The 60,948-nt window shown below is 41.9% G+C and overlaps 1 protein-coding gene across 2 annotated transcripts; it reads left to right on the forward strand.

The window, feature by feature from the left end:
- Window positions 1–28,187: 28,187 nt before the first annotated feature.
- top1.1.L (DNA topoisomerase I, gene 1 L homeolog) lies at window positions 28,188–59,303 on the forward strand. Of its 2 annotated transcripts, NM_001090562.1 has the most exon segments (22): window positions 28,317–28,459; window positions 29,103–29,127; window positions 41,672–41,759; window positions 42,507–42,831; window positions 43,270–43,322; window positions 43,406–43,495; window positions 44,195–44,267; window positions 44,352–44,446; window positions 44,521–44,636; window positions 44,837–44,958; window positions 45,064–45,186; window positions 45,270–45,457; window positions 45,579–45,723; window positions 45,838–45,981; window positions 46,432–46,617; window positions 46,755–46,823; window positions 49,936–50,050; window positions 50,152–50,279; window positions 55,832–55,926; window positions 56,290–56,439; window positions 57,743–57,794; window positions 57,796–59,302. In NM_001090562.1, coding segments are annotated over 22 exon segments (2,490 nt in total). In that variant the 5' UTR covers window positions 28,317–28,426; the 3' UTR covers window positions 57,871–59,302.
- Window positions 59,304–60,948: the final 1,645 nt, after the last annotated feature.

Consider the following 60,948-nt stretch of genomic DNA (forward strand, 5'->3'; position numbering starts at 1 on the left):
TGGCGAAGGGGCACGGCTGTTAGCAGAGTCTTTAGGCCGAAGGTCACGGTACAAAGGACAAGGCAAGCGGATGGTCAGACAGGCTGGGTCGAGGCAGGCGGATAACAGAATCGTCAGGGAGGCAAGGGTCAAAACCGGGTATCAATCAGACAGATGGGATCAGGCAAAAGAGTGGTCAAAGTTCAGGCTGGGTCAATATTCAGAGTTCAGAGTAGTCAGTATACAAGCAGGGTCAAACACGGATTATCAAACAAGATCTAGGTTCAGGAACAGAAAGCACAAGGCTAAGAAGCACCAGGATAACAATCCTATCACGGGCAATGACAAAACAGTAATATACCCCTTTAATACTTTTAAATTTTGCGCCTTTGCGCGCTGACGTCATCACGCCAGCACGCATGCGCCTACAAAACATGGAAGTGCGTGCTGCGCGCACACTAAGGGGAAGGCAGCGCAAGAGGAGCAGCGCGGCGGGCGTCCCCGCCGCACCACTGGACCACCAGGGTGAGTTACCTTCCTTACATTACCCCCCTCTCTAGGGGGGGCCACTGGACCCCCAGGCTTACCAGGAAATTTGGAGTGAAATTGCTTCCTGAGGCGGTCAGCCCTGATGTCCTCAACTGAGACCCAAGAGTTCTCTTCAGGACCAAAGCCCTTCCACCTAGTAAGGTATTGTAGCTTACCTCGCACAAGGCGGGAGTCAAGGAACTCCTGGATCTCATATTCAGGCTGACCTTCAACCAACTCTGGGGGAGGAACAGACAAATGACGGACACTAGATGCAGGTTTTAAAAGGGAAACATGAAAGGAGTTAGAAATTTTGAAATTAGAAGGTAATTTTAGACGAACAGAGGAAGGGTTGATTATGGCAATGATGGGAAATGGACCAATGAACCTGGGACCAAGTTTTGGAGAGGGAACCTTCAGTTTAATATTCTTTGTTGATAACCATACCAAATCCCCCACATTGTACTGAGGTGCCTCTCTACGGGATCTGTCAGCAGCTTTTTTCTGGGTCGAGGAAGCTGCAAACAGCGAGTTGTGGACCTGGGACCAAATCTTGGAAAATTGTTCTACAGAAATATTGGCAGAGGGTACAGGAGAGGCAGAGCCAGAAAAAGAAAAAGCTTTGGGATGTAATCCATTAACTACAAAAAAAGGAGATTCCCCAGAGGATGAATGGGAAGCATTATTATATGCAAATTCAGTCCAAGGCAACAGTTCAGACCAAGTAGACTGGTTATGGGACACATAACATTGAAGATATTGCTCAGGGGATTGGTTGACCCTTTCAGTTTGGCCATTTGTCTGGGGATGAAGAAAAGGACAACTCTGTACCAACTAAAGAACAAAAAGCACGCCAAAATTTAGAAACAAACTGAACCCCTCTGTCAGAAACAATATTTTCAGGAAACCCGTGTAACTTAAAAATATGAGTAATAAACAGGTCAGCCAGGGTTTTAGCAGAAGGAAGGTGAGGTAGAGGAATAAAATGAGCCATTTTACTGAACCTGTCTACCACCACCCAAATCACAGTTTTCCCTTGAGAAGAGGGCAAATCCACAATAAAATCCATGGAAATGTGGGACCATCGTTTTGCAGGGATGGGTAATGGATTTAGCAGACCCTGGGATAAACTATGAGAGGATTTGGATCTTTCACAAATTGGACATGAATTAACAAAAGCCTTAGTATCCAACTTAAAAGAAGGCCACCAAACATGACGGGAAAGTAGAGAAATTGTCTTTGCAATACCTGTATGACCTGCCACCTTAGAGTCATGAACCTCCCTCAACACTTCTTCTCTAAGCCCCTCAGGTACGAACCATCTACCAGATGGAGTCTCAGCAGGAGCAGAAGACTGTAAAGGGGACAATAAGGAAGAGAGGTCAGACTCTAAGGCTGCAACAATTATTTCTCTGGGAATGATGGGAGTACACTCACTAGGGTCAGATGAAACTGCTTCGAAACTCCTAGCAGACTCTATATACAAAAGGTTCTTATGGTCTGTATAGACCGTAACAGGATGTTTCGCACCTTCAAGAAGATGCCGCCATTCCTCAAAGGCCCACTTGACAGCCAACAATTCCCTGTTCCCAATATCATAATTCACCTCTGCCGGTGAAAATTTCTTAGAGAAGAAGGCACAGGGATGCATCTTGTTGGTTGTTGAGTGCCTTTGAGAAAGGACTGCCCCAGCTCCAACTTCAGAGGCATCTACCTCCACAATAAACGGAAGAGAAGAATCGGGATAACGGAGGATAGGGGCCAAACTGAACTCTCTTTTAAGAATTTCAAAGGCTTGTACAGCATCTGGGGGCCATAAGCTGGGATCAGCTCCCTTCTTGGTTAAACTGGTAATAGGGGCAACGAGAATGGAAAAAGTTTTAATGAATGGACGCTAGTAATTCGCAAAACCGAGAAACCTTTGAGTTGCACGTAACGAAAGGGGTTGGGTCCAGTCCAGGACTGCTCTCACCTTGCCTGGATCCATTTCTAGACCCTTGCTGGAAATTATAAACCCCAAAAACTGAACAGAAGCACCCTCAAAGGTACATTTCTCCAGTTTCGCATAGAGATTATTTTTTCTTAGCCTACGTAAGACCTCACAGACATGTTTACGATGTTCAGATGAATTGGAAGAAAAAATTTGAATATCGTCAAGGTAGACCACTACGAATATCCCCAACAGGTCCCGAAAAATGTCATTGATAAACTCCTGATACACAGCAGGAGCGTTACAAAGAACAGCATTACAAGATATTCTTAGTGGCCGTCCCTGGTGTTAAATGCAGTCTTCCACTCATGCCCCTCTCTGATTCGAATTAGATTATAAGCCCCCCTAAAATCAAGCTTGGTAAAAATCTTAGCAAATCTAATTTGGTCAAAGAGTTCAGATATTAAGGGAAGGGGATAGCAGTTTTTAATAGTGATCTTGTTAAGTCCCCTGTAATCAATACAGGGACGAAGACCACCATCCTTCTTCCCTACAAAAAAGAAGCTGCCCCCGCAGGGGAATTAGAAGGTCTAATGAAACCCCTCTCCAGGTTTTCACTAATATACTCCTTCATTGCCTGGGCTTCGGGCAATGAAAGAGGATAGGTTCTACCCCAGGAGGAGTTGACCCAGGAACCAGATCAATTGGGCAGTCATACTGCCGATGTGGGGGTAGAGTCTCGGCTGCCTTTTTTGAAACAAATCAGAGTAACCAGAGTAGACAGAAAGTAACCCTTCTAGTATGGTAGTGGCCACTACCGAAGGAATACAAACACCCCGACACTGAGACCCCCACTGAGTAACCTTCCCAGCCACCCAATCAAAGGGGGTTATGGACCTGAACCCAAGGTAACCCCAACATAAGGGGGGAAGAAGCACCTTCAAAAAGGAAAAAGGCTATTTCCTCACAGTGGAGATTATTTATAAACATTGATAAAAACATAGTCTTTCTAGAAATTTTACCTGAGGGTCTCTTGTCCACCGCTAAAATTTTCATGGGGACACTTAATGAGACGGAAGGAATATTATGTCTGGCTGCGAAAGCAGCATCCAAGAAATTACCCTCCGCCCCCGAGTCCACAAAGACGGACACCAAAACGGAGCCCGTAGGCCAGGTTAATTTTACCGGTAACAGAATCCTTGAGGCAGATTGGGGAGAGGAAACTCCTGTACCCAAATGGAGCTCCCCTTCTCCATTTAGGCTTGGGAGTTTCCCAGCCTCTTAGGACACAAGTTTAGAAAATGACCTTTCTCTCCACAATATAGGCAGAGACCCAAGGAGCGCCTGCGTGCCTTTTCCTCAGGGGTTAGATGAGAAGTGCCTATTTGCATAGGTTCCTCCTGAGGAGAGGGCGCAGAGGCCTTAGAAAACTTATCAGATGTAACGTAGGCAGATTTATCACTGGAAGCCCCAGGAAAATTTGAAGAACCCTTTTCACCCCTTCTCTCTCTCTGTCTCCTATCCACCTGGATAGCCAGGGACATGAGATTGTCCAGGTTAGACGACAGAGGATAATTAACCAGACTGTCTTTGACAAGATCTGACAGCCCTATATGGAACTGGCTACGTAGAGCCATATCGTTCCACCCGGTCTCTACTGCCCACCAGCGGAACTCAGTGCAGTACACCTCCGCATCCCGTTTCCCCTGACGTAACCTACGAATCACGGTATCGGCCGAAGAGGCACGATCCGGGTCATCGTAAAGTATGGCCATGGTCTCAAAGAAAGTATCTAAGGAGAAACTGGCTGGATCTGAGGCGGGCAGTCTAAGAGCCCAAATTTGGGGATCACCCTGTAATAGGGTCATGACAAACCTTACTTTCTCCTCACCTGTAGGAAATGAGTGAGGGAAGAAACCAAGGTATAATTTACATGCCTCTTTAAAGACAAAAAATGTTGTTCTATCCCCACTGAACTTATCAGGAAAAGCAATTTTGGGTTCCTGTGGTCTAGCAGAATTACCCCACATAGCAGAGGAACCCACAGGGGAAGAAACAACCGGACTGATTGACTGCTGTGAAGTTTCAAGCTTGCGGGTCAGACTGTGAAACCCCTGAAGCAAGTAGTTTTGTTTCCGCTCATGGTCCTCCATGTGCTGAAGCAGGGCAGTAAGGAGCACTTCGGTGGTAGTTGGAGGAGACGTAACGGAAGCAGCAGCAGAAGCACCGTCTACACTTTCGTCCTCCATGGCCCGTGATAATGTCACGGCCGGCACCCAATACCAGAACAAGTGCCAAGCACCCTGGTCTCGGCTCGGCTTCACCAGTAGTGTGACCACCGTTGGGCTTCGGGAGGAGCCCTCAGCTTACTTGGGTGCTCCCTGGATTTAACGAGGGGTGCAAGGCAAGATGTTCTGGCTGGTGAAGGGGCACGGCTGTTTAGCGGAGTCTTTAGGCCGAAGGTCACGGTACAAAGGACAAGGCAAGCGGATGGTCAGACAGACTGTGTCAATATTCAGAGTAGTCAGTATACAAGCAGGGTCAAACAGGGATTATCAAACAAGATCTAGGTTCAGGAACAGAAAGCACAAGGCTAAGAAGCACCAGGATAACAATCCTATCATGGGCAATGACAAAACAGAAAATACCCCTTTAATACTTTTAAATTTGGCGCCTTTGCGCGCTGGCATGCGCCTACAAAACACGGAAGTGCGCGCCGCGCGCACACTAAGGGGAAGGCAGCGCAAGAGAAGACAAGCGGTGCGGCGGGCGTCCCCGCCGCACCACAGGACCACCAGGGTGAGTTACCTTCCTTACAGATACTACGACTACGAATTTACTTCGATTCCAAGTAAAAATCGTTCGATTATTCGACCATTCGATAATTGAAGTACTGTCTCTTTAAAAAAACTTCGACTTCAATACTTCACCAACTTAAACCTGCCAAAGTACCAATGTTAACCAATGTTAACCTATGGGGACCTTCCAGAGCAATTTTCTAAGTTTTTTATATTCGAAGGAAAAACGTACGATCGTACGATACGGAATACGATTGTACGATGAATAAAATCCGCCGACTTTGAATTCGAATGTCGGAGGATTCGATTCGATGGTCGAATTTCGAAGTATTTTCCACTTCGAAATTTGACCCTTGATAAATCTGCCCCAAAGTGCCATGAATAGAAAAGAAATGGCAAGTTTATAGGCGAAAATACCAGCTTATCTATGTTTACTTAACTATCTTCCTATCCAATTAATAACATGTAGAGGCCTATTTACCATGCTATGAAATAATCAGTAAACAGCGTCCGATTACAATACATATCACCACCTGATGACAGGCACCTATGTGTAAAAATGGCAGCTGCTTAAAAATGTGATCATCCAATGAAAAACAATCACAGTTTTTCTACAGCATTTTTTGCTATTTATTTTACATGTTTTTTTCTGGCATAAATCATTATACATAGCATTATAAATTGGCCCATAAAAGTGTATATTGTAAGATGTACTTTCTGAGTTGACCAGTAGAGGGATCAGACAGGTTTAAAGGGACAGTTAACCTTTATATGCAGCCTACACATGAATAGAATCACTTTGATTCGTTAATGTGGCATTTGTGCACATGCCCTTTACTTTGGTGACACAGACACATCATACTAGAAAACGTTTGACGAGGGCACCAACATTTAAACAGCAAAAAAATCAATTTATATTTATATCAAGTGTTTATATTCATATACAGACTGCACAGAAATTGTTGTCTAACATTTGGACCACCCCCTTAGAATAATTTTCTTGAATAAAACAGCCCCAAAGAATGAGACAGTACGACAAAAATACATCGGATAATTTCTTTGTACCAAGTCCCCTCCGCCAGACGTGGCGTTTTTGCAGCGTATTTACATTGCGTTTTTAAAAAAGAATAGCCAGGCGTAAATACGCCACTGAAACCACATGCAACCGTCAACATGCGTTTTTCAGCACGTAGGATTCTTTTCCCAACATGCACTTCTCAATGTTCTCATTGAGAATTTGGACGCCATATTTAAAATACGCTGCGTATTTACGCAAAGTGTGGTTTCAAACGTGCAGATCCCATAGAGTCTATTGATTTGGTAGTTTCTTGACATATTGGCGTTTCTGCTAAGAATCGCCAATACTGGATTCCTGTGGCAGATTTCAGCTAGCAAACGCCCTCTGTGAATTGCCATAGTTTACGCCTGGCTGTTTGTTTGTTTTTTCAAAACGCAGCAAAAACGCCACGTCTGGCCTTGCCCTAAGTCAATGGAGCTGTCACGTGTGTTACATTAACAAATGTGGCCTCTCCTTTAAAATGTAGCAACTGTCAACATTACTGAATGCGCTAAAGCAGAGAAGGCCATGGGGAATAAGAGACTTTGCCGGCCTATTATTTATATCAAATAAATCTTTCTTTTTCTAACCATTTAGCTTTACAACTCCCAGCCCTCCGCGGAGAGTCTTTGTCTTACTGTGGGTGCTGGGAGTTGCACATCAATCCAGGTGCTTCATGGCTCCGCCTCCCCTGACCACACCCCATTCCACTCTGGCCCTGCCCCTATTACATCCAGGCCCCAGAATGCCCCCTGCTCCAATGCTTCTGGGGATTTTGGGTGACAATTCTATACTTTTCAATGGTGAGGTAATTATTTAGTTATAAATTTCCAACAGCAGGTGATAGGCCTCTTACTGTGAGTGACTCTATGAGAGTGCTTGAGGGCAGAGACACACGTGGAGATTCAGTTGCCTGGCAACAAATCGCCGGCGGGAAGGCAGTTCAAGGAGATTAGTCACCCGAAGAAAAGGCGATTTGTTGCTGGACGACAGGATCCCCCCCTGAATCTCCACGTGTGTCTCTGCCCTGAATCTGGGTTATGTCCCCACATGTCTGGGGCAAATTGCCATCTTACCCTACTATATAGGTATGGGACCTGTTATCCAGAATGCTCTGGGCCTGGGGCTTTCCGGATAACGGATCTTTTCGTAATTTGGATCTTCATACCTTAAGGGGCAGATTTATCAAGGGTTGAATAGTAAATTCAAAATTCACACATTCAAATTTTAATCCCCCTATGCGAATGTAAATTAGAATATGGAAACAGTCCTATTCGAAATATTCGACACCTAAAAGCTGCCGAGTTCATTTACAAGTGAATGACAGAGGTTGAGCTATTTGGAGATGTTAATAGCCTTCCTGACCTTCGAGTTTTTTTTTTCTGGAGAAAAACTTGATTCGTAGCAAAACGAATACAAATGAATATGATTCGATTTTTCGGGTCAGAACTGTTCGATCGAATTTTTTTTCAAATTATTTTTTAAATAACCTCCTAGTCCAATGTGAGTATATTCAAATAAAAAAAAAAATTCACATGAATTCAAAACTCGACCTTTGATAAATTGGCCTCTTTGTCTACTAGAAAATCATGTAAACATTAAATAAAGCCAACATGCTGGTTTTGCCTCCAATAAGGATTAAAGGGGTGGTTCGCCTTTGAGTTAACTTAGGGGGCACATTTACTAAGCTCGAGTGAATGAATAGAAGAAAAAATACTTTGAATTTCAAATGTTTTTTTGGCTACTTCGACCATCGAATTGGCTACTTTGACCTTCGACTACGACTTCGGATTGAACGATTCTAACTAACAAATCGTTCGACTATTCGACCATTCGATAGTTGAAGTACTGTCTCGTTAAAAAAACTTCGACCCCCTACTTCGCCACCTAAAACCTACCGAGCATCAATGTTAGCCCTATGGGGAAGGTCCACATAGGCTTTCTAGCCAATTTGGGATAGAAGGAAAATCGTTCGATCGATGGATTAAAATCCTTTGAATAGTTTGATTCGAAGGATTTAATTACCTCACCATTGAAAAGTATAGAATTGTCACCCAAAATCCCCAGAAGCATTGGAGCAGGGGGCATTCTGGGGCCTGGATGTATGATTTTTACTCCGATCGTTCGATCGCAGGAAATGCGGTAAATCCTTTTACTTCGATCTTCGAAGTCGAGGATTTTACTTCGAAGGTCGAATATCGAGGGTTAATTAACCCTCGATATTCGACCATTAGTAAATGTGCCTCTTAGTATGTTATAGAATGTCGAATTCTTAGCAATTTTGCATTTGGACTTCATTATATTTTTAGTTATTTGCCTTTTTCTTCTGATTCATTCAAGCTTTCAAATGGGGGTCACTGACCCCATCTAAAAACAAATGCTCTGTAAGGCTACAAATGTACTGTTACTGCTACTTTTTATTACTCACCTTTCTATTCAGGCCTCTCCTATTCATATTCCTGTCTCTTATTCAAATCAGTGAATGGTTGCTCTGGTAATTTGGACCCTAGCAACCATATTGCTGAAATATAAATAAAGAGCTGAATAACTCAAAAAACACAAATAATGAACAATGAAAACCAATTGCAAATTGTCTCAGAATATCACTCTCTACGTCATACTAAAAGCTAATTTAAAGGTGAATAACCCATTTAATTATAGTGTGTATCAAGTACAGCGTACTGTTTTATTTCTACACAGTAAAATCTGGATTGTTTGGATAAAATGGAGTCTATGGGAGACGGCATTTCAGTAATTCTGAGTTTTCTGGATAACGGGTTTCCATACCTCCAAACTGTCCAGTTTTTAAAGGGACAGTCCCTCCTTTGACAGCTCAACCCGCAATCCCTCATTTGTACTGGAAAGTCCAGTTTTTCTCTGCACTGAACATCCAGAAAATAGAAACAATGTTTCTAACATAATTGTCTTTTGGCAGAGAGCCCAGAACAGCCATCAGGTGCACTTGGAAACTTTTGTAACAATTTCAGATAAGCAAACAAGTAACTGTAACAATTTAAGATAACAGGTCTCTTGGGAGAAGTTAGACTCACAGCTTAAAGGGCAATTTACCTTCATTAGCAAAACTGTAAGAAAAAAAACACAGAAATGTGTTCAAACTTTCACAACCTGCCAAATTTTGTAAAATGAACATGGCAATACGCGCGGCAACTTTTTTGTCCCTCTTTTTATTTCCAAAATGTTGGGAGGTATGCAGATCCCATAACTTTACTAGCTATTGTCCCCTTTTCCTACCCACAACTGCTGCTGTATGCGCAGCCAGAGTGGTATATAATATTCTCATGTGCCCACAGCTTCATTTCTATAGCAAAGGTCCAAGCCATTCCCATGTGTTCTGTGCGCAGAAGGGAGAGGCCCAACAATCTTATCTATCAATGCACATTTGAAAAGAAAAAGGTGGGGGAAGAGCGAGGATTTCTATGCATTTAGCAGTTGAAAAAAACTCATTCTTTTAGTGAAATAAATAAATATTTGCAGAACAGAGACAGCCTAAGGTGGATGGAAGCACAAGAGTTAATGAAGGGAAGTTGACTTTAGTTGTTACAGACTTTCCAACTGTTAGCAGGTTTTTATGTGGTCTTTGTTTTTTAAAGGGGAACTCCACACAAACATAACTTTTTTTTGAAATGTAAACATAATTTCAAGCTACTTTGCCATATAAATCAATAAAAAAATATGCAGACTTTTCATCATTCTTAATGGTTTGGAACAGTTCCCTAAGCCTAGTCTCCTGCATACCTCCCAACATTTTGGAGACAGAAAGAGGGGCAAAAAGATTTGGCACCCGCAGTGTGGCGAAAGTTTTTTGACCATGCCCATTTTGTGGCCACAACCCCAATTACCATGTTCATTTTATAAAAATTTGGCAGGTAATAAAAAGTTTGGACACATTTCTGCGGTTATTATGTATTATTACAGTTTTGCTAATGAAAGTGAATTGCCTTTTAAGCTGCAACTCACAGTTTCCCCAAGAGACCTGTTTATGTTAAATTGTTACAACTACATAATTGCTTATCTGAAAATGTTACAAAAGTATCTAAAGGCACCTGATGGCTGTTCTGGGCTCTCTGCCAAAAGCCAATTAAGTTAGAAACGTTGTATCTTTTTTGGCTGTTCAGTGCAGGAGATCAAAGAGAAAGTTGGGACATTTCAGTTACAAGCCGAGACTGCGGGCTGAGCTGTCAAAAGCTGGACAGTTGGGAGGTATGCCCCTGCTAGGGTTGCCACCTGGCCGGTATTTTAGAAAAGGTGGCAACCCTGCTGATCTGTCTGACTACTTTACTGAGCTGGCTGACTACTGTTACTTTGTATCAACAGCCAGCTGTCCTCAGCCTGCATCCTCCAAACCCCACAATTCCCTGGACACGTGATTTCAATAAGGAGCAGAACATCACAGTGCAATGCATTGTGGGTTATGTAGTTCCTGCATGCTGTCTGTAAGCTGTGGAGAAGTTCTTATAAATTTTTAACGTCAGTGTTTAGTCCCTCCTTCCCTGCCAGGATTTCAAATGATGCAGAAAGAGAAGAACTTTTAACCAGCTGGATTTCAGCATAGAAAATTACATTTATTCATACTTTTTGAAGAAACAGGTAACGGTGATGGGTATATTAGGGTTTTCTGTGTTATGTGGGCCTCTTTATCAAATTTTGGTTTGGAAGCTGGAGTTCCCCTTTAAAGATGTTGACTGATTTGCCTTCCTCTTCTGTCTCATTCCAGCTTTCAAATGGGGGTCACTGACCCCAGAAGCCAAAAAACTATTGCTCTGTGAAGCTACAATTTTATTGCTATTTCTCCTATTAAAATTGTTCCTTCTTAGTACTTATCTTACTGTTCAAGCCTCTCCTATTCACACTCCTGGTTGCTAAGTGTCAGTTATACTTGCAAGCTTGCCATGAGTGGGTCATGACTGGGATTACTCTACGGGGTCTCCTGCAGTTATATTTGGGGACAGGCAGGGCAGCGTCTGGGCGCTTGTGGTGCTTATAAATGGTCTGATGCTTTGGGAATAAAGGGGCCGGACCATTTTGTTGTAAAAGGCCCCAAGATTGCAGATGGTGGATGATGTACACACAAACACAATAACAATATAATAAAGGTCACAGGGAAAAGCCACAAAGTATATGTATAATATAGTGTTAATTGCTAGCTATCAATCAGGCACAGGATTTTATCACCCCATCTGTACTTGAGAAGTAAAAGCAAACTGATATTTGGTTGTTAGGGGTAACTTGTTATGCATTACCCTCTGCGTACAGTTGGTGCAGCTACAGGACTTACACGGATCACTCCGGGGTCCCTATTTAAGCCTCCTCCTTAGGATTGCCTCCTGTCTGGTTTTTCTTCTGCATGGTTTTCCACATTCTAAAAAGTAAGCAGATGGACACCATGACCCCGGCCCAAAACAGCATCATGTCACTACCTGCGTGATGCCATCTGTGTTGTGTGTAATGACATTGGCGCTGCTCGCTGCCAACATCATTGTGCACACCCCCTTTACCCAGGTTTATAACCCGCCATTGGTGCCAACTGTACTCAAGGGAAATTATTTACTGATTTTTATTTGCAATTTACACTTTTGTTATATTTTATCTTATGCTTTGCTTGCCCTTTAAATTCATTCGTCTAATGATGCCTAAACAATGTGTAATATATTATAAAAAAAAACAGTGTATAAAATTATTCACCCCTGAATAAGTAATGGCTGCTTTAAAGGGGATGTTCACCTTTGAGTTAACTTTTAGTATGATGTAGAGAGTGATATTCTGAGACAATTGGCAACTGGTTTTCATTTTCTAATAATTGTGTTTTTTGAGTTATTTGGCTTTTATTTCTAGTCTGCAGTTTAAAGCATTTTGGTTGCTAGGGTTCAAATCTCCCTATCAACCATGCATTGATTTGAATAAGAGAATGGAATATGTATAGGAGAGACCTGAACAGAAAGATAAGTAACAAAAAGTAGCAATTATAATACATTTGTAGCCTTACGGAGCATTTGTTTTCAGATGGAGTCAGTGACCTCCACTTAAAAGCTGGAGTCAGAAGAAGGCAAATAATTCAAAAACTATATATAAAAGTTGCTTATAATTGACCATTCCATAACATACTAAAAGTTAACTTAAAGGTAATTCAACCCACTGTGAGTTCACCTAAAAAAAGGTGTCCGATGCCAATACTGGAAGAACCCCACTGGAAGAACCCTACTGGACCCCCTACAGTTCGCATACCGTCAAAATCGCTCAACAGACGATGCAATAGCCACCATCCTCCATCTGGCCCTCTCTCATCTGGACAAAAAAGACACCTACGTTCGAATGCTCTTCATAGACTTTAGTTCAGCATTCAACACTATCAATCCTCAGCATCTGATAGAAAAACTGAGCCTGCTTGGACTTAACACCTCCATCTGCAGTTGGGTTCTGGAGTTCCTAGCCGACAGACCTCAGGCAGTCAGGATTGGAAACATCATCTCCAGAACCACGACACTGAGCACCGGAACCCTTCAAGGCTGTGTGCTTAGTCCTCTACTGTTCACTCTGCTGACGCATGACTGTGCAGTCACGCACCGCACAAATCACATCATAAAGTTCGCTGATGACACGACCATGGTGGGTCTCATCAGCAATAATGACGAGTCACCATACAGAGAGGAGGTGCTGCGGTTAACAGACTGGTGCAGAGCCAACAACCTGTGTCTCAGTGTAGACAAATCAAAGGAGATGGTTGTTGACTTTAGGAAGACTAGGAGTGACCACCTGCCACTGTACATCGACGTGGAGATCGCCAAAAGCACCAAATTCCTTGGTGTCCACCTGGCGGACAACCTCACCTCGTCCCACAACACCAGCTACTTAGCCAAGAAAGCCCAACAGCGCCTCTACTTTCTGTGCAAGCTGAAGAAATCCCATCTCCCACCATCCATACTCAAAACCTTCTACAGAGGGACTATCGAGAGCATCCTGAGCCGCTGTATCACAGTCTGGGCTGGGAATTGCACTGTCATGGAGCGCAAGACCCTACAGAGGATAGTGAAGACAGCAGAGAAGATCATAGGTGTCTCTCTTCCTTCCATCACAGACATTTACACCACTCGCTGCATCCGTAAAGCCACCAGTATTGTGGCTGATCCAACACACCCCTTACACTCACTGTTCACACTCCTGCCATCTGGAAAAAGGTACAGAAGCATTAGGGCCCTCACTACCAGACTGTGTAACAGTTTCTTCCCCCAAGCCCAGGCCTGGACTGGGAGTCAAAACAGCCCCTCTGGCATTTGCCAGAACCCACAGATTGCCAGTCCGGGCCTGCCCAAGCCATAAGGCTCCTGAATACTCAGGGACCGGACAGATCTCTCTCACACACACACTCCATCTGACCTTACTGTATACCACAATGTTACACAGCCGCTGTACGCCATGGATGAATAGCCATTGGATACAGTTGTTCCCTATGAGCACATCTGCACTTTGTCATGTTCTTCATCATGTTCTTGCTACTATCATATCACAATACACCCATCATGTCTGACGTTTAGCATTATTTACTTAACATATTTCATCTGCTGAGTGTGCACTGTCTTGTCCTGTCCCTGCACTATGCTGTCCTGTCTTGCAGGAGTTGCATTTTTTTTGCACTTTTTGTCTGTTGTCTGGTACATCTATGTTGTGTGTAGCACCATGGTCCTAGAGGAACGTTGTTTCCTTTCACTGTGTACTGTACAAACGTATATGGATTAAATGACAACAAACTCACTCTTGACTTGACTTGTACAGGGGTTAGTATACACATGAAAAAGAATCCAATAGCACACTGATTGTCAATTAGTGAACAAAAGTAATTATTCCCAAATGCATACAGAGCCAGGCAAAGTTTCAGACCTCTCTGAGCTTGATAAAGGGCCTAGAAAGGTCCAAAATGTTACCTGGCTCTGTATGCATTTGGGCTGAATAATTACTTTTGTTCATTACTTGACAATTTATAAGTGTGCTACTGGATTCTTTTTAATGTAGCTGGAAAAAACTGCAGTTCTGTCTTACTTTATGGCAGGGAATCTAGATATACACGCAGGATCAAAGCACTTGTCTCAACAGACATTCAAACATGATCAGATATCCTTCATTTACAATTTGCCTTCTAAATTTACCCTCTCCTATCTGGAAAGGTATTTTTTAATCATGTAGTTAAGGAATCAGAAGATCTATTGAACTTATTAAAACCCATAACCAACACCTGAAATCTGAGCCTTTAATGTTATGGAAAATAACACAGCACTATTAGAATGTGTGTAAATACATTAAAGTTGATTAGTGACAAGTGGGTCATTATGTAGCAGCAATATTCCTTTAATTGCAGTAAATACATACAGCAGTAGAGTCGTACCGTAATCAGAATTCCCTGCGTCCGATTCCACATGTTAAGGACCTGGAGGCACCTGAGCATCGAAGTTCGCAAAGCCAGAGGTAACAAAGGAGGAGGGTAATAAGACAAAACATAATCCTAGGAACAAAAAAGGGACGAGTGCTGAACAAAAAGGTAATGTAAATTGAGATACATTAGATAACTATAGGAAAATCCAGGGATTAGTCCACATACCACCTTGGAGTCAGGAAGGTATTTTTCCCCCTTCCTACATATCACAGAGCAGTCAGTCAGGTTTTAGTTAGAAAAAAAGGCTGAACTTCACGGACATGACTTTTTTCAGCTTCTCTCTCATCTATACTTTTTTTTTTTTTTTAAAGGTTAATTTTTATTGAATTTTAACAACAGAAAATTAGAAGGAAGAAAAGCAAGTTAGAAAGGAAAGAAAAGAAGGGGAAAGTGGGGAGAAGGGGATACGGCTGAAAAAGTATCTATCAATAGTTGTTCGAGGTGGCTGGCGACTCGAGCCAAGGGTTCCAAATATTCTCAAACTTCTTTGGGCATCCACGTGCTAAGTACGTGAGCTTGTACAGTTCCAGTTGCGAATTAACCAGTCCAATCCATCTACTCAGAGATGGTGGCGATGGGCCCATCCAGTGCAGGGCAACAACCTTCTTTGCGTAAAAGAGGAGCAACCTCATCAGGCATCTAGTGTTTACTCTAGGTATCACGGAGTCAAGGAGACCCAGAAGACAAGTAGCAGGGTTAAGTATCTGGGGAAGTTCCAGTTCGGTAGCCATGAAGTTCAAAATTGCCTTCCAAAATCTGAATATCACTGGGCAATCCCACATTAAATGTATGAAAGTAGCAACAGGAGCACCACATCTCAGACAGCTGGGTGAGGCTACTTTTCCCATAGTAAATAGTTTCTGAGGGGTGAGGTACGTTTGATGTACTATCTTAAACTGTATGAGCTTGTCTCTTACACTTACTAATGGGATATATAGGTTATCTATAATTTCTTCCCAATCATCTGGGTCGACATGAACCCCACTACTCTCCCACTTATACTTCACCCTGGGTCGAGGATCATATCTATTGGAAATTAAGTGCCTATATGTATTGGATAGGAGCTTGATCTTGGCGGGTTGAGAAATCAAAGTTTCCATCCCTGTGTATTGCAGGTGCTGAGGAGGGGTTGGGAATTGCGCGGAGCAGAGGTGGCTAATCTGGTTATAACGGAATTCGGATAGATCAGGCAGAGAGAGGATCTGGCGAAAGTCAGGCAGCGTGCGAAGAGTTCCATCAGCGTATACTTGTGATAGCCGCTTTAGACCAAATTTAGTCCATGTTCCCACCTCTGAGAATGTGGCTAAGTGTGGATAATTACTATTACCCCATAAAGGTAAATCTGGAGAAAGACTGGTATCTGCTTTAGTGATTTGCACAATTGCATCCCAGGCTCTCTTAGTGGCATCCATTACAGGTAACAAAGGGCCAAGATCCCTTCGAGTTCTATATAAAGCATTGTGTAGGCTTTCCACAGAAGTAAGATAAAGTGCCTCTATTATGGATGCCGGGTTGTCAGCGTCAAACACTTTCCAACCGGCCGCATGTGAGGCCTGGGAGGCAAGATAATAGAGCTCATAATTGGGAAAGGTCAGTCCCAGCTGACCGTGAGGAGCATTGAGAGTGGCTCTGGACAGAGTGGGTGTTTTGTTCCCCCAAATAAATTCAGATTGTGTTCGGTCTAAACCCTGCAAGGTATGTGGCAGGGGGTATTACTCAGTACATAAAGAAATTTAGGAAGAAAAATCATTTTGCATATATTTATTCTGCCTATTAGCGTGAGAGGGAGTTTGGTCCAGTGTGCAAGTGTGTCTTTAAATTTACGGAGTAAGGAGTGTAAATTATGCTGCAAAAATAATGTTGGATCTTTGTGCACCGTTATCCCTAGATACTTAAAATTATTCGCCACCTTTAGGTTACAGTTTGTGGCCACCCCAGTTGGAAGCTGTCCATCAAGGGGAAATAGTATGGACTTGTCCCAATTAATTTGAAGGCCGGAGAATGTACCAAATTGTTTGACAATCCCAAGTACAGAGGCAAGTGATTCATGTGGGTCTGCTAAGTATAGGAGCGTATCATCTGCATACAATGAGACTTTCTCCTCAATTGTCTTGTAGATGAATCCCCGTACCCCCCGAGATTGCCGAATTGCTATGGCCATAGGTTCACTCATCTATACTTTAAGGAGATGAATAAGATTTCCAGTAGAATGTAGGAAACCCATAAACTGTTACTGTTACTATTAAATAACTGCACCAAGCAAACCATTTGGCCAATTTACCAACTGTTCTATGTACTTAAGTCACTGTGTCTGTTACTATGATGCCTATGGCATATGACTACATTTAACTGTAAATAAATACATTAAAGGGATTCTGTCAAGATTTTTATGATGTAGTTTTTATTTCTGAATCAGCAAGTGTATTTTCTTTTTTGTAATATTGGTGTGCAGTCAGCCATCTCAGGTCATTTTGCCTGATCATGTGCTTTCAGAAAGAGCCAGCACTTTACAATGGAACTGCTTTCTGGAAGGCTGTTGTTTCTCCTACTCAATGTATCTGAATGTGTCACAGTGGGACCTGGATTTTACTATGGAGTGTTGTTCTTAGATATACTAAGAAGCAGTTATCTTGTGTTAGGGAGCTGCTCTCTGGTTACCTTCCCATTGTTCTGCTGTTATGCTGCTGGGGGGGAAGGGTGATATCACTCCAACTTGCAGTACAACAGTAAAGAGTGGCTGAAGTTTATTAGAGCACAAGTCACATGACTGGGGGCAGCTAGGAAACTGACAATATGTCTAGCCCCGTGTCAGAATTCAAAATAAAATATAAAAAAAATCTGTTTGCTTTTTCGAGAAAATGATTTTATTGCAGAATTCTGCTGGAGCAGCAATATTAACTGATGCATTTAAAAAATAAAAAAAAACAACATTTTTTTTGCATGACAGTATGCCTTTAAGCCCTGCTGTCTAGTGAAGACCATTGATTTTAGAGGCCCAATTTAGAAGTGTCAAATCCTTACTGTCTTTCTGTCGCAGGAGCACAGTCCTTGGGATCATTACTCTCTATCCTTACAGGCTTTCAGAGAGAGAGAGCGAGAGAGAGAGAGAGAGAGAGAGAGGGTAGAATAAAATAAACATGGATTCCCCAACATTTACCTTTTGGGCTTTTGGGTAGGGGGCCTAGTTCCCTACTAAGTGTACAGTTTATTTTATGCCCTCTTTTTAATCTGTATACACAATGTGCTGGGGGCAAACTGGAAAATGAGGTTCAATGTTGATAAATGCAAGGTTATGCACTTTGGTAAAAATAATATAAATGCAAGTTATACACTAAATGGCAGTGTGTTGGGAGTTTCCTTAAATTGAGAAGGATCTAGGGGTTTAATTCTGGGCAGTGTCATTCTGTGGCTTCTAAAAAAAACGAGGTTCTGTCTTGCATAAAAAAGGGCATTAACTCAAGGGAAAACATTATTATGCCTCTTTATAGGTCCCTGGTAAGGCCTCATCTGGAGTATGCAGTGCAGTTTTGGACTCCAGTCCTTAAGAGGGATATAAATGAGCTGGAGAGAGTGCAGAGACTAAGTGCAACTAAACTGGTTAGAGGGATGGAAGACTTAAATTATGAGGGGAGACTGTCAAGGTTGGGGTTGTTTTCTCTGGAAAAAAGGTGCTGTGAGGGGACATGATTATACTTTACAAGTACATTAGAGGACATTATAGACAAATAGCAGGGGACCTTTTTACCCATAAAGTGGATCACCGTACCAGAGGCCACCCCTTTAGACTAGAAGAAAAGAACTTTCATTTGAAGCAACGTAGGGGGTTCTTCACAGTCAGGACAGTGAGGTTGTGGAATGCACTGCCGGGTGATGTTGTGATGGCTGATTCTGTTAATGCCTTTAAGAATGGCTTGGATGAATTCTTGGACAGATATAATATCAAAGGCTATTGTGATACTAAGCTCTATAGTTAGTATAGATACGGATATATATAATTTATGTGAAAGTATGGAGGGCTGTGTGTAGGGATGCTGGGTTTTCATTTGGAGGGGTTGAACTTGATGGACTTTGTCTTTTTTATGGAAGCCAAGCAAGCTCCAAAATTTGTTGGTGTAGTTGTATAATGAGTTGCATAAACACAGTATAAGGGGATATTGAGTGCGGGGAACATCAAACAAATCCTGAGGTCCCAGTGGAGGCGGGTAACTGCAGGGATCAAGTGCAAAAATGTGTTTGTCCCCTGGAATCCCCTATCCTGTGAAGAGTGAGGGACAAATGATCAGGGAGAGGTGCCCCCATCAATACTCCCCCACCCCACTGTTAATGGTGCAGGGTCCAAACAAATACATTTGGTTTATTTAGTACTTTGGTCACTTGGGGAAGCTCAGTGAGACCCCACCCTGTTTATGAAGAAGAGTTTTCTGTTTTATGAAGAAGAGATTAGTGCCCAGGACAAAGGACATAAGAGAGTGGAATGTGTCACTTTATTAGTATGTCCCTAGACAAATTAGTGTGGCACTTTTCTTTACTATATAAGAAAAAGGACTATAATGTATGTGGTGGGTGGTACTGGCATGTACGTTACTGGTTTCACAACGTCACAGAAAAACAATGAACAAACTGCATCAGTCCTTTATTTCTCCTGGGTTTCTTTTGATGTTTTCTCATCTACAAGAGAAGAAAGAAAGAATGGTCTGGAGGGGGCACTATTTACGCACAGCTGTTCTGACCAGGGCCGCCATTAGAAATCACGGGGGCCCGTACAACAAAACTTTCGGGGGCCTTGGGCCCCACCCGCAAGCTCCAACCCAGATCCCGCACACTCCACAGTTAAAAGACCACACAGACATCAGCACTGAAAAGGGTAACCCCTTCACACACAAGTTCTAAAAAGCTATTGATGGTCAGGGCCTCATTATAAATTTAAAAAAACTGTGGCACCACGGCCCCCCATTAAAAAAAATTGGTGGCCAGGGCCCAATACAAGTTTAAAAAAAAAAATTGGTGACCAGGGCCCCCCTATAAGTTATAAAAAAACATTGGCGCCAGGGCCCCCCATAAAAGTTTTTTTAAAAAAACATTTGTGCCAGGGCCCCCGTTACAAGTAAAAAAAAAAAATTGGGGCCCCAGAAAATATTTAAAAAAAAAAAAAAGTGGCAGGGGCCTATAGATTATTAAAATAATATATTGGTGGCCAGGGGGATTAAAAAAATAAAAAAAACACACATTAGTGTTCCGTAGAATTTTCGTGACTTTGAATCTTATCGCCGCTTCAGGACTTTAATTTTGGCTGTTTTTGTGACTATGGGTCTTTTCGCTGCTTCAGGACTTCAATTTTGCCTGTTTTCGTGACTTTGTGTCTTTTCGCGGCTTCGGGACTTCGGCTGTTTGGCACTTACGCAATTCGGCTGTTTGGGACTTCAGGAAAGGTGGCACGGCTTTGGCGCTGTCAATGGGGGCTCAGCTATTAGAAGTGCAGCACAGCCGAGCAGCCATTCAGGCCCAGGCCAGGTACAGTAGTACCCCCTATGCCCCACTGATGGCAGACCCAGTCATTCAAATTTATATAAAAGAAAATTCTTGAAAGGTCTGAGGACTGAAATGTTGGACTTTTGTACAATGTGGTAAAAATAAACAGATTGAAGTTTTTTAAGGGTGTGCCGCTTTAAGAGTTTTCTTATACGCAAGTTGTAACTGAGCCCATATATATATACAGGAATCACAGCAGGACGCAGGTAGATAAAATAATAAGAGGGAGTGGGAGTGGGGAATAACTACTGGGGTTTAAGAGAATGCAGGATTAGATTTAGGTCAGTATAGTAATTAAATTATACTGTGATGGAGCCCAATGAACAATCCAATGTTTAGAGGTCATAGCATATGGATGGTGAGTTGGGATGGGTGATATTAGTAAATTGGAGTGTGGTGATAAGGTTAGCAAAACAGGTCCCGATATTACACCGGGGCTTACAGAATAGTGTTGCCATTTAAAAGGCAGTGCAACCTAAAAAGGGCCCCCATTACTTTGCAAACTTTTTAGGTCAATATTCCCTTGTAGATGCATGGAGAGAAGTGCACCCTTTCAAAAGGGATTTTAACTTTTATTCTCCTCCCCACAACTCCCACTCAAGAATTGATATGTTTTTAATTAACAAACAAATTTCCACAAATATTGTACGATCTGAGATACGCTTCTGCCCTTGGTCTGATCATTCCATAGTCACCCTTACACTCTCTAGCATCATTAATAAACCCGCTACTTTCAGATGGCGTATGGATGACACTCTGCTCTCACATAGAGAGCATATAGACAATCAGATTGCATTTTATTTCTCAACCAATAATTCCCCAGACATTTGTAATGCCACATTGTGGGCCGCCCATAAAGCTTATATTAGAGGGATATTGATACAATTGCATCCGGAATTAAAAAAAACAGAAATGATAAAATACAGAATCTTATGTCTTTATTGCAACATACTGAGGACCAATACAAAATAAACCCAAATCATAATAATCTTAAAAGGGAAATTAAAAAACTTAGAACAGAAATCAACCTCTTGCTTACAGAAGTTGAGATTAGTAAAATGCAATGGACCAAACAAAAATACTTCCGCAAAGCAAATAAGGCTGACACAATGATGGCGAGACACCTCTCTAACAAACTATTCCAATCCCCCTTTAACCAACTAAAACTGAGGGATGGCTCAATGACAGCAAATCCCAAGCGAATTGTAGAAGAATTTGCTTCCTATAATCAGTCACTATATAGCAAACATCCTGACCCAGACCCCAACAGGCTGGAAAACTTTTTACATTCCCTAAATTTACCAACCCTAACAGCGCAACAAATAACTTTAATGTCTGACCCTATTTCTCCAGAGGAAGTCAAGTAAGCAATAAAACAAATTAAATCCAAAAAATCCCCTGGTCCAGATGGCTTCTCAGGAACATATTTTAAAGCATTTGCCCCAAAATTTATTCCATGGCTTACACTACTATTTAACAGTATCATGCTAGTTAAATGTAAATTTGGCCAAGAGGGCCTTTTAGCACAAAAAGCTATCATCCCTAAGCCTGACCGAGACCCTACTTGTTGTAAGAATTTCCGGCCCATATCCATCTTAAATATAGATATTAAACTTTTAGCTGAAGTAATGGCCACTAGACTGAACACTTTTATTGTAAGCCTTATCCATAAGGATCAATCTGGTTTTATCCCCAACAGGCAGGTCACGGACAACATTCGAAGAATTGTAAACTTAATCCACGTAGCCAAAGGTAATACTACTCCTTCCATGCTCCTCTCCCTTGACCTAGAAAAGGCATTTGATACCATCTCCTGGCCTTACTTACAAGAAGTCTTGAAAGTTTATAAATTTCCCCAAGCCTTTTCCCAAACAATTACGGCCCTCTATGATTCCCCTAAAGTAAAAGTTAACTATCTGGGCTTTAGTTCAGCAGAATTCCCTATTCTAAGAGGAACGAGACAGGGGTGCCCATTGTCCCCCTTATTATTTGCCATAGCGATAGAACCGCTGGCACAAGCCCTTCACAACAATGACAAAATAATGGGTATCAAAGTGGGACAAAAAGAATATAAATGTGCCTTATATGCGGATGATATTGTTTTCACCTTATCCAAACCTTTGACCTCACTGCCATACCTCTATGAGTTGTTATCAATATATGCTAACCTTTCAGGATTGGAGGTGAACCCTACTAAATCGGAGGCCCTTAATATTAATCTCCCAAACCATTATAAGAAATTATTAGAGATAAATTTCGAATTCCACTGACAACCCAAAACGATAAAATATTTAGGTACAAATATACCCACGGAATACACAAATGCTGGCACAGGTTAATATACTAAAACTGGCCAGAGGGTACATGCTATGATAAAATCTTGGGAAAAACTGAAACTCTCATGGCTGGGACGAGTAACTGCTCTAAAAATGACTGCTCTTCCTTTGCTGTTGTATATATTTTGCAATCTACCAACGTTTCACCCTAAAGGCTTACTCGAAGCCCTGCAGAAAGCCTTTAACCGTTTTGTTTGGAATGGAAAGGGCTAGATTCAACTTTACCACGGCCTGTCGTAACTGCCAGAAAGGCAGCCTAGGTATTCCTAATTTAAAAGGCTATTATCTAGCTGCACAATTAGCCCACCTATTTCTTGGCACCAGGAGGAGGAAGCTCCACTCTGGGCCCAAATTGAACAAGATTCCATGCCAGAAGTCAATATGAGAAAGCTACTCTGGTCCACAAATTCTACAGTAAAATCTTATAGCAATCCAATAATAGCCCATTCTATGAAAATTTGGTCCCAAGCAAAAGGGTCATATAATTTAGTTTCTCCTCATAAACCAGCTATGTGTTTACTAAATAATATGGATTTTCCCCCTGGTATGTCGGCCCGAGCTTTCTCTTGGTGGGAGCAGTCCCATTTAATCACTATATATTCGCTCACCCGGATGAACAAAATGGTGTCATCCCCGCACTTACAATCCACCTATAAAGCTCCTTAGACTGACGTTACAGCCAAATTACGCACTTTATAAAATTGCTACATGAAGGGTCTGTGTTCCCTCTTCCCACTGCTTTTGAGAGGTTATGTTTACAACTTTTACCCAATAAAGGGTCATTATCTTACCTATATGATAACATGATTCACATGACACCAATTAAATCATTTGTAAAACGATGGGAAAAGGTATTGCGACAGTGTTTGATGATGATACTTGGAATGCTATATTTAGAGGCACAGTGAAATGTTCTGTTAATGTATTAATACAAGAGACCTCCCAAAAGGTCCTACATCAATGGTACCCGACCTCTTCCATGCTGTGCTTCAGGGCTGGTTATCAGAATGGTTCTTTCTTGCATGTGTGGTGGGACTGCCCAGTGGCAGTACGTTTCTGGATCAGAGTTTACTCACTGATAACTAGTGTAACAGGTCTCTCACTCAAAAAGAACTCTGCTGAAGCTCTTCTGAACAAGCAAGTACCTGAGGGCAACAAATACATCAGACGCTTGGTCACTTATATTTTTACGCAGCCAAACAAACGATTGCCAAAGCCTGGAAATCAACCACGCTTGACATCCAATCCGTGAAAACCAGGCTGGATAACCTGTTAATAATGGAATGACTCACCAGTATTGAAACTGGTCAATCCAAAAAATATGGCTGGCCTATCGTAACATTTCCCAAGGTCTGCTAACGTGAATTTATTGGAATTCGCAGGACAATGCCAAGTCGCTAAGCAACCTTATAGCTTGAACTTTGATAAGTAACACCAAACCCTTTAATTGCCTACTGAGTACACTCAAGATGTGTCTATTTCTCTACCCTTCTTACTCACTTATATTCCTTTTTCTCTCACTTTTCCCTATTTTCCTTTTTATTTGTGTATGGACAATGATTGTACCAAAATAGCTTTGCCCCGGGAAATCCCGGCAAGTACATTTAAATTTTGGCATATGTTTTAAAACACAAATAAAAATATTTGAAATAAAAAAAAAAAGGCAGTGCAAATAGTCAAATGGATTATTAAGGGAATTTAGCAGGATCCTGGCAGAGGAATATCCAGACACAAAAGAGTCACGCAGTTAAAAGGAAAACATGAAGTGAGAAATGGTTTTGCCAAGATGGAAGTGATTAGTGAATGTTTATAAGATGAGGGGAAAAGGCCAGAGGAGAGAGAGGGGGTAAAGATTCAATAAAGGGTGGGAAAGCAGAGGCAGGGATGAGAGAGCAAGGCATCATGGAAGCAAAGAGTGGGGCAAGAAGAGGAGAGGCAGGGGCTTAGGCACAGTCAGGGGCAAGATAAAATAGGCTACAGAGAGAGAAAGGCAAGGAATGGGACTAGTTTCTGTGAGGCTGCGTCTGTACTGAAAGGTAATTAAAAACAGAACCTAGAATGGAGTGCCCTTTAAGGAAGACTAAAGCCTGTCAGCACCTACAAACAAGATAAAAGATCTTTATATATTTTCCCAAATGTTCTACTTGGATTGTCCGACCCATTCCTAACGCACACGACTTCAATTTGGGCAACAAACTGTCCCAATCTGAATCCTGGTTCAAGTGCTAGGAATTGTCCCGAAATGAATGCTAGAGTCAGAGCATCCTTGTTTAAAAATGACACCTTTATTGGATCTGCCCCATACACCTCTCCGGTGTGTACCAAATGAGGGGGTATCCAGGAAACACAGTAGGATGTGGGAACTTTCAAACAATATTTGCCACCACCCTGCCAGACTGGGAACCACACAAACTTTAAAGGGAACCACAGACTTCAAAGCACTTGCAGGCTACCCTGTGCCATTGTCCTTGCAAGCACATTCTTATAGTGAAATATATAGTGAATAAAATATCCCCTATATAGTGTAGAATAAAGTATCCCCTATTTTAAAATATATGGATATTGTAAGTCACTGAGGAGTTCCATGACCATATAAAATAGGGATGCACCGAATCCACTATTTTGGATTCGGCCAAACCCCCGAATCTTTAGCGAACAATTCGGCCAAATACCGAACTAAATCCTAATTTGCATATGCAAATTAGGGGTGGGAAGGGGACAACATTTTTTACATTCTTGTTTTGTTAAAAAAAGTCTTGCGATTCCCTCACTGCCCCCAATTTGCATATGCAAAATACGATTCGGTTTTGGTTCAACCAGGCATAAGGATTCATCCGAATCCTGCTGATAAAGACCGAATCCCAAACCGAAGCCTGGATTCGGTGCATCCCTAATATAAAAGTATAAGACACAAGGCTGAGTGCTTTTTTACAGGTCATGGAACTCCGAGGTTACTTCTAATATCCTCATATTTTCCAACAAGGGATACTTTATTTATTATAATACACAAGTTTTAGTGAGTAATGTGACAAAAATGACATCACTACTCACCGTTTATAACTGATGACATCACTTGTCACTGTTTATATAGTGAATAAAGTACCCCCTCTTGTAAAATATAAGGATATTATAAGTTACCGAGGATTTTCATGACCATATAAAAACACGAGGCCGAAGGCCGAGTGGTTTTTTTACAGGTCATGGAACTCCCAGGTAACTTCTAATATTCTCATATTTTGCAACAGGGGGTACTTTATTTATTATAATACACAAATTTCAGTGAGTCATGTGACTGAAATGACATCAGAACTCACCGTTTATAAGGATATAATTTACAAGATATTCATTGCTTTTGAGTATTATATAGTGATTAAAGTACCCCCTCTTGTAAAATATAAGGATATTATAAGTTACCGAGGAGTTTCATGACCCGAGTGTTTTTATACAGGTCATGGAACTCCGAGGTAACTTCTAATATCCTCATATTTTGCAACTGGGGGTACTTTATTTATTATAATACACACGTTTCAGTGAGTCATGTGACAGAAATGACATCAGAACTCACCGTTTATAACTGATGACATCAGAACACACCGTTTATAAGGATATAGTTTACAAGATATTCATTGCTTTTGTGTATTATATAGTGAATAAAGTACCCCCTCTTGTAAAATATAAGGATATTATAAGTTACCGAGGAGTTCCATGCCCATATAAAAATGACATCAGAACTCACCGTTTATAACTGATGACATCAGAACTCACCGTTTATAAGGATATAATTTACAAGATATTCATAGCTTTTGTGTATTATATAGTGAATAAAGTACCCCCTTTTGTAAAATATAAGGATATTATAAGTTACCGAGGAGTTTCATGACCATATAAAAACACGAGGCCGAAGGCCGAGTGTTTTTATACAGGTCATGGAACTCCGAGGTAACTTCTAATATCCTCATATTTTGCAACTGGGGGTACATTATTTATTATAATACACAAGTTTCGGTGAGTCATGTGACAGAAATGACATCAGAACTCACCGTTTATAACTGATGACATCAGAACTCACCGTTTATAAGGATATAATTTACAGGATATTCATGGCTTTTGTGTATTATATAGTGAATAAAGTACCCCCTCTTGTAAAATATAAGGATATTATAAGTTACCGAGGAGTTTCATGACCATATAAAAACATGAGGCTGAAGGTCATGGAACTCCGAGGTAACTTCTAATATCCTCATATTTTGCAACTGGGGGTACTTTATTTATTATAATACATTATTATAATTTCAGTGAGTCATGTGACAGAAATGACATCAGAACTCACCGTTTATAACTGATGACATCAGAACTCACCGTTTATAAGGATATAATTTACAGGATATTCATGGCTTTTGTGTATTATAAGGATATAATACACAAAAGCCCTGAATATCTTGTAAATGATATCCTTATAAATGGTGAGTTCTGATGTCATCAGTTATAATGTAATTTCTGTCACATGACTTACTAAAATTTGTGTATTATAATAAATAATGTACCCCCAGTTGATCCCAATGTTATTAGTAAGGAATAAAGATAAATATATACGAAGGCCGGTATTGTTTTCAAGAAAAGGTGGCAACCCTATACATAATTCATTGGCAAACATTTAATTGCAACTAGGGATGGGCGAATTTTTTCGCCTTGTTTCGCCATGGAAATGACGCCCATAGACTTGTATGTCGGTGTGCGTAAAAAAAAAAAAAAAAAGATGTGCGTCAAAAAGATTTTGCCGCACGACAAATTTTTTAGACGCCCATAGACTTTAATGGCCGAATGATTCAATGGATTTTTCTTTGATCAAAAACCTTAGAAAACTGATGGGGAAGGTCCCCATAGGCTAACATTGTAGCTCGGTAGGTTTAAAGTGGCAAAGTAGGTAGTCAAAGTTTTTTTTAAAGAGACAGTACTTCCACTATCGAATGATTTTTAGTTGGAATCGTTCAAGTCGAAGTCATAGTAGCCTATTCGATGGTCGAATTACCCAAACAAATGCTTAAAAATTCGAAGTTTTTTTTACTTTGAATCCTAAACGTGCCCCTAAGGGGCTGATTAAAAGACGCTCAATTGGATGGGTTAACTAGCAGTGAGTTGTTTTCATTCTCTAGCACTAGGTAGACTGTTTCTGGTTGCCAGTGGCAACTGCACTTGTGCAATTTACAGCTAAGTTTGTACGCGAACCCCTTACACGACGACTTTCGAACTTATCACCAGCCGCTTTTGTTCGCAAACATTGTCAGCATTGTAGCTGAAAGCAAAGTTGTTCCGTGGGTGCCCAGGTGTTGCGGCCGTTAGTAAATGTCACTTATAACACGTGACACACATACGGTTCCAGAGCTTTGTCTGACAGAGTTTTAGTTCCATTTCCTATAAGTTGTGAGGGTGTTGCCTGCGTGACTTGTGCGACGTTTCAGCGGCTCAGAGGGGAACACGATTGGAGCCGGAGCACAAGCAGAAGTAGCAGCAGCAGCTGACAGGGCGGAAGAGGCGTGCTCCTCTATGCAAATCCCCATCCGAGGCCATTTAAATGTTGATGCGCCTGCGCCGTCAGGCTAAATCGCTTACACAATCCGCTGCATGTCTCTGCCCACTCTCATTCTGCTGTGACTGCTCCTGCCTGTAGCCGGCTTCTCTTCCTCAGCCGCACCATAAAGGCGACATCGCGCAGAATTGCCTCCCTCCACCATTGTACCCTTTGTAGCCGCTGTCCCGCTACAGACCTCCCTCACTCACGGCCCCCCCATTCATTCACCGGGCCCCCTACTTGTGAACCTTCCAAGGATGAGTGAGGATCATGTACAGAACGACTCGCAGGTAAGCGCTTGATGCCCCCGCACCTCGTGGGCTGATCCCAGAGCCCAGACCTTTAAATTGCGCTTGTGAGTGTTTTCCACTGGGACAATCCCCCGGGTCGGCTCTGAGATCAGTGTTTGTAGACTTGAGCCCTATAGAGTAGCGCCAGATCCAGTGGAAGTAACCTGCGCTGTAATCGCCGGCTCCTGACTGCCGGCCGCTCTCACTTCCTCAACAGAACCCTCAGTACTTGGGGGAAAGGTTCCGAGTCAGAAGCCATTGAACAACTTCCCAACTCAGCTTGGGGTCCCCCAACATTACGCACCCCTCTCCCCATCACTTACTATGATTAGAAACATTCCCCAGCCCCTAAATAATGGTAGAAGGCTTCAAAGAGTCGCACCCCGTTTGGCTATTGCGACACCCCGAGTTGTCTCTCCGCTGAAATGGGCCAGTGATTTGCTTTGTAATGAAGGGGCTTCAGCCGAGGGACGTTGAAAGTAGGGGTGACTTCCTCCCCGCACCCCACCTTGTGTAACCTTATTCTCTAGCTACAAAACTCCCCCGGGGTGATGATGATCTTTCTAGGCTGCCCTTTGTATTCTTTATATACCCGGAGGTCCCCCCACAACTGATTTTTATTCTTCCCCCTTTTCTCTCGCAGATCGAGGCTGTTTTTCGGGTAAATGGTGAGTAATTGCGACACTGGGGTGTAGCTGGGACTGTGCTGGATGTTTGGGGGTGCGATGTGTGCGAGTTGTAGGGCCCGGGGCCCCTGTTTTCCTTTGCCCCATTCTCCTCCCCCCTCCCTCTCTCCTTCCTCCTCTAGGAAAGGGCAGACATGGCGTCCAGAGACTAAGTCCCTTTTGCTCGCTAACCGGCCCCTTTGTTCACCTCCAGCCCCATATATCTCCCACTTGCGGGGCTCCCACCCGGCCTTGAACCCCTAATTCCCTTCAGCCCGAACCGAGCTGCCTATCGCCAGTGTTCCCCGGCCTGTGGCGCCGCGTTTTCCCCCTCCTTTCCTCGCTTGAAAGTCGTCTTTCAGTCGGTGGGGACTTAGTCTCTGCGCCATTTTCTTTTTCTCTAGCTGCCTGTGTGTGTGAGGCAGTGTGTGTGTCTCAGGCTGGGCCTGGCATGGCTGCTGCTCGCTCTGGCCTCTCTCACACTCATAAACAGCCTCTCCCTCGCACAAATACACGTTTTACCTCCATTCTTCTAATTATTTCTCCCAGTTTGTCTCATTCTGTGGGGAAAACTGACTGAAGAGAATGTAAAATCGAGCAAATGCTGTTTGTTGTGTGAGTGCATGGGGACTGAGTGAGGAGCAGCTCTTGTCTGTATCAGTCACTACATGTGTCTCATAATATTCTCTGTATGTTTTCCTTTCTGTTGCATCTGTGACTTTTTAAAACCATTTTCCATATTTTATTATTCGTTTGAGGCTGGAGCCCAGTGTATATTGTATTTATGTGAATAGGGCTTGTCAATCTTTTACCTTTTTATTACTAAGCACAGTCCTAATATTATTATTGCTGTTTGGTCTTGAACTGGTTGGTTTATATCTGTAACTTAATACAGGTATTGGATCTTTTATGCAGAAACCATTATTTACATGATTTACCAAAAAGTCCTATTTAAAAAGAGTCCTTTTTAAAGGAGAAGCAAAGGCTTTTGAGGTGCCAAATGTTAGGCACCCCCAAGTGATTGTATTAAGTTGCCTGAAACCCTGGGCCGGTGCTCCTATCGGCAGAAAACTGCACCGGCCCGGTGTTACACCAGCGAGCACCACGGATCGATCCTCTTCCATCTTCTGCTTTCTTCTCACGGCCGTGCATGCGTATTAGAGTGAAAAGCCAAACTTTAACTAAAAAGTCGTCTATTTCATTGTACTGCGCATGCATTTGTCCCTGGAAATTTGAAGAAAGAAAAGCGCTCCGTGGTGCTCACTGGTATAACCCCAGGCCGGTGTAGTTTTCTGCTGATAGGAGCACCGGCCCGGGGTTTCAGGTAAGTAAATACGATGACTTGGGGGTGCCTAACATTTGGCACCCCAAGTGCACGAAGACTTTCCTTCTCCTTTATAAATCCATAACCTGCAGTATCCCCTGCTTTACTATTTGTATTACCAAAGTTCCTATTTCTTCTAGGGATGCACCGAAGCCGAATCCAAAAAAGTGGATTCGGTGCATCCCTAATTTCTTCCATCAGTTTTACAATCTGATTGCAGGGATGCAATGGTATTCATTAATCTGTGCCTTGTGGTAAAAATTAAGCAAGACTGGATATAGGAAAAGTTGGTTTTTTTTCCCCCAAAAAAATATGTTCTAAATCTATGTATGCAATTGAAAGCGCTACCTTATGTGCAGCACTGTTTATACAATACGGTAAAAGTATAGGTAGGGCAAGCGGGTACAATAAATATACAAAGTTCCTTAGCCCAGTGTTCCTTAATTTTTTTTTTGATGATACCAAAAGTAAGCTGCAGAATCAATTTGTGACCCAAGAATGTTTAGAACCAGCTATGTTTTAATAGTTATATACATACACACTTCTATAGGAAGAAATGCCTAGGGTCCCCAAATTTTCTGTACAAAAAAATACTGCTATCTTGTATTTAACTTTGGCTTTAAAGGGTAACTATTTTAAAAATTAAAATTTAAGTTTCGTCATACTGAAATAAGAAACTTTCTAAATACAATAAATTCTGTACTGTTTCTGAAATAATTTCTCTCTCAGCATCTGTTTCTCTTTATTCATGCAGGAATTGGTTGCCCGATTTTCATTGACCATTATATCGAATAGATCTTATGGGGGGGGATCTTTCTTAGCAGATGTATTGGAGCTCACTCAAATAACTGATTCCAGTACAAACAGTCTAACAAAATAACTGACTTTATCATAAAGTTTGTATGTAGAGACAGGATTTCTGGTGATTTTAATAGTGAGCTCTAATACATCTTCTAGGAAAAAGGATTCTTTTACAAACAACTGACTTAAATTTTTTTTAAATGTTTTTCATGTTACTGGTCTTTTGTTTGTACTTAATGAAATAAAAAAACACACATTTAACTTTAAAAGTCTTTATTAAGAAATAACTTACAGATTCTACGCTTGCACTCCTCTTCAGAAATGGCGACGATCCATCGTGCGGCACTTGATTTCTCCTTCCTACCTTTTATAGGAGATAGCCAGGGAGGAGAAATCAAGTGCCGCATCACTCGATGGATCGCCGCCTTTTCTGAAGAGGAGCACAAGCGGAGCATCTAAGTTATTTCTTAATAAAGACTTTGCAAATTTAAAGTTCAACGTGTCTTGTTTTCTTTTTTTTTCATTAAGTACAAAAAAAATTGTTACTGGTCCTTTAATCTGTATTCTAAAGGATACTTTTGTTGTGCTCCCTCTGTACAAACATTACAATTCCTAAGTAGTTTGTGACGTATTTAGTTAAAAAAAATTATATTTATACAGGTCATGGAACAACTTGGCTGCTTCTAAATTTCAGCTGACTTGTAATACACATGCCATTAGCAGAAACCTGTATTAAAGACAGGTTTGCTCAGAGCAAGCGCAGCTGTCCAGCATGCATTATACCATAGAATACTCCATATCATGCGCTTCAAATTATTGTCTATTTATAAAGCCCCTGTCTTGGGAATCTGTGTAAAATGTAATTTAAAAAAAGCTCACAATAAATAGCTAATGTACCTCTTTCTATTTCACGTCTAGTCAGTAGTGATTACTTACAATAAATATGCTGTGTTTATACTTGTGCGTGTGTTTTTGTATAGTTGTCCTTTACAGACCTTCACACAAGTCCAAGTATGAATTAGTGTTGGAATGACCCATAAATAATTATGCTCTGCTAGCTATTTAACTATGAAGTGCATGGTCATATAGACTAGTGGTTCCCAAACAGTACGGCTAAGCCTCCTGCTCAAAGCATTAGCTGGGACCAGTTAGAATTAAATGTTTGCCGGCTCCCCTAGATACTTCAACACGGTCAACCTGAAGATCAATAAAGTTGGGGAAAACCCATATTTGCTGGCATTGATATACTGTATAGGTAATATAGTATTACATTTACACAATGGGATGTAGATGGCCAATCAAAAAAGGGCCATAGTTTACCGGAAACAACCCCCAGTACTAAGTTCAACAACAAAATAGAAAAGTTATCCCAAAATCCTTCCATTAAAATTTCTGTGTTTATTACTCTTTTAACAAGAATTTTGAATGAAAGAAATTTTGATGCAAGGATAATCTTTTTCTATTTTGTTCTAGATTTTGGAATCCAAGCTAAATAGCTGATCCTGCAAATTTTAAGATATTAAGTCCACCGATAAATTTGGCTTTTTCTTGAGCAGGAGGCGACACAGTTGGTGGCATGTGCATGGAATTGAATAAGAGCACAGAAGCCTTTATTACACTGGGTATAAGGGCAGAAAATTCAATCTGTTCAGTCTGTTTTAAAAGCAGCTTCTCTCAAATGTGCCTTCATTAGCAATGGGATTTTAGTTGGTGGTCAAATAACGTGTAAAAAAAATGGAAAAGAAAAATGCTTCTCTATTCGCTACACTGGTGAATCTGACAGAAGCCATCTGATTAACAGATGGTAAAATGGAGCAGAAATCGACCTCGCTTGCTTTATCACCCAAGACACCACAACAGAAAGCATTTACCTGTCTTTCTGCATGGCTTTTCTATTACACTTGTGCATTGGAAAGTTGCATAGATTTAAATTTTCTTTTTTGTTTTACACCCCCTTTCCTTTAATTTGCCTTGCAACTTGGGCTGTTTAACTATGACTCCCAGCAGCGCCTTCAATTGCACATTCTTGGCCGTTTCTTGATATTCGGGGATTCACAATTGTAGTATGGGGAGAGTAAGGGTAGACGTACACACGTGTTTTCTGTCAGGTCGACACCCGGTGACAAAACGCATACGACATCTGATGGGGTTGCACGCGTCAAAATGTAATTGGACTGAATGAAGAGTCGCAGGTAAGAACTACACAGTCCCGACTGTTGGATGAAGACGCTGCTTACTGAGCCCACATCCGACAGTCGTGCCGCGTTGGATGTAATGTGCTTCTTACCTGCGACTTTTCATTCAGACCAATTATATTTTTGCTGCCTTCTTCTCCATCCGATTTGTGGTCGGGGTCGATCCGATGGAGAACGCTCGTGTAGTTTTACCCTAAAGCACAAGCCGGAGGAGGTTTAATTAAGCAGCGCTCTGTTTCCAACCATGAAAACTTCATGCATTGTGAGTGACCTGTTAGTGTTGCACAATTTCTCTTGTGAATATGTGATTATAGCCACAGAGTGGCTTGAATAAAAAGCTGCCCTTTTGTACATTAACCTTGTTGGCCCAAGATGTTTAGCGCGGCTTTGGGGAGAAGTCGGTACATGCTGGGAACACGGTTTACCCCTATGCAAAGTGATCACTGAGGACATCTTGCTTCCTGATTGCTTGTATATGGAGGCATCAACTGTCCCAGAAGCACACGGGCCCTCATGTTTGCAGGCTGGTTTGGCTGCAGGGGTCAGTATCTAAACCTCTGGTCAGTTAACTGAGGTGCCTTCTGCCCAGAGCATGTTCAGTGAATTGGCCAAAAAAAAAAAAAAATTGGGACCTTCTGTGGGCCATCTGGGGAGGCAAGGATCTACACTGCTTAAAGGACCAGTAACACCACATTTTTTAAATACTTATTTGACCCCAAAATATCTATAATGATAGCTAAGGCTTATTTCCCTTAGCTTTTTTTCACATCTTCAGCTTGCATTTGAGGAGAAAGAGGGGGGGGAAGGCGACAGCAGCTTGAATTCCTCTGAGCGTTGAACTGGAAGGTGGCTTCACACCGATAACCTAAATCACCTGAGCTTTTTACTAGGGAAGCACAGAATCCACTATTTTGGATTCTGCTGAACCCTTCACGAAAGATTCGGCCGAATACTGAACCGAATCCTAATTTGCATATGCAAATTATGGATGTCAAAGGGGAAAACATTTTTTACTTCCTTGTTTTGTGACAAAAAGTTGCTTAATGTCCCTCCCCGCCCCTAAATTGCATACGCAAATTAAGAATCGATTCCGCCAGGCAGAATTCAGCTGAAAAAGGCAGAATCCTGGATTCGGTGCATTTTTAACAGTGTCTGCAGCTTAAATTTATGTTTCTATTCCTTTGGACGGCTTTGGGGGTAATAATGTGAACAAATATTCAAGTTACAGATGCTGAAAAAAATAAACTTGGGTGTTTTGGGTTATCTGTACGAAGCGGAGTTCTGGTTCAGTGCTCAGAGGAATTCAAGCTGCCATGCCTTTTTACCTTTATTCTATGGGGCACTCTGAAAATCAAATTCAAGCTGAAGATTTGAAAAGTGGGCAGTAAGCCTTGCCTATTATAGCTGTTTTGGGGGGGGGGATTAAGTACAGGTATGGGATCTGGAAACCTCCGAATTACGGAAAGGCTGTCTCCCATAGACTCCATTTTATCCAAATAATTTTTATAAATGATTTCTATTTACTCTATAATAATAAAACCGTAGCTTGTACTTGATCCCAACTAAGATATAATTAATCCTTATTGGAAGCAAGCCCAGCCTATTGGGTTTATTTAATGTTTATATGATTTTCTAATAAACTTAAGGTATGAAGATCTAAATTATGGAAAGATCCGTTATCCGGAAAGCCCCAGGTCCCAAGCATTCTGGATAACAGGCCCCGTACCTGTATTCCAACAAATGGAATTACTGTTCCTTTAAGGGCTATAGTTGCCTTTAGCTAGTAAATAAGCCCAAACCACAACATTTCTAGTCTACTTTTAGATTTCCTTGAAATTCCTCCTTACACTTCATAGGAAATGCAGCACTTTAGCCTCTCATGACTTCTATAAGAAATGGCAATCAACAGGGGAACTGTTGGAGACCGGCAGCACACAGACACAAACCTCAATTGTACATTTCTTTTCTGATATACATGCTGAGCGCTATCTGCAAAAAGCCATTCGGGTTACACTGGAATGTTTACAGTTGTATTAATGACTGATCTTGCAAGGTGAAGAAATAAAGATTGTGGGGAAAGTGCAAACATAGTTCAGTTTTAACATCTACCGGACTTCAGTGAAATTTCCGTTTTGATTGACGATCTTGTTTCAAGTGGTAGACCTCTTAAGGGCTACGGCACACCAGGAGATTAGTTGCCCGCATTAAATCATCAAAAAGAGCCAAGTGGCTGTTAAAGCTGGAACGTTATAAAATGCTGTGGATAGTTGCGAGTACTTTATACAAGCCTGTGGCTGGGGTGAGCGGATATTTCTTTGATTTTTTTTTTTTTTTTAAAGGGAAAAATAGTGATATCCCCCATAAGGTGACATGGAATTTAATGGACCCATAATAGTGCGCTGTAGTTTTATAACGCTAACAGCAGTCTCCAGCATGTAGCTTTGCTACTTGTGTGTTAATGCTGGGAAAGGGAACTTTGCTCTATAGTGCAATTCATTTGTAATTGTGTCTCTGTATGGCAGCTTGCATTTTCTCCCCTGCTGATTGGCTCCTAAGCTCTTTGGCCAAGAAGTTTGAGAGGGAGCAAAAAATCCATAAGAAGCTACTTTATTTAATGTAGTACTAAAAGGAAGCATCTTGTTAAATTGCTTTATAATTGGGAATGGGTGAATTTTTTTCACTACAAAAATTACGGCCATGGCGTGTGTCAAAAAAAATTTCACTGCGTCAATTTTTGACGCCCATAGACTTTAATGGGCAAATGCGAATTTTTGACAAAACGAGTCAAATTCGCCCATCCCTGTTTATAATGTATAAGGAGCCTTGACTGTATATTTGCCTGCACCCCTTAAAACTTCAATAGGACTCGGCTTCCTATAAGATTTGCAATTGCAGAAGGGTTTATTTTTTTTTTTGTCCTAGGGATATAAAGCTGTTCCCTTTATTAAAACAGGGCAGGCACTTGCTATTGGTGAGCGAGGCAGTGAAGAGAAAGCTGCAGGGTGCAGGGGCTGTACGTTTCGGAGAATTGCCCATTTAGATGCCTCTTAATACCTTTGCGATACGCAAGATTTATAAGGGAGCCATTAGCCCACTTGCCTCGGTTTAGCGGGTTTTTATTTACTCCTCCTGTGCTGCCACTAATACAGAATGTGTAACTTTATCCTCCACTAATGGGTTTTCCCCTCAATCCGAGCGATTTCTGCACATCAGCTGCTTCTATTTGTGTCTCACCCTTTCTTATGGCTGGAGCAGATCTGGAGAGCGTGCGTTTATGTTCAGAGCAAGACTGTTGCCTCTTATCAGCTCCAGCCCTTAAGCATGTTCCTGGGACCAACCAGGGCCATGGTTTTTATATTTAAAAAAATAAATAAAATTGACCTTGGTGTGGGTAATTGGGAGTATTTGACTGGAAGCTCCACTGTTGGACATGACTTATGTACAGTGGTCCGATGCAATAATATATGTCTAAAAGCTAGAACTATTGCCTCAGGTGCCCTGCTGGCTACATATGTAACCTCTGCTCAATGTACCTTGCTTTGTTTTTATTTACCTGCTTCTACCTGGCAACCATTATCTTGTATTTGGGGGTTTTCACGTCTCCCTTGTGCGAATGTAGGAGAATATATTCTCACGTCCCTTTTGTTATTTAACAGTTTGTTTACCCTGTAAGTATGAATACAGCATCCTGGGCCTTATATGTGCACTGGTGGGCTTTTTAGATCAACTAAACCCTAAACTGTTTGGGTTTTCATGGGGATTATATTGTACAGCCAGGCAGAATGGGAAATATGGTTTTAATATACTGTACATATGTACAGTATATAAACATTGTATAAACACTGGAATATTGGCACTCATGAAAAACAGTCCACTGGCGCCTGGGTGCTTGTTTCAGAAAATCCAAAGTATATACAGGTATGGGACCTGTTATCCAGAATGCTCGGGACCTGGGGTTTTCCGGATAATGGATCTTTCCGTAATTTGGGTCTTCATGCCTTAAGTCTACTAGAAATTCATTTAAACATTAAATAAACCCAATAGGCTGGTTTTGCTTCCAGTCGGGATTTATTATATCTTAGTTGGGATCAAGTACCAGCTACTGTTTTATTATTACAGAGAAAAAGGGAATCATTTTTAAAAATTTGGATTATTTGGATAAAATGGAGTGTATGGGAGACAGACATTCTGTAATTCGGAGCTTTCTGGATATCGTGGTTTCCGGATAAGGGATCCTATACCTGTAGCAAGAAAAACCGCACTGCTCAGGACTTATAATAATTAAAGAAATTTTTAATGGCACATAGAATGTGCCATTAAAAATTTCTTTAATTATTATTAAAAATATACACACCCCACTTTGCTCCTATCACACCAGAATTTAATGCCTTGGGGCAACTATAATATCAGGGAAATATATTATGCATAATGTATAGGAGGGACTGCTAAAGAACAATGTAAAATGAGGGAAAACTTAAAATCAGGGGAAGTAAAATTGAAGTTCCACTGTAGTTTGTAGGGAAAATAGGAATAAGCTCAATGCTAGTAGGACAGTATAATTTTGCCTTGGTTCTATAAAGCTCTTGGTATGATCCTATAAAGTTTAGTGACGCAGGGAATGTAGGTGTGGGAGCTACAGGTGTAATAGAAAAGACTGGCAGGGAGTGTGGGAAAGGAGGGGGAACCACAAGTATATTCAGAGCCTCCCCTTTTTACGGAGCACTAGGTAAGGTTTCATTCTCACTCCTTGGAGGTGTATCCAGCATTTAAATTGAATGAATTGTTACTGAGTGACTGTTGCACTGGCAGCCTCCTGTGGGAATGGGTAATTATACCTGATGCGACTGGTTAAGGTATTTAACTGCAGCTTAGTTTTGTGCATTTATCCTCTACTGGCAATGGAACATTCCTGGAAAACTGAGCAGGTGGGACGTCTGTTTACCTGATGGGGATCATTGTAATGTCTCTATTGCTGTGACTGCTCATCTGGCTTTAACCTGTTCATTTCCCACAGGATAGAATAGCATCGTGGCTTCAGCGCCTCCCTATTGGAAATTAGTGTTTGGGATTACTTGCTGGGAGATATGAGTTTTAATGATAGTGACAGAATTTGAGAGCTCGCGTAGTTATTTGTAGGAATGAAGCTACAATCACTTCAACAAGAGGTTCACTCGTTGACGCTGACAATTTGCGTTTATGGCAGCAGCTCCCAGACTTAGTGGAGCCCATAACAGTGGCTGGCGTGGCCAAGTCTAGAGGCTGGTAATGGGGAAATTTAGATGTAATTCCTATTTACTCTCCTTGAGGAGCCCGAGCTGAAAGGTTAATTAAAATGGAATGTGAGATGGATACTTAATCACGGTTATAGATTTTCTTAGCATTTTGGCTAAAATATAAGTTCGAATAACTTTTAGTATGTTATAGAATGGTTAATTCTAAGCAACTTTTCCCGCTGGCCTTTTTTTCTTAATTTTTTTTTAATTATTTGCCGCCTTCTGACTGTCCAGCTTTCAAATGACCCCATCTAGAGACAAATGCTCTGTAAGTGTACAAATGTATTGTTATTGCTACTTTCTATTACTTATCTTTCTATTCAGCCCCTCTCCTATTCATATTCCAGTCTCTTCTTCAAATCAGTACATGGTTGCTAGAGTAATTTGCACCTTAGCAACCAGATTGCTGAAACTGAAAACTGCAGAGCTGCTGCATAAAAAGCTAAATAACTCAAACCACAAATAATAAAAAAAATGAAAACCAATTACAAATTATCTCAGAATATCACTGTTATTCTAAAATTCAGCATGTGGTAACTTTTTACTTGCCCCTCCGTGGAGATTCTGTGCAGCGGAGTTGACAGGCGCCATTTTCAGCATTCCAAAGATTACCGAAGAGAAGATGGCTGCGTGAACTCCGTTGTACAGAATCTGCACAGAGGGCTGAGTAAAGAGTTAGGGCCATTTGCCTGGGGGGGGGGTCTATGTAGGGTAGGGTGTGTTTTTTTTTTTTTTTATTATTAAGGGTTTTTCTCTACTTACCGTATATACTCGTGTATAAGCCGACCCGTGTATAAGCCGAGGTACCTAATTTACCTAAGAAAACTGGAAAAATGTATTGACTCGTGTATAAGCCTAGGGGCCCCATGTCAGATTTCAAAATGTGAATGTGACCCGGCCGCAACAATTGGGGGACACTGGGCAGGTACCTGTTAAAGGGTCCTCTGTCTACCCCTATTTCATGTTTGCTTCCCTCTGCCACTTCCCCCCCCTGCCCTCCCCATCTGTCGCTCTCCCCACCCCGGCCCTCACGTCTGCTGCTCTTCCCTCTGTCACAGTAAAACGTGACCCGGCCCCAGCAGGACTGTCTGTGACTGACTGTGTCGCCGCCCGGAGCAGGTCCAGGAGCTCCGGGCGGCGCGTCCTTCCCGGAGCTCCTGGACCTCCTGGAAGGACGCGCCGCCCGGAGCTCCTGGACCTGCTCCGGGCGGCGACACAGTCAGTCACAGACAGTCCTGCTGGGGCCGCGGAAGGAGGTATGACCCGCGTATAAGCCGAGTTTGAGTTTTTCAGCACATTTTGGGTGCTGAAAAACTCGGCTTATACGCGAGTATATACGGTAAACGTTTAGTATGACTGAGCGTGATATTCTAAGACCATTTAGAATTGGTTTTTATGTGTGGTTTTTGAGTTAAGCTTTTTATTCAGCAGTTCTCCAGCTTGCAATTCATCAATTTGGTTACTAGGGTTCAAATTACCCTAGCAACCATGCCTTGATATGAATAAGAGACTGACTTGCGTACAGGAGAGGGCCTGAATAGAAAGCTGAGTTAAGATAAATAGCAATAACTATAAAATTGCAGCCTTACAGAGTATTTGGTTTTTTTTTAGATGGGGTCAGTGAAAACACTCCAAAGACAAATTTATAAACTAGAAAAAATGAAGGCCATTTGGAAAGTTGCTTAGAATTGGTCATTCTAGAACATACTGAAAGTAAACTTAAAGTTGAACCACCCTTTTAAGCTGCTCATTTTCTATGTAGTTTGCCTTTTTGTGTTAGCTTTTTAACTTCATATTTCGTGGGCACTCTGGTTTATTAAGGCAATGGTGTAGATAGCACTTTCCACTCTTCCTTTAACTAGTGCCCTTATCCCCTTTAACACACTGATGGGGACTTTCCGTTTATTTTGCAGTTAAGGTATGGGGAAAGGTACAGTGTGTGCTATTAAAAAGCATTCATGAAATCCAATAGGCTTGCTGTCCGCATGCTTGTATGCTAGGCAAATTAACATCAGTTACAAGGTTCATACTTCTACAAAGGAAAAGCAATTCAATCAAAAATAATTGCTTGCTTCAATGCACTATGAGAAGAGCAATTGCTTTCTGGATAAAGGGTTTCCAGATAATAAAATTGTGAATTGTGGTGCTCATCTTTCTTAGGCATATTTACCTTTTGTGTTTTACAAGCATCGCTGTTCCCTTTAATGATACAGAACATGTTTCTTGGTTCTGACGGATTTCCCTGTATGATGTGAAGCGAAATGACCAGATAACTTTAACTCTTCTAAATCCAGAAAACAATGGAACATAATTAAAGCAACCACCTAAACATGTAATACAATTCTCAACTTTTCAGACCAGCGCCATCCCTACCCCTCCCAGTGACCCAGTTTGGCAATTGGTGGTGTTCTAGAACAATTCCTTTTGCACCAAACAGTCTAAAGTCTAATTGCAGGTGGGGACTTGAAAATCAATAGCTGGGAGCACATCTACTTTCCTGGCCGTTTCTGGTCGGTGTCAGAGTCTTCCTGCTGTCAATCTGCTATTGAAGCTGCTCTGCCCTGTAGGCATGTTCACTTGCACCCAGCACATTCCACGAATATCCGCTGCCTAACTGTTCATTCTCCTGGCTATTAACCCCTGAAAAACACTATCTGCCCTGAAGGGAATGTGTAGTAAAGAAAAAAAAAATCTGTATAACGGGAAGAACCTGGGCCTGTGCTCTTTTTTTTTTTTTTTTTTTTTTTTTTTTTTTTTTTTTAAATTTTATATGTTAGTGTAACAGCCTACATTTCAGTTATAACGGCTGTATTTTACCCAAATGCTAAGTCTCTTGCTAGTCAACTTGCCTGTCCCAGTTGGCAAGACCGGGGTATTTGCTTTATAAAGGGGAACTTTTTTTAGTGACTCTGATTTTTCTTTCCTTTTGTGATTTTTCTTTTTCCTTTTGTTAGACTCTCACAAACACAAGAAAGACAAAGAACATCGCCACAAAGAACACAAGAAAGACAAAGACCGTGAAAAATCCAAACACAACAACAGGTATGTTCTCATACCTGTTTGATGTAAATCTCATTAGTTTATGGGCTCTGTGTCTGTATATAAGGCTTCCTGCTTTATAAAACTAATGATAAAAAGGAAAGTGCTTTTCCAAAGCTGTAGCTTTATAAATATTCTGGTGTCTTCAAAATTTGTCTACTAGCAGACTAAGTTAAGAGTAAGCAGGGAATCTCCTGCTCATATGAATGAATTTCATATATGAATGAAAACAATATAAAGATCTACAAAGCTTTCTATGCCAGTGTCTGTTAACAAGAGAACCTGGTGTTTGTGGCTGTTTATTCGTTGTAGAATACACGAGGTCTAGTAACCAATAGCAACCAAGCAAAAATCTGCTTCCCAACAACCAGTAAAGTGTGTAGGTACATTGCCTGTGAGTACTGGAACAGAATGGTTCCATAGTTCCCCTGAACTACTTGCTTTTCTAACTCTAGTTTAAAATATATTTGGAACCTTATAGTGGGGGACATGCTCTGACTTTGCTGGAGAGCCAACATGGTTTTCATTCTAGTTAAAAATTGTTAAACCTCAAATTTTCTTGCTTCTTACCCCAAAGAAGCCCCAACTCTGGCTCTCTTTAGGAAAAGAGGCAGTATTTGCACAGAGCAGCCCTGAAGGTCTTACACCACATATAGAGCACAACCTGGTCTCAGCCAGTGTATGTATTGGAGGGAGGGGAGTTATTTTCATTATTGCAGCCTACCTTTTATTCTGTTTAATTCCCACCAGTGAACACAGGGATCCTTCAGAAAAGAAGCATAAAGATAAACACAAAAACAATGATAAACATCGGGAGAAAGATGGGGAGAAACACAGAGAAAGAGATGGGGAGAAACATAGGGACAAAAATGGGGAGAAACACAGAGATGGAGAAAAACACAAAGAGAAAGACATTGAGAAACACAAGGAAGTTGAGAAACATCGGGTAAAGGATGGAGAGAAACACAAAGAGAAGGATGTGGAGAAGCACAAAGAGAAGGATGTGGAGAAGCATCGAGATGGAGAAAAGCATAAACACAGAGATAAAGATCGGGAGAAGAAGAAAGAGGAAAAAGTAAGGCTGCCTTGAGAAATGTCATACTGCTAGTGGCTAGAAAACAGTGTTGGGTAAAATTCTCCTCTACCTGTCATTGTTTCTAATATCACTAAATAAAAAAAAATCCCCTGTTACGTGCACGCAAAGTAGAGACGGGCAGAACTTTTTCGGCCATTCTGGTTTCTGGTGCCAGGATCCTCCTGTCACCCCTCCTTGTCCAGCCAAATTGCACTGCCATTATGTGGGGTGACGACCAACATTTAGTCTGCTGCGTTTCCCCAGATGGCTTACAACTTACTAATTGGTTTAATTTATTGGTGGGTTTCTCATTAATTTGGAGATTATTTAAATGAACATTTTGTTCTAATACATGTGTGAATGCAAGATGTCTTGCCAAGCTGCTGAAGTAAATCATTATCACCTTCATTGCTGTTAATATGGTCGTATCTATTGCAGATGAAATCTTCCAGCGGCGGTGTTAAAGTGAAAAAAGAAAACGGTTTCTCTAGGTAAGGTGCTGTGAGGAGAGCAAATACATTGCCCTTAGATATGCAAGCTTCTTCTTATTGTACATCTGCTTCTTCTCTTCTAGTCCTGTGCGAGTTAAGGATGAGCCAGAAGATCAAGGCTTCTACGTGTCCCCCAAGGAAAACAAGGCAATGAAGAGGCCAAGAGAGGATGAGTACGTGTGTACATTGGTTAGAATGGAGGCCGTATCATTGCTTTTGTATACCTCTCATCCCAGTCTAATAGCGCAAGTCCACAGACTGCCTATCCTTGACAGAATATATATATCAACCTTCTCTGCCATATTGCTTGCTTCAGATACTCCAGAGTTATTCTGTTTGACTGTTCTGGATAATATGTAAGGAGCAAATACACTATACAGTGTATTCCTTGGCACAGGGCTTTCCTACTGGAGGGCAAATATGTCAAAATATATCTTACAAGTGTAATCAGTCTTTTAAACTACAACCACTGTACCAAAAAAGTTGAAAACCATCGACATTGTGTATGTATTTTATCTGCAGAAAAATAAGGTGTAAGGTGCAAAGTAATCATATATGACAGTTTGCTCCTCCACCATTTTTCATGTACTTCTGGGTTTTGGGGAGTCTAGTTTGAACAGATTTGACTACAATCCTGTTCATAGAACAAATACCTGTGTCTACATTGCCACTAAATACTACCATATCCAACCAGTAGTTCACGTATATAACTGATCCAGTGTATGCATGTTTACCCCACCCTCTTTTTTTTCGACTGAAACTCTGCCAACACAAAATATCGTCATGCTGTAGCAGATCATAAAGCAAGAACTGACTGTTTTCTGTATTCTGCTGAATTAAATCATTGGCCTCCTGTGCCATTCTCTTTTTAGTGAGGATTACAAACCTAAGAAGATCAAGTCCGAAGATGATAAAAAAGGGAAAAAGCGAAAACAAGAGGAAGAGGTGAGGTCTATTGTGGTGTATATTAAATGCGCGGCTTGTTGGATATTAAGGAAATTTGTGTTGAAACATTGTTTCCCTTCACAGGATATTAAGCCCAAGAAAAAAAGTAAGGCCAAAGGCAATGAAGAAGGAGTGAAAAAGAAAAAAGTCAAAAAGGAGGAGGAAGAGAAGTGGAAATGGTAATGACTGTGCAATATTGTATTGCATGGACTTTACAGCATGTCTTCCATTTCTAATTCCTGTACTCCTATAGGTGGGAGGAGGAGCGGCACGCCGATGGCATTAAGTGGAAGTTCTTGGAACATAAAGGTCCTGTGTTTGCTCCCCCCTATGAACCCGTCCCAGACAATGTGAAATTTTACTATGACGGTAAGTCTCTGCAGCATTCTCAGGTGTTGCTGTGATCAGCTTTTTTTATTTCTTGGTCATGAAGTACTCTGCTATAAAAACCTTTACTGGTAGAATAGTTCAGCCCCAGGTCCAACTTCTTTGCAGAGGATTTTCCGTGATTGGCGTTTGAATATCTTCATATGGCCCTTTGTCTGTTCTTTATCTTCTGTTTGCTGCAGGTAATCTTGTAAAGCTTAGCCCAAAAGCTGAAGAAGTGGCCACGTTCTTTGCAAAAATGTTGGATCACGAGTACACTACTAAGGACATCTTTCGCAAAAACTTCTTCAAAGACTGGAAGAAGGTACGCTCTTCTTGCTTTTGCACCATTTTCGTTTAGTTTTTAGCTAGATCATTTTTTTTTATTAATCTGTCCAACTTTTTCAACTGCTTTCCTGCCCCCTTTCAGGAGATGACGACTGATGAAAGAAACCTCATCACCAACTTGAGCAAATGCGACTTCAATGCGATGAGCCTGTACTTTAAAGAGCAATCCGAAGCAAGGAAGAATATGACCAAGGAAGAAAAGCTGGTACTTAATCATGAGAAACTGAGGGTTTTGCTCAGCGATGCAAATGGTTTTTTTGTGCCTCATTTCTTTTATTCCTGCTACAGAAAATCAAAGCAGAGAACGAGCGGTTATTGCAGGAGTACGGCTACTGTATCATGGACAACCACAAGGAACGTATTGCTAACTTTCGTATAGAACCTCCTGGTCTGTTTAGGGGCAGAGGAGATCACCCCAAAATGGGCAAACTTAAGAAAAGGATAATGCCTGAAGACATCATAATCAACTGCAGCAAGTATGTCAAAAACCTGTAATGACAAACTCTGATGTCCAGCATCATTTTTGTTTACCTTCTGTTGATTTAAAAAAAAAAAAAAAAAAATTCAATACTCCCCCCCCCCCCCCCCTTCTTTTAGAGACTCAAAAATTCCTGTTGCTCCTGCTGGTCACAAGTGGAAAGAGGTTCGGCATGATGGCAAGGTCACATGGCTGGTATCATGGACTGAAAACATTCAGGGTTCTATCAAATACATCATGCTCAACCCTAGCTCCCGAATCAAGGTAAAAGCATATGGTGGCTGCTGATAGTTTTGTGGCAATCCTGTTGTTGCTGTATATCCCAATGGAAACTTCGTTAGGAAATTCTGGCATCTGACAAGTGTGTTTGCCTTCCAGGGTGAGAAGGACTGGCAGAAATATGAGACTGCCCGAAGGCTCAAGATGTGTGTTGAAAAGATTCGAAATACCTACAAAGAAGACTGGAAGTCCAAAGAGATGAAAGTTCGGCAGAGAGCAGTAGCTCTCTACTTTATAGACAAGGTGAGGGACCTGTGTTTCTGTCAAAATTGCACTTGGTCTTGCATATATTTGGGGTCGTAAGTTGCTACCCGATTTGGAACAATATTTTGGCTGATTTTATCCACGCTGCCAAACTATATACACAAGGTCAAGTGTGGGTTTCTATAACCCATCCTGTGAACCTCTGATCACAGATGATAGTCTGCTGTTCCAAACAAAGGGCATGATGGGAGTTGGCCGTGCGTGTATATGGCAACTAGTGCAGTCTCATCTGTTCATGACCTCTGCTTCAGGTATTCCTAGTATTCTTTGGAGGCATGGGTCAGTTATTTTGTGCGTTTCTCTATTGAGGGGCGTGAAATCCTGGCCACCTAGCTATTTCTTCCCCCTCCATGCAGTGTGTTTGCTGTCAGCTCTGCTTGTGCACCTGGGATTCTATCTTAATTCTACCCACCATTGCAATATTTTCAGCTTGCTTTGAGAGCTGGCAATGAAAAGGAAGAGGGAGAAACCGCAGATACAGTAGGTTGTTGCTCCTTGCGAGTAGAACACATCAATCTGTTCCAAGAGTTGGACGGCCAAGAGTTTGTGGTGGAGTTTGACTTCCCGGGTAAAGATTCCATCCGCTACTACAACAAGGTGCCTGTGGAGAAAAGGGTATGTATATGGCATGTCTTATGTGTATAGCGTTTTATTGCTGAGTGTTTGTTCAGATGAAACCTCTCATGGATAGATATGGATTGAGGTTGTAACTGGCGAAATTTCAATTTTCACGTCACTTGTGCTCTCCCCAGGTTTTCAAAAATCTTCAGCTCTTCATGGAAAACAAGCAGCCTGACGATGACCTGTTTGACAGACTCAATGTAAGTAAATTTGGACTTCACTATAAACTAGCCCAGGACATTTTTGTAGGGCTCATGTACATGCACTGTTGAGTGCACTTGCTATGTCTTTTTTTTTTGGGGTGTTTTTTCACATTTATGGTGTCCCTACAATCACAAACGGGCAACTGCATTTGCACTAAACAAATTTGGTGCAATTGTGCCAAATAGTTTTGGTGTGCACCCTGTTCTATCAACTGTGGCAGTTGAAGCAAGGCATTGAGGAGACCCTGGAGCTACTGCCTGGTCCAGATTTGGTAGTACCTCCAGGGTTCCCCTGCGTTAATAGGTAGATAGGAAGGACAACATGGCAGGCAGCATGAAGCACAACAATACAGAAGTGAAAGTACAGGTGTGGGACCTGTTATCCAGAATTCTTGGGACATGGTGTTTGGCAGATAACATATATTTACGTATGTTGGATCTTAAATAAATCCAATAGGCTGGTTTTGCTTCCAATAAAGATTAAAGGGGAACAATCGCAAACATGAAAATTTAATATAAGCTTCCTCACACTGAAATAAGAGTCTTTCTAAATACAATCAATTAAAAATGCTTTTAAAAATCAAGTTTATCTTCACTATTCCTCTCTTGGCATCTGTTTTTCTTCATTCTCTCCAATATATCTTATAGGGGGGGCTTCCTTTCCTAGCAGATGTATTAGAGCTCATTCAAATGTCTGATTCCAGTACAAACAAAATAACTGACTTTGGCACAAATTCTGCTTGTAGAGAGACAAGATTTTAATAGTGAGCTCTTATACATCTAGGCAAAATGCCCCCCCCCCAAAAAAAAGTATATATTGGATCTACCTGTCCTTCAAAATCAGACACCCAACTCCTGCATGGAGATGCTGAGTGGGATTGTGAAGAATAACTTGATTATTTCACAAACAGTTCAGAATTTTTAATTGATTCTATTTAGAAATATTATTATTTCAGTATGACAAAGCTTGTATTCAATTTTTATTTTCGCAATAGTTCCCCCTATAATTGTATCTTTGTTGGGGTCAAGTGCAAGGCACTGTTTTATTATAACAGAAAAAAGAAATTATTTTTGTATATAGATTATTTGGATAAATTTGAGTCTATGGGAGGTGGCCTTCCTATAATTTGGAACTTTCTGGATACTGGGTTTCAAGATAAATGATCCCATGCCTGCATCTCTAATTGCTGGTTGCTTGGAAAGAGCCCATCACACTCCACTGAAACTGCACTCACCAAAGTAACCAATGATCTTCTATTGGCAAAGTCTAAAGGTCATTATTCCATTCTAATCCTTCTAGATCTCTCTGCAGCCTTTGACACAGTTGACCACACACTCCTCCTTGACATTCTACACTCATCTGGCATTCGGGACACTGCTCTTTCATGGTTTACATCTTATCTGTCTGACCGTTCCTTTAAAGTTTCCTTCTCTAACTCTACTTCTATTACTTTCCCACTCTGTCGGAGTTCCTCAAGGCTCTGTTCTTGGCCCCCTGCTGTTCTCACTCTATACAACTTCACTAGGAAAACTCATTGTCATTTGGACTTCAGTATCACCTTTATGCTGATGACACCCAACTCTACTTGTCTACTCCTGATCTTTCTAATTCTGTCCTTTCCCAAGTCACAGACTGTCTCTCTGCTGTCTCCTCCTGGATGTCACAGCGCCACCTGAAACTGAACCTTTCTAAAACAGAACTCATTATATTTCCTCCAAGATCTTCCCCTGTCCCTCAGATATCACTCACCGTAAACAACACCACCTTTCATTCCACCGCACAGGCACGCTGCCTAGGAGTTATCTTAGACTCACATCTGTCTTTTTCACCACACATTCAAACACTTCAAAAATCTTGCCGTATTCAACTGCGCAACATTGCTCGAATACGACCCTATCTTAGTTCAGAATCAACTAAAACACTGATTCAGTCTCTCATCATCTCCCGCCTTGATTACTGCAACTTACTCCTCACAGGTATTCCAACAAGTCACCTTTCACAACTCCAATCTGTTCTAAACGCGGCCGCTAGACTCATTCATCTAGCTCGCCGCTCAACATCAGCTGCTCCCATATGTATGTCCCTTCACTGGCTCCCAATCTCTTCTAGAATCAAATTCAAATTACTAACACATTCAAGGCCCTTAATAACGAAACCCCTCCCTATATTTCATCTCTGATCTCCAAATACACTCCTTCACGAAACCTTCGCTCTGCTTCTGATCTTCGCCTCACTTCTCCTCTGATCACTTCTGCCCATTCTCGTCTACAAGACTTCTCTCGGGCTTCTGCTTTTCTCTGGAACTCTCTGCCACAAGCTGTCAGACTTTCTCCTTCTTTCCAAACTTTCAAGCGCTCCTTAAAGACCCATCTGTTTAAAGAGGCCTATTCGATGTACCTTAATTAATCATTGCTGTATCAAAAATGACAGTGTTTATATAATCCTAATGTCTCAATTGTACCCTAACCTTTTAGTTTAACTCTAATCTCTAGGTCCTTCCAACCCCATTGTATTCTGTAATCCTTGTTTGTTATCCACCATTTATTCCCTGTTTGTTATAACTGCAGTAAAGCACTGCATGTCTTGACAGCGCTATATAAATAAATGATGATGGGGTGCAACTGCACTTAAAGGAGTGGTTCACCTTCAAACAACTACGTAGTTGTTTTCAGATAGATCACCAGAAATGACTTTTTCCAATGACTTTCTATTTTCTGTGTGACCGTTTTTTCTAATATTGAAGTGTAAAGTGTCATTTTTCACCCTCTGAAACAGCCTTGGGAGGGGGGTCGCCGACCCTGTAAACTGTTCTAAATGGATACATTTAGTTGATACATTTCTTATCTTTGTCCCTGCTGAGTAGTATCTCTGGGTTTCATTACAGGCAGCTGTTAGAATTGAATTAATTGTTGCTAATACTCCAGAGATGCAGCTGAGAAATGTATCAACTAAATGTTGCAAAATTGTAACAGTTTCTGCACCTGAATTATGGAAAAAAGTCTTTCTGGGCAACCATCTGAAAACAATTGAACTGAAAGTTTTTGGTAGGTGAACAACCTCTTTCACAAACGTACATGAGTTCTTATGTCTTTATATTCCCTCTTTCAGACAAGCATTTTGAACAAGCACCTTCAGGACCTGATGGAGGGACTAACAGCCAAAGTATTCAGAACATACAACGCCTCCATCACCCTGCAGCAACAGCTAGATGAGCTTACTAACTGTAAGACCCTAGTCCTACATGGACTTTAACATGGACAGTTTGTATTTAACCCCTAATTCGTCTTAATACGCTGACACAATTTTTTTTGACACTTCTTCTAGCTGATGACAACGTTCCCGCCAAGATCTTGTCCTATAACCGTGCCAACAGAGCAGTCGCCATCCTGTGTAACCATCAGCGGGCCCCTCCTAAAACATTTGAGAAATCTATGATGAACCTACAGGGCAAGGTGACGTTTGTGGATGTTTGGGGTAACACCCTCTGTCTGTAAAGTTGATACTAGAATATCACCAGTTTAGTTACATAGATTACCCACTATAAGAAAGCTATAGGAGCAATTTATAACCTATAACAAACTCCACAAATGGACGGCACTTCTGGACAATGGTTTATTGTAGCGGACTGCTGGAAATTGCCTATGATTAAGGGATTCACTCCCGAAAAGCATTAGGCAATTTCCAGCAGTCTGCTACAAGAAACAGTTGTCCAGAAGTGCCGTCCATTTGTGGAGTTTGTTATACGGTCACAGCAGGGACACTGAGGACTGAGCACCTGGCCAGGGTAATAGCGGTGAGCTGGAGCGCTCTTTCGGATTTTTCTCTACTGACAGTATTTATAACACATTTGTGAAATTGTCGTGTGTGTGTGTGCAAATTGTGTGTATATGGATGCATACTCGGGATGCACTGAATCCGGGATTCGGCGTTTTTCTGCAGGATTCGGGTTCCGCCAAATACTGCCGAACCGAATCCCGACTCCTAATTTGCATATGCAAATTAGACCATGGAGGGAAATCGCATAACTTTGTTACAAAACAAGGAAGTAAAAAATGGTTTCCCCTTCCCACACCTAATTTGCACATGCAAATTCGGTTGCATCTTTTGCGAAGGATTCGGGGGTTCGGCCAAATCCAAAAAGGAGATTTTGTATACTCACCATTAAATCTCTCTTCATTCGCTTGGGGGACACGGGGACAGTGGGGTATAGCTGGTACATCCAGGAGACTGGACATAACGAAGAAAAAACTGGCTCCTCCACTTACTATACCCCAAGTAGGCGGAGTTTTGCTCAGTTTGCAACAAAGTCAACTAGATACAACATCCTCATATCAACATATCTCTAATGTAAAACTTGAATAGACAATATAAAAAAGGTAACATGTCTGACAGAAAAAGAGAGCCTCAATCCAGGGAGGGAAGCCCTGTGTCGTCGTCGTCCCCCACCCCCAAGCGACTGAATAGAGAGAAATTTAATGGGGAGTACACAATCTCCTTTTCTCTGGGTCTGCTTGGGGGACACAGGGACAGTGGGGACGTACCAAAGCTGTCCCCTAAAAAATCCTGGATGGGAGAGTGAGACCTATGTGGAAATAACCACTGCGGCTTGCACCTTTCTACCACAGTGTCAGAAGCCGCAAAGGTATCAAAATGGTATCTGTCGTGATGGAAAAAGATAGCTGATTTGCACAGCTGTTCTGCAGATGCCTGAATTCTGAACGCCCAGGACATGCTCATCCCTCTGGTAGAGTGGGCAGTAATCCTAGATGTGGGTGTTTGTCCCTGAGCCATGTAAGCTCGCTGAACAGTTTGCTTAATCCAGCTGGAAATGGCAAGTTAGAGGCAGGTGAACCCTTATGAGGTCCAGAAGGCAGAATGAGAAGAGCATCGGTCTTACAGATGTCCATAACTTTGTGAAGGTAAAATTTTAGAGCCCAAACAGAATCCAGGGAGAGCAACCTCTTTGGGATGGACGGTGAAGGACAAAAGGTTGGAATAGTTATTTCTTGGTTTAGTGAAACACTGAAACCATCTTGGGAAGGAATAGTTTGGAGAACTGCTCTGTCGTGATGGAAAACTAGGAAGGGCGGTTTGCAGGATAAGGCGTTGAGTTCAGAAACACGTCTAGCTGAGGCAATTGCCAAAAGAAATCCTGTCTTCCAGGTGAGCCACTGAAGAGACACTGACCCTAGAGGTTCCAAAGGTGGATGTTTAAGAGCTAGCAATACCAGTGAGGTCCCAGAGTGGAATTGGTGGTCGTACTGGAGGGGCCACATGGGCGACTCCCTGCATAAAGGTTTTGACGTCAGGCAATAGCGCAAGGCGCTTTTGGAAGAGGACAGAAAGAGCAGAAATCTGGGACTTAAGAGAGCCCAGCCACAGACCCTTGGATAACCCCTCCTGGAGGAACTCTAGGATATAAGCGATTGAAAAGGTCTTGAAAACTGCTTTGTAGAGGAGGCAGCATCCAGGGTTCTGCTGCTGACAGTTTGATGAGATCTGTAAACTAAGAGCGTCGAGGCCACCTTGGAGCTATGAGAATGAGGGTTGTCTGTTCTGTTTTCAGCCTTCTGATTATCCTTGGCAGGAGAGGTGCAAAAGTGCAAAGCTGAAAGTGCCAATCCGCCGTGAGAGCATCGTCTAAGTCTAGGAAATCTCTGTACCAGGCTAGAAAGGTTTCCATCTTTCAATTGTGTCGAGTTGCCAAAAGGTCCACCTCTGGCATGCCTCACCTCTGCGTTATCTCGTGGAACACTTTTTGTCGTTTAGCGACCACTTGCCTGGGTCTATGAACTGTCTGCTTAAGAAGTCTGCTTCCCAGTTCAGGAGACCTGGAATGTATATGGCTTTCTGCCCACTGGAAAATTTGATTGACTTTGTTCAAGGCACCTCTGCTTCTCGTGCCCCCTTGGTGGTTGATGTAAGCCACTGCCGTGGCGTTGTCTGATAAATCTTCACTGCCTGATCAGTTAGAAGGCGCTGCCAATGGAGGAGACCTAGACGGATCGCACGAATATCTAGGAGATTGATCTGTAATTTCTTTTCCTCAGAGTTCCAGACACCCTGTGCTGGTTGGCTCTCGAACAGCTCCCCAGCCGAACAGGCTTGCATCTGTAGTGAGTACTCACCAGTGCGGGTCTCCCAGCAGCCTGCCTGATGTAAGGTGGTTGATTCTTAGCCACCAGCGCAGAAAGAGTCGTTTTGTGAGAAAGATGGATTTCTTGCAGTAGGGATTGCCATTTCCACATTGCCAGAATGTTCCATTGAAGCTCTCGGAGATGGAATTGGGCGAATGGAACAGCTTCTTTGATGGAGACCATGACTCCTAGTACCCTCATGCAAAACTTGAGTGTGTTGTCGTTTCTGCAAAAGATTTCACCAGCAATCTAAGATGGAGGCATCTGGAACAAGTGTGAGCCAAGCGTTGGCAAACACTTAACCTCCCTCCTATTGGTGATGAGGTTGGAGGTGTAATGACACAGTCATGCCGAGGTAGACTTGTCCCCGGACTTAGGAGTGTGCTTTTTGTTCTGCCAGGTAGGTCTTTGCTTACTTGTGAAGCGTCCACGTGCCATGAAGGATTGCCTTGGAGGTGAGGATCTCGCATTTTTCATTTGTGGGGCACGAAAAAACCTTCCCTTTCGAAATGTAGGTCGTGCCTTGGGTTGTGGTAGGAGAGTGCTCTTACCCCCTGTAGCTTGGCTGATAAAAAAGCCAAAAAGTTTACCCATGAACGGTATGGAAGTCAGGGATTTCTTTGAAGAAGTCAGCCAACCATAGCTTCATCCATAAGGACCTGCGGGCTGAAACCACCAATGCTGAGGATCTACTGATAACTTGGACTGCGTCCAGGGAAGCCCCGGAAATTAAATAATTAGCCTCCTTTATCTGCGAGGCCCATTGGGAAAGTTAGTGGCGAGGAGCCCCAATTGTGATTGCGTTGAGAAGCGTATCAGACCAGGATTGAACGGCTCTACTCATCGAGGTCGTTGCTAACACGGGGCGCAGGGAAGTGCCCGAGGCCGTAAAGGGAGAACAAAGAAGGCTCTCAAGCTTTTTGTCCATAGAGTCCTTGAAGGAGGAGGCATTAGGGACTGGTAGAGCTGTGTTCTTTGAAAGCCGGGACACCGGTGCATCCACAGCTGGCGGAACTGACCATTTCCATGTAGCTTCGCTGGGAAAGGGATAAAGCTTCTGAAAGCGGCGGTTTAGTTTGAAAACGCCTTTTGGGTTTGTCCCACTCCTGTTGAATGATCTGATCAAGCTGTGAGTGGGCTGGGAAAACCGGAGATGTTTTACTGTGGCGTTCGAACAGTGCCTTAGAGGAGTTGGTGGAAACTTCTGCTTCTTGAAGGTGAAGAGTCTCTAAAACCGAGGAAATTTAGTCTCCACAGAATCCGAGGAATGTTTAAGGGATTCTTCCTCATCCTGGTCAGAGTTGGAAGAAAGCACTCCTTCAGATCGGTCACCATCGTCCACCAAATAGGATGGATGGAAGTGAATCCGGACGGTGAATCACTGTCTTCATTGGATGGTGAAGGGGCTCTGCGTTTGGAGGGCCTTCCTCTGGGATTTTCAAGACGTGAGAATAGTTTGTCTAACGAATGGAATGTGCTAACTTGGGGATCCCTGTGGCAAGTTGAGATGCCCATTCTGGGGGAGCAGGAGGGTCCTTGTTCAGGGATGAGGATTCCCCTTGAGTAGCATGGTCTCCCTGTGGGATAAGGGGACCCGGAGATTCAGAAAACTGTTCTATAGGCATGCATCTAGAACAAATTGGGTCTTTGTGGCCAGATGGCAAACGTTTGCGGCATTTGGCACAAGCAAGGTATTTAACAGAGGCAGTAGGTGGTCCCCTGGGAAAAAGGTTGTCACTTTTTTTATCCTCAGACATGGTAAAAAAAAATCCCAATATTGACCTGTTATATGAGGTAGCCTGAAGGGTTCCCAGAGGCCTCTATGCAGAGCTGAACACTAACCTGCAGGAGGTATGAGCAGGAAGGAGGAACAGCCTTTTCTGAGTGTGCCTGCTGTTAATGAAGGCAGGTAGCAATGCCCCAGTGTGTCCGGAGCTGAAGCAGGGACGAAGGGGTTCATCCGCTTGGTTGTGAAGCACAGGGTAGGAGATCCTGACACTATGCAAAATGGCAGTCGTGGAGGATGTATGCGCGAAAAAAAAAACCTGAGCACATCGGCATGTGACGTTTAAGGGCGCCAGACTGCGCAGAGATGCGCAATGCTCCTGCTCCCCCACTGACCCGGGTCCTGTGCAGCAAGGAAGCGCTGGGTGTGCGAAGCTGTTCTGCAAACCGAGGCCCCAATGTTCCTAGAGTCCTCACGATAGAAGGCTGCAACTGTATAGTTTGAAGTGCCCACAGAGGTATCCCTGAGAGAATTGGCCCCTTTGCTCTTGCAATGCCCTCCTTAAAAATGACCCATGAGTCCTGCTGGGAGTGCTAAGGAAAGAATCTCACTTACCCCAGAAGGGCCCTCTGACTCTGTCCTCTGGCCAGTCTTTCCTTCCTCCATGCAGGTGGAAAAAGTTATCAGGACTGGATGGTCTGTGTACAAGACACTCCTAGACCCCGGAGACAGATACCTCGTGGGGGGGGTCAATAATGGACCTCTACTCAGTGTAGAGGGCCTGACTATCCCCAGATGTCAGTCTAGCTGAGCATTCGTGTAATAAAAACTGTAACAGGAGAAAATGTCCTAACCTCCTGAGGACACAACTAAAACGGAGCGAAACTCCGCCTACTGGGGGTAGAGCCAGTGGAGGAGGAGCCAGTTTTTTCTTAGCTGTGTCCTGCCTCCTGTATGTACCAGCCATACCCCCACTGTCCCTGTGTCCCCCAAGCAGACCTGGAGAAATTGTGGATTTGGTGCATCCCTAATGCATATACTGCACCTTAGGAATTCATTGCTGTATGATGAATGGACTTATTGCAGTTCTAAAGACTGTAATACACCTTTTATGACTATTCCCTTCCCTTTTGGTTTATAGATAGATGCGAAGAAGGATCAGTTGGCAGATGCCAGGAGGGAGTTCAAGAGTGCGAAAGCAGATGCGAAGGTCAGGCGGGATGAAAAAACCAAAAAGTAAGTGCAACTAAAATATCCGTAACTCAGTTTGTTGGCTCTATACCTTTTAGTCTGTAATTCCCAATTGAACAGAAATAAGAAGTGTGATGGGCATCTACAAATAAAGTGGGAAATCTAATAAGTTTCTTTGCATTTTTTGGTTTTATTATATGCCCTAAACCTGGCATTTTTATATAGCTGGTTGTGCCAGTGGTACAGTAAAGTAGCAAGTGTCGGCTTGTAGCAACAGCATGACAGTTACTGTTTATGAAAGAGGATTAAACAAGCACTGCAGTTCACATGTCTTTTACTAGCGAAGATTTACACATTTGTTGTATTTACACATTCGGGACAGATTTACTGAACATGTTATACTCGCAGGCTTGTAGAAAGCAAAAAGAAAGCCGTGCAGAGGATAGAAGAACAGCTGATGAAGTTGGAGGTACAAGCAACAGACAGGGAAGAAAACAAACAGATTGCCCTTGGAACCTCCAAACTCAACTACCTGGATCCCAGAATCTCTGTGGCATGGTACGTCTTCTCTGATATCAAAGCTTAATGTAAACCTGTAGCTCAAAGAATGTGAGGAAGCCATGGGACATTTTATGTCCATTGTAAATCTGCTCAGAAGAGAAATATTTATATTACTGCTGTACATTGCTGTGGAGATTTCTCATTGGTTGGAGTCTAGAACATCTGTTTTTATTGGACAGTCCATGTGCACTGTAAGGTAGAATTTCCTATAGAAACCCCTGCTAGCCTGCAAAAACTAGTTTGAGCTACAAGTCGCATGATCTGAAGCAAAATTCATTAATGTCATGAACTTAAAAAGGATTCTGTCATGGGAAACCAAATTTAATTTTTTTCCAAAATGCATCAGTTAATAGTGTTACTCCAGCAGAATTCTGCACTGAAATCTGTTTCTCAAAAGAGCAAACTGATTTTTTTTTTATATTTAATTTTGACATGGGGCTAGACATATAGTCAATTTACCAGCTGCCCCAAGTCATGTGACTTGTGCTCTGATAAACTTCAATCACTCTTTACTGCTGTACTGCAAATTGGAGTGATATCACCCCCCCCCCCCCCAGCAGCATAACAATAGAACAATGGGAAGGTAACCAGATAGCAGCTCCCTAACACAAGATAACAGCTGCCTGGTAGATCTAAGGGTCTGGCCACACAGGCAGATTCAGGGAGATTAGTCACCAGGCGACAAATCTCCTTTTTTGCCCCGACTAATCTCCCCGATCTGCCTTCCGGCTAAAATGTAAATCGCCTGGGGGCATGCACGCACACGGAGCCCTTCGTTTTCTGAAGTCGCCCGTAATTGCCTCATGAGGAAACTTTGGAAAACTAAGCGCTCAGTGTGCCTGCCCCCAGGCGATTTTCATTTTAGCCGGCGGAAGGCAGATCGGGGAGATTAGTCGCTGTGAAGATTTGTTGCCTGGAGACAATCTTCCACAAATTTGCTTATGTGACCAGAGCCTAAGAACAGCACTCAATAGTAAAATCCAGGTCCCACTGTGACACAATCGGTTACATTGAGTAGGAGAAACAACAGCCTGTCAGAAAGCAGTTCCATTGTGCAGCACTGGCTCTTTCTGAAAGCACATGACCAGGCAAAATGACCTGAGATGGCTCCTACACACCAATATTATAAATTTAAAAAAAAAATACACTTGCTGGTTCAGGAATAAAATTTTATATTGTAGAGTGAATTATTGTAGAGTGAATTATTTTCAGTATAAACAGTGTAATTTAGAAATAAAAACTGTATCCTAAAAATCGTGACTCCCTTTAACTTACACTTATTTTTTTTTTTCCTCCGCAGGTGTAAAAAATATGGTGTTCCTATTGAAAAAATCTACAACAAAACCCAGAGGGAAAAATTTGCTTGGGCCCTCGATATGGCAGACGACGACTTCAAATTTTAATGCAGAACAGCGTTGTTTTTCTTAAATTTTATTATTTTAAGCCTGGATGTCGCCTCCGAAAGGGGACTTTTAGGGAACTGTGAGCCTTACTTTTTTGAATTTTAATTATGATTTTTTTTTTTTTTGTGTGCGCGTTAAAGCTGGGAAGGGGATATGTACAGATTAAGAAATGATGGCTGAGAAAAACCCCTCTCCCCCCCCCCACACCCGAATGAAAATTGAATTGGAGGTGACTGAACAATCTTCCCCGAGCTGCCTTTTGTATTGTCCCATGGACATTTAGTATATAATCGGATCACATCAAATATGGCAACGTTTAAAATCTTGGGGGTGGGAGCGAGAGGTTTATATGTAAGAAACAAAAACATTGCAGATTGTGTTCTAGAGGCTGTACAGCATTTACAAGAGAAACATGCATTTCATTTTTTTTTCTTTTTTAAAATAGCATCTATTTTAATGGGGGGGGGGATCTTTCTGCTCATATCCCCTTACCCTGAATTCAGTTTTTTTTTTCCTTGTTCTGCTGATCGATGAGCTTGTCTTGCTGGCAGCTGAGGGGTTAATTTAACTCTCTTCTATCCAACTAACTTGATGCATAGATTCCGACCAATCATAGAATTTCTGTTTTGCTACTTTTACAATGTGACCATTTTTAACCCCTCCTTCAGATATCCAGTGGAAGAAAAGCAGATGGTATCATTTTTTTTGGGTTTTAGAAATGTGAATTTTTTTTTTTCTTAATTATTTTAACTATTTAAACCTTTTAATATGTTTGGTAGCATCAAAAAAAAAAACAAGAAAGATTCCACAAACATTGAATTTTATGCTTCTACATTTTGAATTCAATATGGGGAAAGGGGGATTATCCTTAAAGTGCAATGGAGACCAAAAAAAAAACCCTTTCCTGTGGCTGAAGTTTGTGTAAGGGAGACTCCTGCTGCATGCTGGGTATAATCCCACTACTGACACCGGTTCTGTTCCTGCGGTGGCTCACGTGGAGCTCAAGAAACTGTTGAGACCCCTGCAATCGCTAAGGGAAATTTAACTTGATGAATAACCCCATTTTTAAAGGTCAAAATAACGATTGGTGGATTTGTTTTGCATATAAAGAACTTGAAATCCACTCGGCACAGGATTCGCTACTGTATTCCTATAAAGGCACTAGTGTAAATGCAATGGAAGACCTTTTTTTTTTTTTCTCTGTAACATGTCTGGAAAATGAATAAGGCGAGGGAAAAGAAACTTGTAAAATTTTAATGTGAATATATTTTTTTTTTTTTTTTTGCCTAGAATCCTCCATTTTAGTTTTGATTCTTAGATCAATTCCAAAGTGTTCAGAGCAGTCTTTTTTTTCTTTTTTTTTTCCTTGGACAATTTTCCCCTTTTATCTTCTATTTTTATCATGAATTTGCCATTAATGGAGTGTAGGTTATTTAAAATAAAACCCTACAACTTGCAGATTTGGTGTTTTTGTGTCTTATTTACTTGGTTGATACCAATGGAGGAGAAGATGAGCTGCTGAGGGACACTTTATCCAACGCTACTAAAGGACAGTCTAACCAGACTCTTGTTGCAGTCACATTATGATTTAATACAAATAAGGCATTGAAGTTTGTAGGCAGGCTTAATGGCCTTAGGACTGTGAACTAGTGAAAGGAAGGCCACTTTGATTCCAGTACGAACTGTTTGTCAATCCTGATTTGTGGCTTGATTTATCGGCAAAAAATGAGAACAAACAGTAGAAATATCCCAACCTTTGGGGGACCTGTGAGCCATATTCAGATGTAAAAAGAGTTGGGGGGCATAAGATGTGTTCCTTGGTGCCAAATAAGTGATGTGATTGGCTTTTTGGTAGCCCCCATGTGGACTTGCAGCCTACAGGAGACTCTGTTTGGCACTACAGCTGGTTTTTATGCAACCAAGACTTGCCTCCAATCCTGGAATTCAAAAATAATTAAGTGCTTTAAGGCTCCTGAGAACAACAGCCAAGGGTTTGCTCATGTTGCTCATGAGCCACTGGTTGGGGGTCACTGACATACAAGGTTACTGAAATGAGCTTCGTAGAAAGCTGGAAGGAAATCCCCCAGAGGCAACTTCCTTAAAGGAATTGTTCGGTGTAAAAAAATAAACTGGGTAAATAGGCTGTGCAAAATAAAACATGTTTCTAATATAGTTAGTTTACCAAATATGTAATGTATAAAGACTGGAGTGACTGGGTTTCTAACTTAACAGAACATATTCCTGCTTTTCAGCTCTCTTGGTTTCCACTGATTGGTTACCAGGCAGTAACCAATCAGAGACTTGAAGGGGGGCACATGGGTCGTATCTGTTGCTTTTGAATCGGAGCTGAATGCTGAGGATCAATGGCAAACTCACTGAACAGAAATGTACCATGTGGTCCCCCTTCCAGTCCCTGAGAGTTTGAGAGCTGAAAAGTAGGAAGTAGTGTTCTGACTGACATGTTATACATCAAATCACTTCAGCCTTTATACATTACATTTTTGGCTAACTAACTATATTAGAAACATTTTTTTTATTTCTCTAAGTCATCTTGGGGGACACAGGGACAGTGGGGTATAGCTGGTACATCCAGGAGGGCAGGACACAACAGTAGGAAAAACTTAGCCCCTCCTCTACTGGCTATATCCCCAGCAGGCGGAGCTTAGATCAGTTTTTGTTGTGTCCTCAGGAGGATAGGACGTAAAATTTTTTGCTCTATTTATTATTTTATTTTTGTCAGTTGCATGACACCAAGGGAATGCCCAGGCCCTCTACACTGAGCAGAGGTTACCCATAGGCATTCTACAACGTGGGACCTGACTCTGGGGTTCTTATTGTACAAGACCATCCAGTCTCACAATAGTCTCCCCTCTTTTAGGTGGAAACTGACTGGCCGGAGGACAGAGGAGAAAACGCAGGACTCTGTAAGTATACTTCTGTCCTCCACTCCTCTGCTCTTTTTCCCCTCTCTCTACATATTAGAAGAGAGGTCTGTCTCCTAGGGGCAAGGGCTGCTAACTCCTTCTCTCTGCCTGCTCCTCTCCCCCCTCCCACAGGCGCGCTCCCTGTCTGGCTCCATTATAATAACGGTACTGAAGACAGG

This window comes from Xenopus laevis, chromosome 9_10L, assembly GCF_017654675.1.
Source record: "Xenopus laevis strain J_2021 chromosome 9_10L, Xenopus_laevis_v10.1, whole genome shotgun sequence".
Lineage (NCBI taxonomy): Eukaryota > Metazoa > Chordata > Amphibia > Anura > Pipidae > Xenopus > Xenopus laevis.

Coding starts and splice junctions, on each gene's coding strand:
- top1.1.L (XM_018234205.2), top strand. CDS start 28,427: ATGAGTGAGGATCATGTACAGAACGACTCGCAG. Junction 29,128..41,671: donor GGCTGTTTTTCGGGTAAATG/GTGAGTAATTGC, acceptor TCCTTTTGTTAG/ACTCTCACAAACACAAGAAA. Junction 45,187..45,269: donor TGACCAAGGAAGAAAAGCTG/GTACTTAATCAT, acceptor TTCCTGCTACAG/AAAATCAAAGCAGAGAACGA.